Source organism: Antedon bifida, chromosome 2 (genome assembly GCF_963402885.1).
Source record: "Antedon bifida chromosome 2, ecAntBifi1.1, whole genome shotgun sequence".
Classification (NCBI taxonomy): domain Eukaryota; kingdom Metazoa; phylum Echinodermata; class Crinoidea; order Comatulida; family Antedonidae; genus Antedon; species Antedon bifida.
In genome coordinates, this window is record NC_136227.1 from 17003673 (window position 1) to 17075761 (window position 72089).

Consider the following 72089-nt stretch of genomic DNA (forward strand, 5'->3'; position numbering starts at 1 on the left):
TTTCTAGCACTTTCAAACTATAAAAATAAGGTAGGCCCTATGTCCCAAGTGTGTCTAAAATCACTGTTGTTTTCCTTTGTATACTTTTTATTCTCTAAACATAATATTTCTCAAATGGTGCCCACACTACAATCTAACCACTAGCAGTAATAGAGCTTTGTTCAACTTGACCAAGACATATTTTATATAATGCATGTAACAAGACGTAAAGACAAGTTAACTGGAATTACTCAAGAATCAGACAATGTTCACTAAGTTACAGTGTGTATGTAAATAGTTTGAGAGAATATTATGGCACATTGTACAGGATTTAAGGTTTTAAGATTGTTGACATTTGCTCATTTAGCAATTAAATATAATCTATTTGAAGCATTATACAATCATTATTTTTATAGGACGTGATAAGGTGTGATCATCAGCAAATTAAAAAAGAAGAAATATTATTTACAATATCACCAACTTTGACTTGCGCTTTATTTGAAATAAAATCTGTAATCCATTGGTGTTTTCACCAACAGCTACTGAGTTATTAAGTTCTTTTTATTAGACACCGTCCAGTGCAGAAAAAAAGTCAAGAAAACAAAAATTAAAATGTTTACAGCCTTTAACTGTGCCCATGAATGAAAACCTTAGAAAGTAAAAGTTCAATATTATACATTTGTTTAATTCCAAACTGAAAAAATGTAATTAGTATATTATTATATTATTCTAGATACATCAAAGCAATTTCTCAACAATCTTACAAATTATAGGAGTTAAAGACGCTTGACAACAGCTTTTCATTTCATCTTTGGGTTTTCCATTCCTTTTGTAAATATGTAGGCTTACAACATTTGAATCTTCCTATTGTTTTAGTAAAATACGTTTTTATACCTTTAATTCCTGATGATAGTTCACATAGGTTATATAGATATATGATAATGTTTTCTCTTTACCGTTAATTTTTTTTTTTGTTTGTTTTGTTAACAGTAATAATAAAAATCAACTTTATGAATTTAATATTGCAAAAGACATCAGAGTTCAGCACTTCATTTCGTCATTTTAGGTCGTCCCTTGTTTCAAAATCCATGACAAATCATCCCAGTCAGTAGTCAATCAACAGCAGCAGTTCTCATCCATTTATTATATTGTTGTTTAATTAAATGAATCAATTTTAATGTTTAAAGATGTATTGTCCCCCTGAAAAAATAATTCTTTAAAATAAAATTTTCCATTCCATTTTATTGTAACATAATAGTTATCCACATTGACCAAAAATTAGATTGAAAAAAAATGTATTACCTGAAAAAAATGTAATTTAAAGCAAAAAATGGTCAAATTGGCTGCTAGCCAATGGATTTTTGGTTGAATTTAACCATTTATTTTGTCATTTTACAAGTGAAAACATTATATTTTTTTTGTTTTTTTTTTCGATTAACTTTATTAAAACTACAAAATAACATATTCAAAGTCTGATTGAATTAATTTTTCATGTTTTTGAGGGACAATACATCTTTAATAATGAAGCAAAATAAATATTATTTTGAATCATTAGAAATACGACAATAAATCCAGTTTACATACACGCAGTGTACAATCAACAATTTTGTTCTGTATTCTAAATTTATTCATAATCTAAATCACATTCACAAATACTGAATTATATTAATTTTAAAAGTGTAAAAATATGGTTAAACTACAATTTAAAAAATAGCAAAGATAAATAAAATACACCATAATTATTATGTTTATTACTATAAGTATTGACCGATGATGATATGATCAAAGATATTATGTTGAAATGATGTACCTTTTCATTTCAGCAGGATATATGGGCAGAATATCAAACATCTGTATGCCTATAATAAAAAAAGGAAATAGTTAAACACTATAATAATGTTTAGGTATTGTATAATGCAAGTAACTTCAATCTTAGTAATGCTGAGTCAAATTGTCATGTTGTATGGTGGGACACAGTTATGTTTAAATATTTTATTGCATTTAAAAAAAAGATATGTAGGATTGTTTTACTAAATTTATGTTTATGCCAGTTGTCAGAGTCAATTATTACCATACTCACTATATAAAAACTTATATTAAATGTTTAAAGATAAAGGCTTTATTGAATGAATGCTTTAATAATATAACATTTAATTAAATTTTGAAATATTTTCTGCATGAATTTGTTAGTGGATTTATCTATTCTTTGTATGGTGATTGTAATGTTTATAATGAATGGAAATAAACAAAGAAATATCTACTTTTATTTTCCTAGCAAAGCAAATGAATAGAACATTTCAAAATGTATTGTCAGTAAGTTTTTCTACTACGGTACTGATAATATTCAGTTTGTCTCATTTGTATCCTCCTTTTCGAGATTACTTTTGCAAACAAATACTGTTTTGAAATAGGCTTCTTTTTGGGATTTTACAGAATCTTGATCATATTGAAAAATCTCCTAAAAGATGTAGTGGGCTATATGTAAAGTATTTTTCTTCAATTGTAGGTTGGGCCTATCTGTTACTTACCCTAGTTAATAGACATTTCCATGCTACTGTACTATAACATTGATCAGAAGATACACTGTACACAATCTGTAATACACGCAAAAAATATGGGAAAACAATTGTGAGATTTAAATAGATGACATAATTAATAACACAGTAACACTAGCTCTGGTTCTACTATACTGCCAACCTATTAACTGTCCGAACTGTCTGGATAAGACTCGTTCATTCACAAACTAATAAAAAAAACAAAATTTTAATAGTTCAATCTAGCAATCTAGATGTTTGTGATTTGAAGATTTCGGTCTTCAAAGTATAGTAGCGGTGGCAGTAGTAAAAGACCGTATTAAATAGTGACTAGGCCTAGTCACTTAGTCCGCCAGTGACCTGCAGAATAGGCAATATAGTTACGAGTAAAATAGTATGTTAGTCTGTAGGCCTATATATATTCATATTATATTAATAAATAATAAAAAAACAAACAAACAAGATAACTGAGGCTAGGCCTAGTTGTTTGTAGTAGGAAACATATCTACCTAATATGGAGCCCATGTCATTTGTATTCCTGTAAGCAGGGAGGTACCCTGCTGCTGTATGTAAGCTAGACCTAGGCCTAGCCCTAGGCTAGTAGTAGTAAGTAGGCCTATAGTATAGAGGTAGCCTAACTAACAGGACTAGGCCTAGCTAGGCCCTAGGCCTAGCTAGGCTAGAGAGACCCCTAGGCTAGAGAGACTTAAATAATATACTAATTAGGCCTAGGCCTAGGTCGGTAGCCTCAACTCAAAGTCTGAAGAGAAAGCGGATCTCCGAGAAAGCAAATTAGTGTTACTTCTACTCGCGAAACAAACTACGTACGTACGTACGAGAGTACGCCAAAAAAATCACCTATTATGGACAACACAATGGATGGCGCACTACTCCAATAAAAGTCAGAGCCATATATATAAAGAGTTACGACATTGAAAATTAGAAGCCATTTTTGTGTCAAAGAATTCACACGCTGAGGGCGCGCGCGTCTATTTTGTATAGTGTTTTCCTGTAGTTCATGCATTATTTTTAAATTTTTTTGTCTATGAAATAACGCTTATATTCCGTTTTTATTTTAGTAATTAATTTTATTAATGGTATTAATTTGGTAACATATATATATTGTGTCTATAATAACAAAAGAATAAATGCTAGGGCCTACATGCAAGTCAGGATACATCAAAGCATGAACCAATACAAAAAACACACAAATTCACCCCTCTTTTTATACAGTATATGGCTCTCTGTGTGTTTTTGACACAAACTTTCAGAGACTCGTTCATCATTTCATTTGTAAAAATTTGCCTTTATTATTTTAATATTGTTCATACCCTATTTAATATATTAACAAATATATCCACGACACTTTATTATTTTATTTAGTCATCAAAGCATGCATTATGAATTGAAAATATTACATAATTGTTATTAACAGGACGTAGTTATGGGATGTTTCGTTCCAAAATCAATCAATCGAACTTTATAATGTACTAGCGCACGCGCGCGCAATATTCTTTGCCGCAAGTACTTCTGTACGCAGTGCACATCGATATTTCACCGTAAAATGTGCAATTACATTTTTTAAAATATAAGAAAAAGTTTAAAGTATTTTCTTGCTCCTATACTTTACATGCATTAACGGAGACAAGTTTGACACAAATTGATCTGCATATCACGTGACTATAATCCAATGTCGTAACTCTTTATATATATGGCTCTGATAAAAGTCACCTATTTTGGACAGCCAATTATGAAAGTCACCTATATATGGCTCTGATTATGGACAGAGCCATATATTGAGAGAGTTACGACTTCGAATGGATTAGAAGCCATGTTTGTGTCCAACTATTCCTATGTAGCGTATGGAGTTGAGTCTTTTGTTTTGAAAATGTATAACGTTCAAAAGGCTTTAATTATCGAATTTAATATCAAAACAATCAATTTGATTAAAGGTTTTTGTTAAAATAATAAAAAAATTATAAAGTTACTGCGAACATGATTTAAAACAACAAAAATAGCAATTTCGGAACGGCTCTGGTTGTGCGCTCCATGCACGCTCTACGCGTGCGCGTTTAGTTTGTACAGCGATTCTCTATAGTAATGCATTGTTTTTACATTTTGTTGTTTAAAATCATGTTCGCAGTAACTTTATGATTTCGTTATTATCTTACCAAAAACCTTTAAACAAATTGATTGTTTTGATATTAAATTCGATTTTTAAAGCCTTGTGAATGTTATACAAATGAAATGTTGGCAAATGACTCGACTCCATACGCTACATAGGCATAGTTGGACACAAACATGGCCGGCGTGCACACCACGTGACTTTCTAAAATCTGTGAACGCAATGCCGTAACTCTCTCTATATATGGCTCTGATTATGGACAAACAACAGCGCCCTCTAGTCCCTATTGTGGACAGAAAGTAACCTATTATGGACAGAAAAGTAACCTATTGTGGACAGATTTCACCAACCCTATTGATCAATTTTAGGTTTCCAATGCTTACCCTCAGAATTTGAGTGCTTTTGTTTGCTTTGTTTTTGTTTTGTTAACTTTTGTGTTTTATGAAAAGAGAGAAAAAAAATGATTACGCCAGTCTAGCGCCTTCTAGCTAGGTTGACATTCACACTATGGCCTCTGGTTGTTATGTTATTGTGATATTTGGTTTTGATGAATAAAGATCTTATTCCACTTGAGTTCTACGTGTCCGGTTGTCTTTATTGTGGTGTGCCTTTTGCCATACTGCCGCTGAGTCATTGTGTTATTGTACGATATTCTAATTCTTTGCTGTAGAGGGAGTGTATATAAACTGACTAAACGGACTTCAGAATCTGAAAGTTTTTATATACAAAAGTATTCTCTTTATGAAATTTATGAAAATGCAGCTAATAGGCCTAGTATGGACGAAAGGGCCCTGGTTAAAACCTCATCTTAAATTCCTTCGTCAAAATATCTTCCAATTTTACCTTTCCCTTTGCATCTTTATATAATGTATCAATACATTTCCAGACCTCTTATGCCCGCATTCCATACATTGTCAAAATGTTTATTGGTTCAACTAAATATAAATTAGCAAGCAGACACTAAATATTCATTTAATAAGGTAAATAATAACGATTAAATAAATCAATAAACTGGCATCAATATCCTGATTAGTATGTGTGTCATTATGCTGACGAAAAGGAATGAAACCTATACCAATACTATAGCTAGATTTGAACTCGTCACTTTTACGAGTTCGGGTTATCCGCGCAAACGCAACATACACCACATAGGCCTACATGAACGCCGACAATTATTATGCCATCCTATAACATGAATTAAATATGTTTACAGTTTTGAATTGTATCTATTTTGTGTCATAAAGCATAACAGTATTTACGTTTATGTTATATCAGGGAAAAGTTAAATTAATGTAATTTAACTTTTCCCTGGTTATATATAGTGTGGCAAAGATGAAATTACGAGACCCATTTTTTAATCCAATTTTTAACTTGATGACATCATCAAAATGTAATATAAAGATAGCAATTTTAGAAGATAATTAATATAAATAATTACATTAATGAAAATCTGAAGAATTTTAGACACAAAAAAGCGAGATGCGCGCTATTTTAAATGCGGTGAATTTTTACGAAAGAGATGAAAATCTGACTTTTTGAATTCAACTTGCCATATGATGACGTCATGACATCAGATAGACAACATTTTTATAGGAATTCATATCTACAATTCAACAGCTTCCATAATAAGTTTTAATCAGGTGGGTAGCTTTTCATTCCGAGGAGCTATGACAGATTGAAATATACTGTATAGACGAAATTAAGTAGGTCACGTTATTCTAATTTTTTAATATGATGACGTAAGAAAATTTCAATTTTTTAATACATGTAAAAGAGAATTGATTGAGAAAGAAAATATTAAAATCTAGGGTGAAATGGGCTCTATTAAATGGGATTAACTAGTAGTACTAAAGCAAAAAAATATTTTTTTAAATGCGAGTGGTCAGAACATCCGGTAGGTACAAATTTTACATCAATTGATATCTACAAGTCATCAGCTTCCATAATACATAAAAAATTGGGGTAACCAGCCATCCTGAGGAGCTATAACTGATTAAAAATAATTTGCAAATTTGCATTAAATTCCTATTCTTTAGCACACGATTATTAAAGTTTAACGTACACGTGCGTCGTTATTTTGCAATTAAAGTTACTCAAAATGAATGAAATCTACTACAGGTGGTATGAAAAACAAAATCAATTGCAAAAACATTTTTCTACGCTTTCTACGAGCTGTGCGCACAAGTGCGTGCGCAAAACGCAAAAAAAATATCCAATTTTGAAATGCTCAAAATGACATGAAATGTACGCAAAATTGATTCGAAATTATAATTTTGTGCTTTTTGAAATTTCAAAAATGCGTACTCGCGTAATTTTTAGCGTAGCATGCCATTTTTATCATGTAAAACGTTGCTCCATATTATGAAATACAATTTCATAAAGTTTAAGTAGTCCAGTCAATCTACAGTTTCAACTCCCAAAAGTAGACAAAATTGCAACAAAAGATTTTTTATATTCAACTTGAAGTTAATTTTACGATAAAAAACATACAAAAAGTCTACCAAAATCGGACAACTGGAAAGGTGATAAAAAGACAATAAATCATAGCACTATTTCATTAAAATATCTTCGTATTCGGCGTAGTAATATTGTCAGAAATTGTTGTCTCTGATTGGTCGAATAAGTTTTGTGCTGTGTTGTTGTTACGACGGAAAATCAGATATTCCCCAACAAGTAATGACTTTAAATCTTGTAATCAGGTAATTTATTAATTTTTTTTTCATAATTCATAATTTTAAAAGCAACATTTACTCTTTCATTAACTATTTAAACGAATGCGGCAATGTAAATTAGTCTTAGTAGATACGTAAAGAGAGATATAGCATAGGGAGCGGGGATCTACTCGCGATGTTGTTGAAAAACGTTACGTCACGCTAATTTGCGTGTACTGATGATGTAGGCCTCCGCTCGTCGTCGTACCACCTACACACGTGAGAGACGAACGAAGGTGGGCCGGTGGCACCCCGTCCATGTAGCTAGCTAAAAGAAGACCGCCGATATAATAGGGGATGATACTAAAAACGATCTTAAATTTACTGTCATTTCAGCCTACTCTGACTAGGCGTGAAAAGACAAAATTCGGATATTATTATATAGGCCTAGGGCCAACCGCTCTTCATTTTTTTAATGAATTAAGCACAAAAATAGGGCCTAGGTAAGCTTAGCTAGGCTAGCCTATACTGCCTAATAATAAAAGGTCAGGCAGCCGCTCCTACCCGACCGGGCCATGGTCTAGATCTAATAGATACGGCATATGCCTAGGTAGTAGGTACAGCTATGCACTAATCTTAACCCCGGAATGTATATATAATTAATATAAGAGTTGCCAACTTTTTAGTAACTTAAATAGTATAGTAGTGAGGCTAGGCCTCTAGTAATACTAATACTAGGCCCCCCTAGGCCTATTTATTTTTTATCAAACCTACTCTAGGCCTAGTAGGGCCTGGCCTATGCGATATACATTTCCTCTGTGTAAACTACAGATTATATTCTATTGCATTTGTTGTGATATCTATTTCATTTACCTTAGATATCTTGTACTACTATTAAACAATGCAGTACTGTACTGCATCATTTGCAGAGAAACAATTGATGAGAAGAGTTATAAATCTGTATCAATCAGACAGAAAGGTATGTTTAGTTACATTTTTCTCTGGCATTATACATCATTAATGTTTTTTTCCTAATACATTTTCATCTTCAATGAACTAAAAAAACAAATGAAAGTTTGTTTTTCACTGTATAATTTTGTTACTACTATTTTAGGAGCAGATAGTGTGAATACAGCGAGCGTTCAAAGAGGATTGAAGCCCAATGCTGTTGCGGGGTCAGTGGTCCATACAAATTGCCAGAAGAATTACATAAACGTGAAGGTCATAAAATATGGTGTACATTTTAAGATACATACATGCATGATCAAAACAGTTCCTTGACAATGGTTTCAGTGAACTATTGGCAAGTTATTTAGTTTTATTAATGGTGATGTAGTGTTGACTGTTATACTTTATTGTAAAGTAAATAATTAATGTTTATGAATTGAATAGAGATATTAATATTTCAGAATGATTGACTTATATTTAACAGGGCAGAGAGTTAAATAGAAAATAGTCAATCTTTAAATTAATGAAATATTCTCTCCACTTCACGAAAAAATACATTCATTATTATTATAAACTTTTATTCAATATATGTGTAATTATTGTACTTATTACTTGAGTTTCCTGTCTCTTGTAATAAAAAATGTTTACATAAATGTACTTATACTTATTATTTGAGCTTCCCATCTCTTATGATAGTACAGTACAAATAATGTTGAAATACATACTTGTGTTTCAAGTACCGTAATTTAAAATGATATATAGTATAGTATATAATACTGGTGTAAATTATTACTAATTACTTTTAAATTTCTCATATTTTGTGTCAGTAATGCTGTTATGAAAAAATTCAAGTAAACACGACATCTCATATTTTTAAGAGCTATGCATGTTATATTCAACATCTATTCATGAGATCTTGTTGACTAGTTTGTACCTGTACGTATTTGAGAATGATCAGATTTGGTTGAAAATATTTATGTTCAGACTAAATATGTGTACAAATTACAAAAACTGGCTGGGTCGAGTTTATTTACTGGACTAGTATTTTATATGGCTACTGGAAAAATAATGCCACTGACCAGCTGCAGCATGTTAATTTATAAGTAGTGCTCGGGTAAATGATTTTTGTGTACATCTTATGAAAACTACAGTACTGCCATTATTAAAATGCACATTGCACGACTGAAATATTTTATACATATACAGTAGTACATGTAAATGCATGTAAAAAGAAATGATGTGTGCAATATACTATAGTTACTGTATTTATAAAAATAAATATTGAGAAATTACTTTAAAATATGTAATTTGTGTTATTTGTCGTCCAATGTCGTATACAGTATTCGTAATAGGGCTAGATCTTAAATTATACAGTATTAAAATAAAATAATCATGGGTTAACAAAATTAATTTATCTTACAATTTATTTAAGGGCTATCCAAGGAGATATACTGTAATAAAATTCCTTCACTTGCTAGTGTTGCCCGAAAGCTCTGCTAATTTTTTCTGGCTGTTTTACTTTATCGTTTTGATTTATTATTAGCTTTTCGCTTTTTTTTTTATCTCATTGTCATTTTTTCAGTAATTTGCCTTTGGATAAATAATAATTATATATATAATATAATTATTTAAATTAAAATAAAAGTCGGTCTGAGATGTTGACCTGTGTACAGTAGGGCTCTCCCACAATTGCCTAACGGTGGTAGTAGGCCTAGCTAGTCTAAAAATGTAGTGCAAGTGAGTGGCCCATAACGTAAGTAGGCTATTATTTATTGATTCATCACATTCAATCCTATATGAAATGCATCTCTGGCTGGCACCAATTACCCATACGGAATAGGCCTAACCTAAAAAGTTGGCCTAGGCCTAGAAAAAAGGTTTAGTCAGAGTCTACCACAACATCAGGAGGGTGACAGTCCAGGCTAGAGAGAGGCATACACACCAGTTATTCGGCATTTTGTTTGCATTACAATTTTATTTATACTAAATCAACTCACTGACTTGAAATGACTGAAATACTAATGAAAACTACATTAGCAGCAGATGGCGTAATTATAAAGATTCTTAATAAACAAGTGAAAATAAACAAAAAAGCGACGACTACGCTCTAGTTAGTAGGCCCCGACCCAATAGCAGCCATGTCCCCATGTGTTTACACACAACAAAAACGATGACCAAAACAGAGGTGGTGACCTAGATGACCTGACTATTAGCCAATCAGGGACAAGGAATTTTATGCTAATTAGGTAAACCGTTGAACACATCGCGCAAGAAAACAAAAAACAAAGTTCGACACTTTTCTACTTTAAATACACATTTTCTGTTGTCCGATTTTGGTAGACTTTTTACAAGACGTTTATAGTATTTTTATCTATCAAATAAGTGTATAAAATCATTTATTGCAATTTTGTCCACCAAAAATCGTAGATTGACTGGACTAAAGGTCAATCTTCTGACAACGTTATACGATGTTATATCCACAAACATTAGAGATACACGTGCAACAAAATTCTGGGAAAGAAATAAGAATAAGATAGAAAAAAAAAAAGGGCCAAGGGCGGATAACCAATAACTGTATTTATTCGTTCATACAAGATTGAACAAAACAAACCAGTTTACCTTCACATACTTTTTACTCTTTATTATTTAATTACAGTAGTTTACTTGCCACACACCAACAGACAACAAAAATTCACTTTTAAAGATAATAGTATTCCATATCATTTATTAAAATAGAATATGAATGCATGTACTTGTGTACAAAGCACAAAGTGGCGGATCAAAATAAGATGGCATCTCCCTATAATCTGAATATTCCCGTTTTTATTTATCTTATAATATGGTCTTAAATTATAGTACACTTTTAATATTTACAAATAATATAAGTTTAAAGTTAAAGATGTATTGTCCCTTTGATTAATTCCAAACAAATAAAAAAAAAAGATTTAGAAAAAAAGTGGTTTATTTTGAAGTATCATAATAGTTATTTAATTTCACCAAAAATTAGTCCCAAAAAAAATCATTTAACTGAAATACAGATGTTTTTTCTTCCAGTCAAAGTTTTCAATCAAAATATATCTCATAATGCAACGGCGGCGCTTGTTTGGCTACTCTGTATGCATAGTTATAAAACTTCCTCGCGATCTGTGTGAAAACACCTTCTTTCGAGTTGTAAACAATCCTAATTAGCATCATGCACAATACTTGTGGTTTGAAATCTTTGTTTACTTTTGCTCGCGACGATTTTCCAGACAAAATGTAATCAAATTAATTTACCTGTTAAAGAATAACTTTAATATTACTTTGATATGGCAAATTTAAATTTTTAAATATTTTGACCTTCAAATTTTTTTTAAAATAAGATCAATAATAAAAAAGATTGAAAAAAAAAAAGCTAGATAAAGGTGAATCCTTCCACATGTTCTTGAATAATATATTACTATCTACAGTTATTTTCTCATTTATACATATTTTCTATGTGCCATTCTGGGTACACCACTAGCCATACCCACCAAAGCACAAATTGCTAAGATTCCTGTTGTATACACATCATTACCATTATACTATCTCAAACAAAAAAATAACCCAGTCACAGAAAGTGCTAACAGGTGTAAATGCACACCTACCAACAGTCAAATACTTATTACAGGTTTTCATCATAATATAACATAAAATAAATATTTACATAAATAATTGATTTTCCCCAAGAAACGTAATGGATCAAGTCACACCCTAATATTGGATGTGATTGAGTGATTAGAGGCATCTGTATGGCTAGTAAAATATAAATTCATGGTGATGAATGGCGAGAATAGGACAATTCCATTTTAGGTTTAGGAGGCCTGTTGATGATAGATACATAAAGTAACACCTTTATTTGTCAGGGTTTATTTGACAGAAACTAGAAAGCAGCTGATGATGTTTTGTTTGGTCTAGAGTAGGCCTTCATATATCATGTATTCACCCAACTTCAATCACATAATCCTTCTTTTTACAGTCCAGATTAAAGAAACTAGACAGCAGCTGATGATGTTTGGTCCGAGTACATCATGATTGTGTATTCACACAACTTCAATCCCATGACCCTTTTTAAAAGTCAAAATTAAATTAAAACATATGCTTTTTAATCCTCATTGTTATACAATCCGTCTCTTCTATATACTTGTTGCTGATTAAGGTTATACCAATGCTGCTCCTCCAATGTTTAATCATGATGTCTCAAATGCAAGTACAACTGGTTTCTGCAATAATTAATGTGGAAATATGTAAAAACACAATAAAATGTCATCTATCATTTCATCAAACATTCATACAGAGTTAACTAAAACTGTGTAATAGTGTTTTCACAATTTATTTGGTATTATTGAAATCATGCTCATACATGAGAAAGATCCAGTAATATGGATTTCAGCTCTAATAGAAATATATACCACTTTTTCTACTAAAATCTAAGAACACCTAAAATAAAATATAGAAATTACACAAAAATGTTGTGTTTACTTGGGATATAAAAGCTAAATAAAATAAATTAAGCACTGAGAAACTGAGAAAAATACTTTGCAAAATAGAGAGAGTAATGAAAGAGAGGGTGCGGTATTTATTATTTTGGCCCATATTGAAGAAAAACAAAATATACTCAAATATTTGTGACATCAATATAATTATTTTTTTTTTTTAAATAACCGTTCTGTAAGTATATTCAAATTCAAATTGATTCAACTTCCTTAGGAGAAAACACATTTGAATTGATTTCAAGCTCAACGTAAACTTTCATTTTCTATTACAATAATATAAATTAATAAGGTACTTAAATAAGGTAGGTAGTATTGAATTTCAAATAATTCATTTTGATAAATATATATATAAAAACATATCATTACTCTTTTATTTTAAATTTCATAAAATTATTAATATTTTCTCTTTCTTCTTCTTTTTTTTATATTTATTAACAAAAAATAAACCTTATAGGAATACAACAAAATGTAAAAAGAAAGATGGCACTCCACGAAAGGAAAGCCTGTGATGTGGAAGCCAACACAGAAGAGTAATATATACAGGGGAAAAATATAATATTACAATAAATAAAGACAGAACACAAAGACACAGGTACAGAACAAACTTACAGGACACGAGCAAACAGACATCCATATACAGTACATACACAAACAACACAGATACACGCACACACACATCACCAGGGGGAAACATTAATATTTAGAGATAAGGACAGATTTAAATTGTTTATTAAATAAAAATTTAGTTGCCAAATGTTTGATTTGTAAAGGGATTTTATTCCAATTCATGGGACCAGTATATCTGATTGAATGTCTGAAGGCAGTACGTCTTGGTTTGGGTAAATGAAGTTCTTGGGCAATACAAATATTATAATTTATCCATATCCATAGTAAAAGAAAATCTGTAAACAGCCACAAATTCAGGGCAGTAACTTAAAATAGTAGACGCTATCTTGCAAATAAAGAAACAAACAAAGCAAGTACTATAAAATATGTATGTTTAAGCTCTAATGTTCAACTATACATTTCTAGGTTGTCTATCAATCAATCAATTTGTAGATAGCCCTACCTTTTTTTCTCTTTTGCTTTCTAATACCTTGATTGCTGTCATCAGAGTTCTCTGGAGTCATAAAAAAAAGATAATAAGCATTTAACAGCATTTGCAATTCAGTTGGAACAAAAAGAAAAAATTAAACAAAAAATAGGTGAATTTTTAATTTTTATGTAATTAAACATTTTCTACCTGACTTCTTTTCTTCATGGAATTCTTTTGTTGCTGTTGATTTCCTTCTCATACTAGCTGCTATAATAAAAAAAAATTTACAATTTAAAATAAACCTAAAAGAAACATTATTACAAAACTACAAAGAAATCATGCATTTACAATTAGGTAAGTTAAAACTTTATTTAACATACTATTGTCAGAATGTACACTATAGTAACAGCATTTTTGTAGCAGTATCATTGCCAAAAGAATTATTTTATTTCTTCTATCTTTATAAGCATAGCTAAAGCCTTGATTTCCAAAATCGTTCAGTATAGAACATTGATAAAGTACATAAAATATATACCTTAGGCCAACTATTTACAGAAAGAGAATAATAAAAGTAAAATAAATGGAAGAAATATTAAAATTAAATGATAAGATACATTATTCAAAAATTATTTTGGATTGAATTTTTAAAAGATAAAAGTGTAATGAATTTATAGTTTGTTTTAATGTAATTTCAGAATTTGTTCCATTTTGGTTGGTTAATGTTACAGATATCTGCACATCAACAAGAAAATTCTGAGTTTGAGTATTTGTTGCGGCACTTTTTTCTAGGCCGTTACAGGGGTGAGAAGTGATTACACCCTTTGACATCAATAATCATGTCAGTTAAAATTATACTTTTTATATTGATAAATAAACAAACATACTTTGAATGTCAATTTCTTTCCAATCTTCAACAAATGTCTTCCAATTCTCTTCATTTATTTCACCTCTGCATTTTTCAAGATCAAAAAGCATACTCCAGCGATCTGAATATGACTTTTTGGGAATATTAAATCTTGCATTAATTTTGTTTACGTCATCTGAAGATAATGTAGAGAAAAATGACAGTACTTGTTGCCTGTGTGACGATAGTAATGATGAAACTCTTTCTACAGTTGGAAATGATGGCACCACTGTTCTAAGTTTGTCTCTTAGTCCATCTTGCTTAGTGATAATAATTGTGTCATGTAGAAGTGTAAGATTCTGTGGGCTCAACTTTCCAGCAGCATGCAACCCATGTAGCATGTCTATTGTACTCTTGATGTTATCAAATCTATAGTTTTCCAATAAATCATTGTACACACATTTGAGCATATTGAAAAAACCATCATGGCGGCGCTCGTCATACCAGGTTGAGAAGACTACCAATAGCAATTTGTATTTTTCTTCTGGAATTCCTTATGAAACAAACAAATGAGTAGTTTATTTACTTTGAGTGAAAATCTGATGTTAGATCTGTGAAAATGTTAGTGAATGTTGATGATATTAAATGATTCATGTTTGACAGTCTAGTATTGCACGATATACACAATAATTGTAAATAAAACATATTGTCTGTCAAATTATATATTTGATCAAATTATTTGTTTAATACAAATACAACATTAAGTTTAAAATCAATTGACAGATTGAAGGAAAGGAAAAAAGGTTACCAATACTATCTTCATGATCGTCTTTATTGTCTTCCTCTGAAAATAAAAAAATAGGAATAAAGGTTTTGATATTGTATATGCTAAAGAATGCCAAACATCTTATTATCTTGCTATTCTAAACATTAACAAGCAAATACAGATGTTCAGTGTTAACAGTCACCACACTGTAATCAATATTATACAGATGTTCAGTGTTAACAGTCACCATACTGTACATCAATATTATACAGATGTTCAGTGTTAACAGTCACCATACTGTACATCAATATTATACAGATGTTCAGTGTTAACAGTCACCATACTGTACATCAATATTATACAGATGTTCAGTGTTAACAGTCACCATACTGTACATCAATATTATACAGTGTTAACAGTCACCATACTGTACATCAATATTATACAGATGCTCAGTGTTAACAGACACCATACTGTACATCAATATTATACAGATGTTCAGTGTTAACAGTCACCATACTGTACATCAATATCATACAGATGTTTAGTGTTAACAGTCACCATACTGTACATCAATATTATACACATGTTCAGTGTTAACAGTCACCATACTGTACATCAATATTATACAGATGTTCAGTGTTAACAGTCACCATACTGTACATCAATATTATTAGCAGTGGTGACGGCGGGGCCCGTACGCGCGAAAGCGGGGGTGGGTTTGGGAGCCTCAGAAAATTTTGAAAAAAATAGATGCTTACACACTGTTTAATAGGCTAGAGCAACTGTTTCCATTACATTTAATAACAATGTCACATAATGTAAATTTAAATAAATCCTTCCTAAATACTAATACGGATCTTTTTCGATGAACTAATAATAAACTTTGATCGAAAAACACTTCAACGAAATGAACATTTGGTAATGCGGCACTCCGAAAATGCCTCGATAGTGCCATGTGTTTAGTGTACGACTGTGCTTTGACCCTATAGCCGGGTGAATAACTCAATGTAATTTACTATACAATGATTGCTGTAATCGCCGTATCTATAACACAAATCAATAAAATGCCAAATATGCCACACACGTTTTTTCGGCCGTGTACATAGAACAAGACATTTCATGTTTATGTTATGCCTATGAAATAATAACAAAAGAACATCATGTTTCTCGTTTTTTTTATCGTTTATACTGCATAGCATTATATAATAATAATAATCAAATCTTGTATATAAAAAGTAGTATGTAGTAGTAGAATATCTGAGGAACCACCTCATAGGGCAAAAAATGACCACCCTAAAATGATTTTCCTTCTTTTGTTACTTTATAGTAAAATGGAACATTTGAAATTGTAGTGACGAATACAAAAAGAGTGATGAGTATATGGCTTTTGTGATACGTTGGCAGAATCTAAAACCTTTGTATTCCGAGTGTAGAATTAGGTTTCACCCATGGTTAGCCATTCAAGAAAATGTTATTACTTTTGCCTTTTGAAGAAAACACAAATGTTTGACAACCTTCAGATGCATCCACATTGATGCAATTTGTTTTACAGCAGCCAAACTGCAGCTACCATGAACAACAGCGGTTGAGATGGACCAGTATACAAACCCTCTACTCAATTGATGATGACATAACATTCATTTACCTTTTAGTCCTCCAAACAGTTTACGGTAACGTTTTACATCCATTTTCTTGCTTCCACATGGCAATGAATTTTTGTCAAATTGTTGAACAACTTGCATATGAATAGGCGATTGATCCTCGATGTTGGAACTACATACACGGCAAGGAATGCACATTTTCACTACAACACCACGTGCACCATTCTCACTAAAAACTTGCAATTCTTTTTCTAGGAAACTAAGCACCTACAAAATATAAATAATAATGTGCACAAAATGTTATACAGGATGTGCCAATAGTACAAATAAGCCTAGGGACATTTTGGCCTGAGACAAAGGCAGTTGGGTTTTGTATGGTAAACATTAGTACAAATACATTTTTAAGTAAGCGTGCTTCATAGTTATATGATGTACAGTATAAGTCTGCATATCTATTTCGAGTTTATCTGATAATGATAATTGTTAATTCATTCAACTCTCCAGGAATCAGTAAAATCGGACTAGCTATAGGCTAAAATTACACAATTCAACAGGCTACACTACTTTTTCTAAACATGGTGGCATATACCAAATAAATAATGTACATTTAAATACATGATTTAATAGTTCAAACATCTTTAAAAATATGAATACTATGCCATATCTGCGTCAAGCTGTTTTACATTAAATGCTTATCTAAAAAAAAGTTTATAACCTATGTAAGCCTGTTCGGTCCACTAGTTAATTATATTTTAAAAGCGGCGACTCTTAATTATCTGCCGGATGCCACTTAATTATCTGACAACCTCCGCAAAATAATTAAGTGGAGTCTGCCATATAATAACTGATAATTAATTATCTGTCTGTTTGCGTCAACAAGTATGTTTGCATTGACATATGACGGCAAATACAATGTTGACGCGATATATTGAAACTTAGATGTGATGACAAAAATGTAGGATTGACCTGGGCTAAGGGTTGGTGTTTATGAGAGCTTGTAGTGGCTGGCAGTCAGATAATTGAAGCAATACAGACAGGTAATTAAGTGGCGTCTTCCAGATAATTAATTAATTAATTATATGGCGGAAATATAATATATATAATATAGTGGCCTGAACGGGCTTCCGTAATAACCAATGCGAACATCCCCCTTGAAGGTACTTCCAGTATGGTAATAAGTTATAATAATTAAAATCAATTTATGCAAATTAATTATTAATATCAATAATAACTGAAAAAAAATTGTAAACAAAATATGAAGTAGCTGCTATAAATTGAGCAAAACGTTAAATTGTATTATTTTGAAATAAATGCTAGATAAGTCAGTAAAACCACAATTTCCAAAATATATTTTCATTATTATCCACTATAATCTGTACAACATTTTTGCTTAAACGATATTCCAAAATCTGAAATTTTTTTTAGGAAATTTGCAGAAAAAACACTGTTATTTCAAAGTTCTGAACGTCCATAATTACTATGGAAAATCAGTCCCATATTACATATGGAAATGAAGATAAATAGGGTACTACGGAAATACAAAACTATGCTAACTAAGTTATGATGGATATTTATACGATGAAAGGGATCTTACCTTCTTACAGATGCTAGGTAGTGGATCATCATCATCTTCAGAAGAACCAACAGCATCTGTGGATTTTGTTCTGACTATTGTTGTCTGCAATATAAAATAGAAGTTTTACAGTACAATGTTTTTGTAATGATGGTTAATAACCTTCTGGTTTTTTTCTTAAATTATCAAGTCTACCTGAAAAAAACGACGATTTTTTAAGGTTGCTATTTTTAGAACAACCAGATGATCACTATCAGTATTCAGTTCCACATGCTCGTAAAATAATTTAGGTTCAATATCTTCCATCTGAAATTTCTCAATAAATTTGGTTGCAGCACGTTGAAAGAGGTCATCTGGAAGATAGCCATCAAAGTCATGAAAGAGAGAAATAGCCCGCTTTTCTTCATACTCAACAGCCAATGACAGAACTCGCTGAGGTTTCAGACGTGAAAGAACATAGAACATTCGTCCAACATTCTACAAAAAAATAATAACATGTGTAGTATTGTAGATAAAACATCTAACAAATAATTGCACTTACTGTAATTAAACAAAATTTAAATACCTTTTTACTCTTTTTTTCACACATTAACCCAAAGGTTTGCATTAGAGACACAAAGAAGACTATCATCTCTTCTGACTCATTTGTCCAAATATGCCTCAAGAGTCTTTCATCTAATTTACCCTCATTTAAATTTCTCCAAAGTTGTTTTAATGTTGGCTATAATATTATAGAAAGAAAACAAAAGTGTAAATTGTCAATACATGGATTAAATAACACAAGATACGTATCGAAGGTGAGATCAAATGACTTTCCACCGCGCTAGCCTCATAAAGCACTGCTACCAATAAAAAAAAACATGCTCCTTGAACATCATGTCTCTTACCACGGCCCTCTATAGAACATTACAAATCATGAGTGGTAATATTTTTAATCAGGATCAACAACAAAACGTACTCATGTAGAAATTATATGCGCAGTCTGATTGCTTTATTGACATTCAAGGATTAATTGACAACAAGATACTGCTGAGCAACTATTTCATCAAATTTGGACTACAGAAGTTCACATTCTTAGGAATGTAGTTTTAAGCAGTTGATAATAATAATAATAAATATGCAATTTTTACATTTTAATTATAGTATTCCAAAAATAAAAAATTACATTAATCTATAGAATATTAAATAATACATTTGACCATGTATGTCTTTACTCTGTGTGGTAGTGTGAAGTGTAATAATTTTGTTTTAAATATAAGCAGTGGTTTTTTCATGAATCTCTTTAATTGTCGGGGTTTCGTTTTGTAATATTTATTCAACCAAGAAGAAAAAACATGTGTGTAATGGTACATATGCTAGTGCATATATAATATTACATAACTGCTAATTTTATGTAGCTTTATTTAAATATATTCACTGTAGTGTATTGTTAAATTTTGTAGTTAGTAAGTGTATCATTGTTTCATTTTATTCCATTGTAATTGTTTTATTATCTGCTTCTATATATAAATTTACGTAAGAGCAAAACTCGGTAAATCGCGCCTAACGATGGTATATCAATTGGTACATACTGTCGATACTGATTTTTAACACCTAATGAAAACAATAACACTTACAGTATTATGTTAAGTTAGATAATTAGTTATTGACAATTAAAACAAATTTAGGTTCAATGATTTGCCCCAAATAAGGGTGTTTTCTGATCGTGGTATAATTGTTTTTAATAATCTGAACATCTTGAGTCTTCAACATCTTAATCATCTAAATCATTTCACAGAGTTGGACCTGAGAAGGGTATTTGGATTTTGGACCTGAGAAGGGTATTTAGCCATGGTCAACTAACAAGTGGCGCAAGCATCTTATGTAAATTTCTAAAATTATATTTGTAAAATCGGTAAATCAATTAGTATAAAGTAATCCGTCTTAATGTTGCTCCGTTGGCTTCAAAAGAAAGGTGACATTGTATTGCCTGATGCAGAAAACCAAAGGACATGAGATATCTACATCACACCAAATCACCGGGCCTATTCGAATACAAACCCTAGTTCCTGATCTTGGATTGGCTGACCACTTTCGATACGTCACTAACTGTCCTACTTGCGCTCATTTTGAAAGTAGAAGCCTGCCATATTGTCACTTGCTGAGGGCAAAGTGCCTTCCCAATGGAAAATAGTGAATGTGGTCCCTCTCCCGACACCCCTTTCATCGATAAATTGAGGCTCATCTCACTTACGTGTACCTTAGCTAAGATTGCTGAAAAAGGGTGTCAAAAGTTGTTATTGACCAAAGTAAGCCGTTCATTGATCCCCAGCAATATGGCAATCAGAAAGGGGTATCCACGACCCACTGCCTGATAGATGTGTTTTTAAATTCTAACCGTGAAAGAAGAGGCTCAATATCCTCTCGTGTGCTCACTAAAAAGCATTCGATACTATATAGTAGATCACAGAATCGCTTTTGATACAGTAGATTATATAATCTAGGTTTATCACCATCTATTTTGCAGTGTGTTGTTGACTTCCTTTCTGATTTCAAACAAAGATGTAATTATAAAAATTGTTTTTCTGATTGGGAGGTTCTAAAAGGAGGCGTGCCCCAAGTGAATATTTTAGCTCCACTCATTTTTCTGTGGGTTATAAACTACACCCTTAACAATAATGAACCTAGTGAATTAAAAATTATTTGGTTTTAACAAAAAAAAAAATTATTAACTGCTCTATTTTCGCCCTACTTTAGAATATGCTGCCCCTTATGGCTTTCTGTAAAACACGATGTTTCGCTTGAAACGGTGCAAAAACATATTTGCCAAAAAATACAACAGGCCCTTAAAGAATTAAATTTAGACACTCGCTTTCTCAACGTAGGACCAATCTGTGTAAAAGGTTTGCAAAAAAACTAAGCAAAAACGAATGTTTTAATCACTTTAATAAAATCAAAAAATGTTTCATCAATGAAACTTGGCACAAAACTGAAAGATTTAAAAATAGTCCTGTCTTCTATTTGAAGAAATTAGAAAACAGATAAGTAAACAAATTAAATATTGCAACCTATTTCTACCTTTGATATATATTTTATCTGTGTAAATTGTGATTCTCTTTTTATTCTTTTTTTTTATAAAGAATACGTCAATTCAGCACTTGTGCTGCCTTTGTATTTTTATATGTCATTGTTTTATTTATTGAATAAAGATACTGAAATATATATATATATGTCAGCATAACACTGCATGCGCAGCTAAGAAGCCTTTGTATTTTTTGTAACATTGTGGGATGGTCCGCGCTCTGTCGGTAAACAAAATGGAGCGTTTGATGTCTTAATGCATATCCCTGTGCTATTTTATCCATGGTCAATGTAAAAATAGACAATTACTAAATTCTTCTGTTCATTTTTTTGCACACACAGACTACAGTATAACCCCTCCCTTGGGACAACCTTATTGATATTTTTTGTGTGAATTAAACGAGGGACAGTATATGGCTAACCTCTAAAGAGAAAACAAAATATGTAAATTATGTCATAGATATCAGTCAGAGATAGAAGATATATATATATCACTTTTTGTTAATTTGTTCATTCAGTCAGGAATTTTAACCAGCTTCCTTTTACAATTTCCCTTCTGAAAATAATTAATTTAATGGCTTCCAGAAATATTGAAAATTTGTCTAAATTTATTTTTGTGCATTTAAAAAAAAAATCATTTTGCATTTATTTTTTGTAATTGATATCTATGTACTTCGGGCAAGAATAAGTATGGTTAACCTCTAATAAAAGGACAATTTGTTGGCCTCACGTTATGTGGTGTCCACTTAATAGGGGTTCTACTGTAATAAGTATTAGAATATACGGTAGTAGAATTAAACAAGATGTAAATTTGAAATTCAATATAACCACCATTAACTTTCATTATGGTGACATACAAGTTCTCTTTGTGGTAGACATTACATTTTTACAGGTAATATCACAATATTTACAGTATGTCAGATTAATATTAACAAATGATTGTTACCACTAAAAAAAGTATAGCAAATATTGCTAACCTGAAGCTTAGGATCTATAACTGTGATGATTGTTTTAAATTTGTCAACTACTCCCATCAAATCTATTACAATTTTTTCTTTGAGGATCTTGTCATCTGGGTAGAACAGAATCTCACCGATGTCATGTAAGTACTCAAGAAGCAGTTTTCTGTCAGTTATCTTACAACGAGCAAGTAAATCATTAATCTAAAAGGTAAATAAATATCATAATGAAAAATGTAACGAAAAAATAAATGTTGAATAAATACAAACTGGTTTTCTGTTGATGTTATCATTCGTTTCGTTGTTGAAAGGTTGTTTATATAGGATATAATACTTTATCATGCAAGGGTAGATTTGAAATCTGAAATTTTCCCAACCAACAGTAAACTCAAGGTTCACCACTTACTTCAATAATTATTGTTAATTCCTTTTGTTTTGGTACTTGGTACTCTTAAACTAAAATTGCACCGTTCCTGTTTGATAAACATTTGTTGAAGATTCACCATAAACAGTCAATTAACACAGACAGAAAAGCAGGGATTACTGTTATATTACTATCAATAACAAACTTGTATTCCACACAATTTCAAATGTAATGAAACAAGTTTGCTTTTTTTTTCACTTTAATTAACACCATTCAATGCAACACTCAGAAAAACAGGGTTTAATGCTTCAAATGTAATGGATGTTAAACATTAAAAGACACATTCATCAATCGATTTGTTAAAGATATTTATTCTAACCTCAGAAGTTGGTAGATATAGTTTGGCTTTTCGTAACTGTTGTATTTCCAGCAGTACTTGCAGCCATTTGATTGGAAAAGTAAGAATCATCATCTGGACTAATTTTTGTATTTGGAGGATGATTTTAGAAGCACCGCTCTTTTCAAATGGGACACTGTTTTCAATGGTAAAGAGCTCTCCTTGAAACACCATGTCCTCAAATGGTTTTCCTTCCAGGGCTTTCCAAAGTATATTCTCTATTTCCTTTACCTAAAATAAATAACATCATATTTGAATTATACTTATGTCAGGGGAAGATTTAGAGTATGCCTAGCCAACCTCAACCGCAATCCAACCCCTTTTGTAAAGTGCAAAAAGTGTTTCATTTAAGTTATGTTACGCATTTACTTACCTAGTGTACATTGTATAATTATACCAATATAAGAAAACAAATTCAAAATGTGTGCTAAATCATAGATATTTGTATACCCTTTTATTTTTTTTATTATATCCAAATGAAAAATAAAATTAAGTTAAGTTAATTAGTTAATCATAAGCCAGCACAGTACAGTAGTATGCTCATGACATGACGTATTGATTGTTTCCAATGAATTAATGACAATATACAATTTTGTACTGTTTAAAAGGAAATGTGATGACATATGTACCCTTTGTTGTCTTTCTTGTTCAGTTTTACCAAGGCTCTCATAATGTGTACCAATCAGCATTATCTTGTTATTTTGTCCTTTTCTTACGTTTACAAAAACTGAACGAATCCAAAACAGAATGAAGTCAAGATTTGTCATTCGATGTTCATAAACTTTTCCCTAAATAAAAAAAAATGAACAAAATTTACATTTTAAATTTGTAAAGTTCTAGTTTGAAACATTGTGGCAAATTATCTATTATTATTAGCAGCACAAATTTATATAGAAAAACAACACTATCATGGAAGTGGAAATAACAACAATCATATATCAGACATCTGCTATTAACAACACTATCATGGAAGTGGAATTAACAACAATCATATATCAGGCATCTGCTATTAACAACACTATCATGGAAGTGGAAATAACAACAATCATATATCAGGCATCTGCTATTAACAACACTATCATAGAAGTGGAAATAACAACAATCATAATATCAGGCCATCTGCTATTAACAACACTATCATGGAAGTGGAAATAACAACAATCATATATCAGGCATCTGCTATTTGCACAGTTTGTGTTTAGGTAAAGAATAACATGAAGGAAACATTTTATTTATGTACAATTACATAAACATTTAAAATTTGTAAAATGTACTTACAGTTGTTGGATCCAGAACTTTAGCTGGGGCATTAAGACCTTCATTCAGGTTGAATACCACACATACAACAGCATAAGATACCATGAATATCTAGTAAACATAATCTTAATAGTCAATATTACAAACTGTTTATACCCATGTGTCAGTATACTGGCACAACTGATTATTTGATACTTTTGTTTTCCTCACAAAGTGCATGTTCACCTTGGAAACATTTACAATCTTAATAATTGGTTTAATAAATAATGAATGTTTAATATTACATTCTTTCTTTGCTATCCCTCTCTGCTAATAATACATTATATTACATCAATTAATACTATTTTACTTAAAGTCTCCCAAAACTGGACACCCTTCGGCTGGCATAATATGTTTGGGTTTACAGAAATTCTGATATTCCAAATGTATTTTTAAAGGTAAAAAAGAATTTGGAACTTTTGACCTCAATTCTGGTTTTGGTTTAAGGTAATCAGAGACTAGAGTCTAAGTTGACTGTATTCAAATTAAATGAAGAATAAAATAATTTATAATATTGTAATAATAATAATAATAATTGTATTTTATATCTGATACTGACATATTGTACTATATTAGATCCACATTTTTGTAATACCTTGGAGGAAGATTATAGGTTCTTAACTTCAAATCAAGTGAGCAAGCTTTTTGATTTCAGTCCTGATATTGTAACAAGGCCAAAAGACAAAGTATACATTGAAACTAACAGAAGCTCAGAAGAAGGCATGTATATTGAATATTGACGGCAAAACTAATCTCTATTAATAAAAATTAAATACACCAATAAAATTTACCCGTTGTATCACATGGTAAATTGGTTGACCACCAAAGTCCCAGATATTCATAACAAACTTGTTGCTATCCACTTTAGAGTCACCACCTTCTCTTGCAGAGCGAAGTTTGCTTACAAATTTGTTCCTGAACCCTTTAGGAATTTCTGGTTTTTCTTCATACACTGGTTCTGTTGTGATAAAATATATAACACATACAACAACTTGCATTAGGTCTCATATGTGATTAACAACTATAACTTTTTTATTTAAAGAAAAAGTATTTCCAATGCAATATTTAAGTATTCTAAACCTTATCCTTTCCAATCAATAGTTTAGTGATGAGTTTATTTAACCACATTGTACTGCAAGTTGAATAGATTACACAGCAGTGTCATACAATATACAAATATTAGTATTAACTGTCAAAGTAACTTGCAAGATAATATATGTTCATTAGCAGACACTGATGATTATGATTAAATTTCCGCTCCTTATTTAGCACTTTAGTCTTTATTTCTGATATCATTAATATGTATGAACAGCAAAATCAAACACATTTCAAAATAAATATTTACCCTCTTTTTGTGGGCTTGGCATTGAATTTGTTCTTTTTGATGTTTCACCAGATTTGGCTTCCTGTTTTGATGTTGATGCTTCTGTGGGGTTTTTCTCTTTCTCAGGTCTACTTTCTGAAAAATGTGTTAATATAATTAAAGATGCTACCTTGTTATAAATAGCATAATGTATTAACATTCATCATTATGCTTTATAATCAAATTAACTTGGCAAGAACAAAGTTTAGTGTAATGAATCATTTGTTGCCGATTCCAACCTGATCCAATTTGCCATCATTATTATAATATGTGTATCTTTTGCATTCTCTATTTGAATTCAAATGTCACAGAAGTAATCACAGCAAAATGCTGTATAAACCTCTCTTTTATCCACTTCTATATTAAATTTATTTAAAAAAATCTCTTTTGTACCAATTTTATATTGACTGGTATTTTACAGCAGATTACTGAATTGAATTTCATTAAAATCTTTTACCAGATTTTGTTTTCTGCTTTGATGGTCCTGCTCTTGGTGTGTATCCTTTTGTATGGCGTGGACTTTTCAACATTTGTTTAACTGTGACATCAGTGACGGCATCCTGATACATGTCTAAAGCTTTTAAATTAAAAAATGTTAATAAAATCATGTATATATTATTTTATTTCTTACACAGTTACATACTTTGAAACTATTTTTATGATGTTGTTGCAATAATTTAAAAACTAATTTATCCTCAAATTGAATTTAAATAACGTGTATGTTTATATGGTAGTGGTTTTCTCCATGCATTTATGAAATATCAAAGTGTGTGCAAGAACTAGTCACAAATTGTCACGCAAATATTAAACCTAGAGTGTCTTTTAAATTGATTTACAATGACATGATATAAGAACAACAATTATTTGGTAAAAAAAAATAAAAAACAAGTTGTGACATGACAGTGCATGAGTCAGGGGTGAATTTTAAATTTGGAGTGGAGTTGTGGCTTGGTGGTTATGGTGCTTGGCTACCAATTCAAGGGTCCTGGGTTCAAGTCCTGTCATATGTCAGGATTTTTTCTAATGACAAATTACAACTCCACTCCCAAAGACTTGTAATAAGACTTTGTTTATTGTTATGTAGAGCATCTTGTGTATGTTGGTCTTGTGAACAGGATTTCCACCTTTAAGAAGGATAGTGAATTAATTCGCTTATGGATATACTTGGCAATTTTGCAAAATAAATTTAAAAATATAAATAAATCATCTATTTTGGTTGCAGCATGTATCTGAATAAAGTGAATATTTACAAATATCCTGCGTTGTTTCTTTCAACATTTCTTTGTTACTGGCATCTGGTGTACACACCGTTGTTTTTACCATTGCATCTGTTATTATATGCAATGGATTAAACCTATGACAAAATGACATTATATAATTATAAAAGAATGTTTGCATTAATAATAAAACAGAAAATAATTTGATGGTATACTGCAATTACATTGTTTTTACGTTGCATTAAAATCTTATTTTAAACCCTCAACATACCAAGAACACTAAAGGGCCAAATACTTTAAAAACAATTTTAATAGTAAATTTTAATCAACTATATTCTTACTCTTTTACATTGTGATATTTAGATTATTTATATTTAGATTATGAGGATTCCAATAAAAATAAGATATTTAAGCTATTTTGGCTAGCTATGTGTATGGGTGACCGGAATACAAGCTTTACTTTGATGGTCACTCTCATCAATATTTGCTATGTATTTTGATATTATTTTATGGTGAAATAAATTGAAACTATTCAGGAAAAATGTTTCAAATGTCTTATTCTTGTAATTATACAGTAACAACTGTATGTAACAGTGGTTAAATGTAATAGTTGTAATTGATATAAAGTATGCTTACTGTTTTCTTAAAAGAGAATTGATAGTAGAAGTTTTTCCAACATTCTCAAGTCCTACAAAAATAGTTCTTCCTTGATTAAACTCTGTTTGTCCTTCTTCAAGTGCATTTTGAAATGCTTTCACCGCATCAGGTCCTCGTGCCAATATCTCCTCTGGAACATGCACATCTTAAAAACAAAATATAAGGTACAATAATTATTGTATAACTTCCTGATTGTTTGTATACTTCTGGATAGCAATTAATACTCTTTATAAAATTGAACAGTTTAATATGCACTAAGAATGTCTTATGAATACCTCAATCATTACTTGAAATAAATTAAGGTCATAATAGCAGAGTACAAAGATTAAGGTATACTCTATATAGAATAAAATACTTCAGCAATTCGTCACAAAAAACAGATGACTGATTTTCATCAAATGCAACAATTGGTTTGATAAATATGTGGTACTAATAAGGTATATGCCAACACTTAAGCTTATAAGCCGATGCTCACAAATGCGACCAAAATTTAGATTTAGACATTTCTGTATATTCAAAAGTTTTCTCATTTATTATTATAAACCCACAGAATATTGTTACAAAGCCTTTAAGAACCTTATAAATGAGAGAGTTCAGTTATTCTGAAGGCTATCTTACGGTTTTATTTACTTACTTTCAATTTTATCAGCCACATCTTTTTCCTCAGCTTTCCTGAGAGCTGCAACAAGTTCTGAACGCATGGACTTCTTAGTAACCTTACCTGCCCATGCGTTCAACATGTTGTAAGTCCTTTGAGGTGTGCCTTTATCTGGTAGTTCAAATGAATTTATATCTTCTTGTGTCATTCCAAGATTAGCTGCTATTAGTTTCCTTTTATTGTAGGTGTTACTGGCAATGTATAATAATTCTTTGTTTGTAATATCTAAATAAAATAAGATATATATATTATACTGTTTATAAAATATTCTAATAAATCCTAAAATATTAGTATTTTGTTAGTTTGATTGGCACCTACCCTTCTCAATTTCTAGATCTAAATTACCCAAATGTAATTTTGTGAAATGTTATAAAACTTTGTCTATAGTTGTTTTATAATTTGTAATCAAAATAATAGTTCAATCACACTAAACTCCTTTTTATTTCTTAAATGTAAAAGAACATTTAAATCATTTTTCCAGTTTATGTTTTATATATTGTGAGAATATCAAACTTCTCCATAGCAAATAGAACATAAAAGATATCTAATGTTATAGACCCAGATTAATTTTTTAATTCCTTTTTTTATTGGAAACAATAGCCCTATTGAGAGGCATTGAAATTGAAGAATATTCATACCTGACGATGTCATTTCGATGTAAGGTAAAGGTCCACCTAAACAAGTAAAATGAATGTGTATATCAAGCTTTTTAGTACAGAATTACAGATTGGAAATAATGTAGGATATAAAGGGCAAACATGTTTTTAAATTACCTTTGGGACCAACATATATAGATATTTATAACAGAATTAGTAACACACAAAATGGAAGAAGAGATAAAATGCACAACTGAAACCGTTACACATTGCCATGCCATGAAGTACCGTACGCCTTGTGTTAGATAACAAACCTAACGCTGCGAGTCTCAACATACCCTGTGCCAACAGTATTTGAGATGAGCTGCTATTTGAATCAATCAACTTTTTTTATTATAAATCAATTTTTTTATTTGTTTGATTATAGGACTGGCAACATATACTACAGGATAAAAATTGATCATTAACTCTATTTTTAGAAGTTCATTCTTTTATTTGAGGCACAAAGTGTTTTTTAACTTACCATTCAAAATTGCAAGTATTTCTTTTTTCTTCTGTTCACCATGGTATTTATCGCACACATTTTCATTATAGATATCAAATGTGGACTTTCCATTCTGACAACCAAAGTGTTTGTGATTTAAAATAACAATATTAGCAATTCTAGTTATAAGCATAAGTTATGATAAACCCTTCAATTTAAAAATTCAGCCTATTTTCATAATTTGCAAGAATTAAAATACTAAACCAAAAGTAAGCCAAACTAAATAATACTAATAGATAAATATAATAAATAAATCAAATTATGACAGACTAAATAAATATATTTCATAATAGTTATGCAAATTCTAGATATTTCAAATAATTTCAATAACTTTACTATTGGACATATCTTGGAAAAAATATGCCACTGGACTAAATCTACTTCCACTCAGTGCGATTTTATGCATTAATATCACTAAACCCATTTTCCACGATATTTTTGCCAGGGTGCTGGACACGTTAATTCAAAGCACGATGTGAAATCAGCTGAAATGAAATATTTATGGGGTATTTTTTTCCCAAAATAATTTCATAAACCATATAATAACCACAAATGCCATTAGATTTAAACTAATTAAATACATGCTCTGAAAGAATTTGACCCAAAAAATCATTTTTGGTCTAAATCATCTTACTAAAATAGTTCAAAAGTAACCTGCAACTGAAATAAATGTTAATGATGAGCAACTGAGAAGATAAATTTAATATCAAATGATATGTCAACAACTATAATTTAAAGAAATATAGAACAAATACTTATGTAGTTTCAATATTTATATTATATGTATTTAATTATATAACATATACTTCAGTATATAGTTAAATATGAAACTAAAAGTAAAAATAATGGAAGCATGCTGTTTAAATAATTCAATTTAGATTTACAATTTAACAATACAATGTGAATACTGTAATGGAAAAATAAAAATAAATGTTGATAACTATAAATATATACTATATTTATTTTAATATTTCTGTAATTAATCATTCCATCAAACAAATATACTGTACATGTGAGGAGGTGGATGGGCAATAGACTGCTCGAGGGTCAGACAAGAAGAAAATAGCCTGTAATATTTTCAATGATAATTCTCCTGAGGAAGATCAAAGCATATTGATCGAAACGTCGAGAAACTCAACAGTTTTTTTCAGAACTAATATACATGGTGTACCGCAAATTTATATCAACAGATAATAATAAACCTTTTTGTTTCTATTTGTTATATTTTATATAACTTTAAAAAAAAAGAATAGAACTAAACTTTATTATTAAAATAATTGCATTGCAGTACTTAATAACAAACTAACCTTATTTTTCTTGTAAATGTCCATACATCCTTCCTTTATGAAGAACACAAAGGTATTTTTGTGCTCTTCATAAGTAAGCTTTGATCGAGCAATTAAATGCAGAGCATTGTCTCCATTCTTGAAAAAAGTGAGAAAAAAAACAAAGTGCACAAGCTGTACTAATACTGTGAATATTATATTTTGATTGTACATACAACCCTTTAGTAAAAACTCTCCAATTTCATTTACGAAACATGGATGATTTATAAATGATATAATCAAAACCTATTGAATGTTTACCATTACTTATATATCATTTGATTGATTATATTGATTGATTATATTTACTGAATACAAAAAGAGAATATTTATTTAGCAAGATACCTGGTGAGAAAAAACCTTTTCATTTAAAGGACATAGATGCTTTAGTGAAATTTCAATATACTTTGCAAATTGCAGATGATAAAAATGGTATACTTGGATATCAGTTATAATACTTTATGATTGATTCAGCTTAGAATTTTATTCATTATAATGCTATATAAAAGCTTCTTGTCAGCTTTTTAAACTATTTTACATCAAATCTTTTTGAATCAAAAGATAAAATATTTGGTTTTATCTCAATATCTCTATGGTTTTATATACTTTTTGCTTTAAGATTCTATAAATAGGTTGGTGAATTTACAGTGGAATCAATAATACCTTCAATAACATCATGGCACCAGCTAGGTACAGATATAGGAAGCTTGCATAGAGTGTGGTACACAAATAGAATGCACTAATTTAGGCTTAAAGAACATTTAACATTCAGGACTGAATGGTGGTAGCTGATCAACTTGGATTATAATATGGTAAAAAAAAATCCAGATTATTCTGTCCTAGTGATGGAGCGAAAGGGTAGGTGCATCAAATAGTATAATCCTCACAGTATTGTGTAATACCTGCATACACTGTGATATTTACAATACGATGCAATAATACATGCATAATTATATGAAATTACTAGATACTAGAGGGTTCGCTCGCTTCGCTCGCGCACCCTCTAGTGGGTGTACCCGAATGGTCCTCGAAAACATGACCAACGCCTCTGGAAATTGAAGCCCGGGTGACACCTATGCATATGACTGATGAGTAATGTATGTTTATTTTGTGATGTTTCATGGTGGTCCATAAATTAGGTACGCCAAAAATATCACTTCCAGGGTAATATAGCAAATTAGAGTTTTAAAAATGTACGAATAGAGAACAATATAGGCTAATTATTATATTCAGTCTTCTGTCAAATGTGTGTGTGAGATTTGAACCTATTACGTCCCCTGTCAGTAATGATGTATGGACACTTGACAGCAATCGGTGGTTAGGAACGTAAAGGGGAAAAGTTACTCAATAGATTTATTTATTTGTAAACAAAATGTACATTAATTCTCCCTGTAATGATGTAAAAATTTTCAACAATTGGTATTACAACAATTGGTATTAATGCAAATAATATAATTGTAAAGAACAGTATACGTATAATATACATATTATATTATTATATATATTATCTGAACAGGAGGAAACCGTTAATAGGGGTCATCAATCACTGAAACAGTCTCTAACGTGACCGTACCAAGAGACCAAAAGCATAGTTTATCAAAGTGGGTGACAGTGAGCGGGGCTTTAACATTTGTATCACAATATATCATGACAACAGCATCTTGTTAATTTTGGAACAAAATGATCAAATAACAACTTTCGTAGCCTACTTATATTTCGGTCGAAGTAGACACCATTTACAATCATAAATAGAGCAAGCAGCAGAAATAATCGATAAACATTAAAGGTGTTTCCCTGGTAGGCCTGGCCTCCTATAGTAACATTGAATCGTACCTAAATTTGATAAAATGATTAATAAATAGCATAAATAATTAGTTAAATTACTAAAACAAATTGTATTTCACGTAAAGTAAAGGCCTTTATAATTGATATTTGAATATCTAAAACAAATAAATTGTAGTTCACGATTCAGTTGAATCACTAAAATCACATTTTAGTTCACATAAAAGTAAAGGCCTTCAATAAAAGTTAAATTACTAAAACAAATTGTAGTTCACATAAAGTAAATGCCTTTAATCAATATAATTGATTAGTTGAATATCTAAAATAAATTAATTTCAGTAGTTCACAATACGTTGAACCACTAAAATATTTTTTTATTTAATATTGAATGGTGCCACCAACGGCCATTTTGCCGGAAGTGACGGACCCGGAAGCCAGTTGAACAACAGCGCGAGTGTGTGAAAATAACCATGTGATATCCACAAATTTCGATAGGTAACGCTAAATTTTGTCGTTGTAAAAGACAAAAGTGGAACAATAGCGTAGTACTGAAAACTAATGTTATCAAATCTACGTTTCGCGGTACATCTAAGATAAATAAGGTAGGTATCCAAGGCGGAGATTTATACCAAAGGTTTTGCATTGTGCTCGCCTATGTCAGAATTAACCATAATTTATATATAGATACTGTGTATACAACTTACTTTGTTTTGTTGGTTCACATTAGAACCAGCATCAACTAATGTCATACAGCATGCAGTTTGACCATTGGCTGCAGCCTCCAATAGTGGTGAATTTCCATACTAAAAAAATAGATTATAATATGTCATACAACAAACCTCTTTAGCAATGCACAGTAGAAGCATGACCATTAATAATTGTGGTGTAATTAAAAATATTTTTCAGTATATATTGTTAGATTATTTAATTCAATCATGATCATAATAAAAAGTTTACACAGTGAAGATATACTATTGAATATTTTGAATGTTAAATGTTCTTTAGGCCTATATTTATTATTTTTTCAAAAATAAACATCAATATTTTAATGTTTATTGTGCAAAAATGATGTTTTTCACCGCTATTATATTGTAACTATCTATATATTTCGGTATTAATATGTTATAAGTAGTAGTATAAATAATCAAAACACATGACCATTGTAAAACTTTTGATGAAGTTTTATAAATTGCACTAAATGAATCAATGGTTAAAAATGTCTAATAATGGCATTTCAACTAAGTATCAAATAGGCTGTGTACATCATAAGTTAACAGTGTTTAGTCTCATTAAGCTTTATAGCTCCATGATTTGGTAAACTGCAATTGTATTTTAAGAACAGCACTTAAAGATGTATTGTCCTCCCAAAAACATGAAAAGTGAAGATTAATTAAATCAGACTTTGAATAGGTTATTTTTTAGTTTTAATAAAGTTAATCACTTCCGTAGAAAAATGAAAGAAAAAAAATTAATGTTTTCACTTATAAAATGAGATAATAAATGGTTAAATTCAACCACAAACCCATTGGCTGGCAGCCAATTTGACTATTTTTTTCTTTAAATTAGAGTTTTTCAGGTAAATACATTTTCTTTCGATCTAATTTTTTTTTGGTCAAAGTGGATAACTATTATGTGACATTAAAATGGTATATTCAACAAAAAAATGTTTAATAATTATTTTTTCAGGGGGACAATACATCTTTAAAATTAATGTAATATAATATAAATACAATTGAAAGATTTTAATGTAAATGATTTTAATTAAGATAATTTACATTGGCAAATCTCACTCTAAATACATTTAACCATTTCACATTAAACATCTGTGTGGTAAAAGACCTACTTGACAAACAATAAATTATATGGAAACATTTAATATTAAAAACTCATTATAATCCAGCAATTGAGCAGAGAAATATTATTGAGAAAGGTTTTCATTTAATTTTCTCCCTGTCACCTTATTCAAGCTGTGACAATTGTATTTATCATGGCTCTGCACAACCATGAACAAACATCAGAATGGTTGTCAATATTATAATTATTTATAAAGGACAATATAAAAATGATCTGATCCCATCATAATGCACTTTTATATGATCTAGTGAACTTAAGTAGAATAATATAGGTGGTATCTGAGCAGTCTTGTGTTGGAAGGCATTAGATAATAAGACACAAAAAGGTGCACAATACAAGGGTGTCTTTATCTGCGATTGACAGGCTGCACTATCATAGATGGGTAGATGTTATTGTGTATTAAATAGTTTAAAAAAGAGATGATAGCATTCGGTTTATTCTATTAAAAAAAAAGTGGTAGGTTATATAGGTTATACGATAATGTTACTATTGTAGTTTTAATGGAATGAAACTATGTTATGGAATGAATCTACAAAGGCATGTATTATGCGCTGTTTAAACACTGTATTCATGTTGGATAAGGTATTCAGATTAAGGTGTATGTATATTCAGATGGGTAGTGTAAATCAAATATTATTTTTTTTTAAGCAATTTAATAATTATAGAAACTACTAATTCATTTTGTTTCAGTTTTATTTAGAAATATATGTTTGATGTTCTTCTGAATTCAGTTTTGTGAGCATAAAATAATATCATGACTTGTTTTTGTATGCAATGTGTGACAATGCTCTATTAACACACATACCCAATTAATGAAAAGGGAGTTGCAAACTACAGAAAGCCACTAATCTCTTCTCTGTATTGACATCATGCTCTTATACTCTTTCATGGTTTTATACTTTATGCACTTTGTCATTCTCTTATACACGATGTTAAACCAGCACTTTTGTTCATTCATTCAATGACATGATTAATCCTCCTTTTTTTGTCATTGTTGTATATCGTTATCCATATAACATTAAAATAAAGACCAAAAATCATTCATTCACAACAAGACACAATTCAAAACGCAATATTTGTTATTGTTCTAAATATTGCATCTTTATAATCTGTTTAAATTGTTATTATCCAATGTAATTCTCCCCTTTTCTTTCTTTTTATCCATGTATAATAATGTGTATATAAAACATTAAAAACAGCTGTAATTATTTAAAAAAAGCATTATATAATATAAACATTAAAAAGGCGTTAGCATTATAGGAATGCTAAATTTTTGAAGTCATTGATAATCAACTTAAATAGTATCCAGAAGTTTTTGCACACTGGCTGAATATTTAATTCAGATGGTATCATATATCATGTATAGTATAGAGTCGGGGCCTGTCATCACAATCACCATGGATATGTGACTTAGTAACACATATTATTTTCCTTTTTAGTATATATATTATTTTAACTTTGAAAGAATCAAATGGAGCTCAGGAGGCCATGCTTTATTTATACTACAAATAAAAGGATTTTATCTCTGTCCACAGCTTTTACACTATTACAGACTGACACGTCTCAAACTTTTGTGATTCATTTAAAAATAAAAGATAGAACCTTGATAATATAAGTTATAATATAATAATAAAATCATTTTTGTAATAGAGCTTGTTCATAAACATAATGTGTGCATAAAACATATGCAAAATAAAATCTAAAAATGACCACAAAAGATACAACAGGAAAAATGTATTAATAGATTAATACAATTTAAAGAAGTTAATAATAACACATACATGTAAATATTTTTTTTCATACTCTAAGAGTTGTAAAATAATTCTGCAATATCGTGGATGAATAAATGATTTGATTTGTTTTCTTAATAGTTAATAGTAATTTATAAATTCATTTCATTTCAAGTAACATTTATTATTCTTTAAAATAAAACGTTAACATTTGACAAAAATAAATAATTGAAATAAATAATAAATATACTTCTGCTTAAAAAAAAAAAACTTTTATCAAATTTTTAAAAAATTCTAAAAAGAAGAGGCTAAAGCCCTAGAAGTTATACATCAATTGGATTACTCCAAATTGACACTTGTGTTAGGCAAGCCAAGTACAATAAATGTAAAAAATTGTGTGTAATGAAAACAAAAAGAACAAAAAGACAGAACAAAACACACACAAACAAAAAAACAAACAAACAGGAAGCATAAAGACAATAAATGGTAATTATTGTAATTTAGTATAGCCATGGGGCAGAGGAGATGAAAAACGGCCAACAATAATCATTTAAAATATACAGTAACTAGAAATTGCGAGACGCCGTTAGCGCCTGTTGAAAAATACAATAACAAAGCTATAAAACCTAAACTACACTAATTGTTAAGAGCCATTGTCTGTAAGAATCAAAGAAATATAAAAAATAGTGGCAGACTCAAAAAAATGGATTTCTTTTAAATTTTGCACATGATTATATATGTGTTGAGAGAAATCAAATATGAAGTATTTTTTATTTCACACATGTATTTCCATGGCAACAGCCAAATGTGAGTTTATGCGGTTTGTTAGTTTGTTTTTTTTACGAAAGAGGCAGAATATTATATTTTTACAAATTTATATCTATTTTTTATAATGGAAAAAAGGGATTTTATATATTTAAACACATTACAGCCTCTAATAATGTACCTATTATCATGATGGATTATTTATACTTTATATCACATGATCTCCTAGTTTTTTTCCACAGCATTACTTGCGTGGATATCACAATGCATTGCATATTTTGAACTATCATTCGCGTATACGAAAGATGATACCTGTAGTACTTTCACTTTCCAAAAATTAAGAGCGTATCAAAAGGGCTGGTTTGGGATTCATCTGAATCTTTTTTTTTTTTTTTGGTCTTTTGTGAGTTCATCCCACTTTTATTATCATACTCTGTTATAAATATTATATTTTTTAAGCATATTTTTTCCTTTCGTTTAAATGTTACAATGTTAAAAGTAATAAAAACATTGCATTCGTTATTTTACATAATAATTTTTAATTTATAATAAAATAATTAACAAAATGCCAATAAAAGACGATAAAAATTGATTAAAAACGTACTTTTGACAGTTGTCATTATTCTATAAAGCTTGTGTTCATGTTCGGGTAGAGAGGCTATAAACTCAGGGGAGGAATATAAAATACCCTCCCTTTTCACCAAGACAAAAATGAATGAGATGAGTAAGAAGAATGCAAAAGTTTGAAAAATAAGGTATTTAGAATGGATAGCATGGAATGATCTATTTAATGAAAACCGTAAGGTTAGAGTCCATACACTGTGCAAGTCCAAAATAGTATTTTGGCTCTGTGTGTATGTGAGACGCTTCATCCCCGGATGTAAAACTTCGAAACCGGAACAGTTTGCTTGATATGCAGATTTTTCTTAACCTTTAGAACACTTGGGTTTTTATGGTATTTTTCAACTTCGATTGGATAGCAAATCTTTTTCATCCTCGTCGTATTACGGAGGAGCATAGATATATGTTTATAACTATCAAAACGTACTAAAAAAGTCTAACAGTTTTTCTTTTACGTTAGCCCATTTTTGTTCAGCTTTGATAAAGTTACATGCGTTTTCATATTTGATTAAATTGGAAAGTTCCGTTTTGTATACGTTCCATATTGTTTGTGAAACATTTTCTTCCTTTAATAAAATATTATAGGTAAAACATGACTTATTAATACAAAAATAGAAAATAGAAATAAGTTCATTTATGAGTTTGCAGTTAGTATTCCCTGTAACAATGTTTTATATCCAACTGGAAAATTGATGGCATGTTTCGTTTGCAGGGAAACACGTTACAATCATTAAATCAAACTTTCTCCAGACTGGTTGGATTGTTTTACAAAGAAATATCATATGTTTTTCATTTTCTATTTCAGTTTTACCTTTTTTGCAAAGGTGAGTTTCCACTATCTTCCATAATTTCAGCTTTACACTACATGCTAGTATTCTGTGCAACAGCTTGAAATTAAATCATCATTTAATTCATCTGAATCTTATCAACATTTTTCATTTTTCCCTTTCATCCGCCGCCACCCACCGCTTCCCCCACTGCCAATGGGGAGGAGGAGCCGGTTTGATCCTCTCTGAATCCATCTGGCCTCCACATCGTACCGATGTGTGAAGTTTATGAGCCAATAAACGTCATCCATGAAGATTCTTTAAATTCGAAGTCATCTCCCAAAATGTTGGGTATTCTAAAGTTATAAGTATTTTCCCGTTTTTCCATTCACATTTCACTAAATAAAAGTGTGATGTAAGATTCGCGACAACACGACATATTACCCAATTCTCCTTTTTATAAGACGTGACATATTAAATACATTCTAATATAAAGTTTTTTGGTGGAGAGTAGTCCTACAATGATAAATATCATTAGACATTTTATACAAAAAAGCATCTCATAAATGATCGGTTCACCTCCACGACCTGAAAGTTCTCATTTGGGACGAGAAAGTAAAGCCCAGAACAAAAGTTTTATATGCATTTTCAAATATTTTTCGTTATTCGAGTACAACTGTTTATTTTGGTCAGAAGAAAAGATTGATGCATTTAAACAATATTTAACAAGGCCATATACATGGCTGCAGTTGTGTGCTAAAATTTGAGTTAGTGTTTACCAACCGACCGACTGACCATCTGACCGACCGACATAGTTAGCTGTAGAGTCGCGTTGCACACGCCTACTAAAAAGGTTTGGGAGAATTAACACATTAGTTTAATTCAACCTAAACCCCATTGACTGGCAGCCAATTTGACTATTTTTTGCTTTAAATTACTTTAAAATGACTTACTCAACAAAGAACTGTTTAAGAATTATTTATTCAGGAAGACAATATATCTTTCAGAGAAAATCAGTTTTGTGTTCCGATAGTCATCATCGGTCGGTGGGTTACGATAGCTGTGTAAAATAATAACACAGTGTTCTCTCGAAAATTAGAATACTATATCCGTCAGACGTCTTCTAACTTTATATAAAAAATCTTCGGGGGAGGATTACATTTCCTAAAACACGAAATTGTCTCACACATTATACGATATGGATGTCAATAGACAATTCAAAGAAAATTTAACAAAAATGAGAAAATATTTCAGACGACTTTATTCATTTCATCTTTATATATCATATACGCGAAATGGATTGTCATTTAAATGATTCTTACTCTAATTAACATTTATTATAATCGCGAATGACAGTTCAAAATATGCAATGCATTGTGATATTCACGCAAGTAATGCAGTAAAAAAAAAGAGAATGTCCCGAATAAAACCAGATAACTAGGAGATCATTACGTGTTAGCAGATATTCAATATGCAGATAATCCATCATGATGGTATACTGGAGGTTGTAATGTGTTTAAATATATAAAATCCTTATTTTCCATGATAAAAATTAGAAATAAATTATAAAAGTATATTCTGCCACTTGCGTTTAAAAAAAAGAGGCAATAAACTAACAAACCGCATCAGGTTTCGTATTATAATCTTATATTTAATTTATTGAGGTACAGTTAAAATTGTTCGATAAAAATATGACGGGTGAGGGCGCACTTTATTATATGGAATATTGTATTTGAACATTTTTAAACATATATCTGTAAATATTTTAGTTGATACTTTGGTTTTCTTTATATGTTATGTATTTTATTATATAATTTATTGTAAACTATACTTAAATTATTGTAGCCCTGTTAATGTCGTAGGTTTTATAGCTTTGTTATTGTATTTTTCAACTGGCGGTAACGGCATCTCGTAATGTCAGTCACGCTTCGTACGCATTTGCTGTACACAATAATATGACATGAGGCGGTTATAAATTGGGTATAAAAAAGTCTAATTTTCTCAAGACGCAACATCAAGAAATGTTATTACCGATATACATAGCACCTACGGATGAAATTTTGTTATGGTAAGTTCTTATACCATGGTGAGGGTGATTTTTGACCAGACTAATATCACAAATAAAAATTTGAAGTTGTATAAAAACACAAGAAACTTTTTATTACATATATGTAGTCATAAATATATATTTATTTAGTCATAATAAATATAATTATAGAAAATAGAATATCGCAAATGAATAAGCAACAATGGTAATTAATCATTCAATATATCTGAAGAAAGAACAATGATTAATTTTAAAATGTTGAGCGGTGTTTTTTGTAAGAAATATTTCTTGTTTAATGTAACTTAAAATATGAAATCAAAAGAGCAATGGATTAGAATGTTACAAACTGTGTAGATCTACTCTCCTTGAATTGTACAATAGAAATGAGTTCTGTATTTTAGCAGTAAGTAGCTGAATGAACTTAATGATCCACACGGTGAATACAGGCATACTGCAATTATACTGATTTTACATGTGTGACAATCATGATTACAATGTTGTTGTGATGACTAAAACCTATCTAGAAGAACCTTGTGAATTCATTTTGAGAAGAGTTAACAAGCTAGATAAGATAGATAAGGGTTAAGATACTTCAGTTCAGTAGAATAAATAATACACCTATAAGGTTGTATCAATGATTATAGGTCTATGCCCCTGAAAATTAAAAATCAAGAACATTTAACTGATACATTTAATCAACTGCAGGTGGTGCCAACTTTACCACCATTCACCTGATATTAAGCACCAAAATGGCAAAATGTATGTACTGTAAGCTAAAAAGGAAGAAGAGCAACATTTTAGGTTCAAGTAGTAATTAGTGGTTCAGTCTATAATACTACACTATATTATTTAGTAGCAACTTCAATAGCAATGCCTCTATTAAAACAAAAACCATCTCTGACGACCCAAATAGTTCGATGTAGCCTGCCATACAGTATTGCCTTAAATTTTTTTAAATTGCCAGTTTGACTGTCCGATGCACTCAGTCTGTAGGCTCAAACAGTCACAGGTTGTCTAATTAATAAGTAGTTTATTGCACTTGTTTATCAAAAAAGAGAAACAGAAATATTGCTTATTAAATTAAATAAATTCAAGAATCAATATGAAACAATGTTAAATGATTAAGGCACAATTTATAAATTATTCAAAACGACAGAAACACATCCAAACGTGTTATATGGCAATCCGCTGAAATGCATTTGAGAAAGGCTGGTTGGAAGCTGGCCGTTTGAGACTGTATATTCCGTTTGGTAGTTGACTGTATGGCTGACTGCAGTACATACATTATGATCGCGATATAAATAAAATTAATTTTATTTATTTATTTAAAAATTGGTATCAAATATACAAATATTTTGTTCACGTAATCCTGGGGATTCTCCACCACAACAACATCCCCGGATTACATGAACAATGCTTTGTATTTTGATATCAATTTTTACAGTTTGTGATTAATTAAATTTATTTAATTCAAATCGCGAAATCAAATTCAATGTGTTCAATACTGGCCATTACTCAAGCTTCCAAGAGACGGTACTGTGTCGAGCGCATGTTTTCTCGCTCAACTACAGCCATTTTTTTTAAATGGTGGGAAATCCAAGAATTACGTGAACAAAATGTTTGTATATTTTGATATCGAATTTTAAATAAATTCAAATCGCGAACATGATGTGCATACTGTAAAAAAGAAAGCCAAATGAAGGTAAGTTATTATGATACAAGATGCATTTTTGGATTAAAAAACAGTTATAGGACAAGCCAATTGTCTGCAGATAACAACAAGCAAAAGCAAAGCTGTGATATTATTGTGTTAGTTAGTGATTAGGGGGACCTATTTGGCTGTATAATTGTGCCATTTCTTATAAAGTATCATGCATCATGTTAATAAGTTACAATACAAATCCGAGTGAATATTCCACTTGTTTTGTACATGGATGATGCTTTATTGTCTGAAAGAATTACTAAAAAGAAAGTCCAAATGTTTACCAATTCTATTTGCGAATAAGGACCATGGGTTACTCCTTAGGCCAGCTACTTCAAAAACATGATTCATACGTCAATGTTTATTAAGCAAAGGGAAACTGTCTGAATACTTCCACTATCGTAATAAGGTTAACCGTATAGGCTAAATCTCTTTGCAATTTCTACCCCAGAAATGTTGATCAGCTTTTCCAAAGTGACAAGTGTTCCATGGTGACGTCGTACCAAACACCTATCAACCTTGATGGTGCTCACTCATCGTTTAAAAATATTTTTCGAGATCTTTTTCAACTTTCGTAAGTCCTTGATTGTGTGTCAATAATGTTGAAATTGTCTTTGCTGCATTGATTTAGGCAATTCCTATTGTTGATAATATGTTTGTATTTATGTGAATTTTTATCCCTACCCATATGTTCTTGAATACTTGTCTTTAGATAGACGATCAAAAGGAATGAATAAATTAGATAATATTAGTGCTAGTGGCGAACCCATACTTACACCATAGATTTGTTGATAATATGTATTATCATTGTAAACGAAATGAGTGGTTGAATTAATTTGCTTAAATGCTTTGTTATAGTATAGTTATATGTTCCGATTGAAGAGATGATTGGTCTTGTTTTTGGTGATCCATCACTATCAAAGTCCATGTGAGTTTTGGTAAACCATAATAATCTTGCGGGTGCGAACATTTTGGGTAGATATCTTTTTAGGTCGCTTCATCTAACTCGCCTGTTTTGTACTAGTTTCGTAAGAATTGTTGTAAAGATCCCTCTCTTTTGATTCTAAAGTCTAATACATGGAGTTTTGTAAATTTTGTTGGGTCGTCAATAATTCTGTTAATACAAGCGTTGTACATTGCTCGATAATCATAATGTTAACTTTGGCGCCTTTATTCGTTCTAATTATAATAATATCTTTGTTTTTCTTTAAACCAATTGAGGTCTTAATCGTGTCCATGTCCTTTCTTGATGGTTTGTAGGTATTATTAAACATGTGTGTGCAATCTTCTGCCTTGTTGTTATCAATAATTTCTTGTAGCATTTTATAACTGATCAATTTAAACCAAGCAAATTACTGTTTTGTTTTAAGATAGTAGGCCTATTGTACATTGTATTGTATATTGTATGGACAAAAAAATGCATTTTGAAAAACAATTGTTTTTTTCCTGCCAAATTGCAGGCCATATTGGATTCTGTCATGACGATGTCATTGTATTGACTTGATTCATCAACTACTATGAGATGTAAAAAGTAAACCTCTGCTAATTTTAATCATCATAACACAACTCCAAGTAACAAACCGTGAATTGGTTTTCCATATCTCCTATATATAGGAGTGAGTGAGTGGACATTTGTATATTGTAAACAATGTACTACTACAGTAATGGATTTCATATGAAAAAAACAAAAAACATGCAGTGCAACCTACTACTACAAGAAATACTTTGCCTCATCAACGACCAAATAACCTACAATTCAAATACTAAATAGAAATGTTATAGTTGATATCATGTAAAAAGTCAAGAAAAATATGCATTATGCCTGCAGAAATGCAGTGCAACCTACTACATAAGACCGAAAAATTTGTACAATTCAAATACTAAAATGGTGCTATCCTGTACATAAATGCACAAGTCAGATTTAATAATTTAACAAATTTATAAAAAAAGAGAAAGCAGGTACCAATCCTCTGGTCATGTTGATATCTTTACCCCAACCCCATCATTCATAGACACAGTATCATGAATGCTGATAATACTATCGATTGACAGTAAGTAAATTTATGTGAACCAAAAGATTATTTCTTAATAGGTGTTACTGCCGAAATTTGAGCATGTGCATTTTGAATGTCTTTGTCTTTGTGGTCTTTCTTCATTTCAACTAATGAAACATAGAAACCAGAAGGATTGATTGATAGGAATGAAGGTATGGAAATATAATGTTATAATAGTGAGCAATTGCTATCACAAATAGCTAATGAGCAAGCAAAAAGAAAGAGTTTTGATCCAAAAGAAAAACTTGATTCGATCTTTGATGTTTAATTTGAGCATGCGCCAAATATTTACCGTAGACAATTTTTAAGCTTTCCTTTTTAATAGCAAAACTGGCATTCTTATTTTGTTTTAATTTACCAAAATTATACCCACAGTGACAAATTTGTTGCCAACATGAAAAGCATTCAATAATATTATAATCGTTATAAAAAATTGTATTAAAATTAGCATTAGCAAACAAGTTTGAAGAAGATTGATTATACAGGATATTCTGAGACAGATACATGCAGGAGCTGCATTAGTTGTAGTTGTCATACCAACAAGAAACTTCAAAACCAAAGTGATTTTAATAACCAAATTACAGTAATCCACCTAATGACTGCTAGATTAACTTAAGATATTTAATAGCCTCAAAAATAGCATTTTAAACTTGTTTAATTTTTTTCCGTCTATGTTCACTTGCCTGCACTATCTTGATGTTGAATAATTAGACAATTGAATAAAATTCAAAATATGTATTAGGTATGGTTAGGTATTAACAAGTAGCCTCTATACCGTAATAAAATAATTACATTCTTTAGGAATGCATTTTGTGCAATTCTGTTTGAGGAACAAGCATTTTAATCTAAAATGAATAAGTACAACATTTAGGATTCTGATCATGAATGCGATTACAAAAATTAATTTATGACTTACATTATTTTGTTGGTCCACTGCTGCTGCCATGTCTACCAATGTTTGGCAGACATCGACGTGACCATTTGCTGCAGCCCAATGCAATGCTGTATTGCCAATCTATTTAACATTTAAAAAATAAATATATGTTAGAAAAATGCACATTTTTGTTAATAAAAAAAAACCAAAACAACAAGAATCTTTTTACAATAATATATCACAGTTGAATAAAAGTATATCTGAAACTAGTAAATGTACTTGCCCAAGGGCAAGTTTAAATTATAGTTTAAAACACAGTACAATTGCAATCAAGTAAAGTTTGATACCTCATTAATACCCCATGCTCTCCCCAATTGTGGCCATTTTTATTCACCATATGTATGGATGCATGCAATAACAAAAAACAGACAAATTCATACAAAAAGTGGGGAATTTCCACAAAATTGACCACACAATTGGATCGAAGATGTTGGATAATGTTGAAACTACATATAACATTCCTAGTACAATTGGGTCATTTTGATACCCTGTATAGATGCATACAATGGGAAAAATGTATAATTATAAACAAACTCATTAGGCCTATAATAAAGATGTTATGGTTATATGGTATTAAAGTCCCTTTGAACATGATGCATTTGAGGAATGTGAACAATTCAGATAAAATTAACAAGGCCATATAGATGGCTGCAGTCGCGTGCTCATTAGTGTTTACCGACCGACCGACCAACCTACCAACTGACCGAAATTACTGAACATGTTTAAAAATGTTGAAATGTTTAAAAACATTTATATTTTTTTAATTTACACGTGCGTAGCCTGTCACTTTTGACGTGCTCGTATAACGTAATTTCGAGTTAAAAAGTCAAGAAAACAGAAATCGGTCAAAAAGAGTGAGCAATATCATTTAACGCGCAGTGCGCGCGCAAAAATCTGCGCACTCATGGCAAATTTGTAAACGCTTAAAATTGCCTGAAACGTACTCTTATTTCATCGAAAATAAATTTTTAAAATGTTAAGCGTGCGTACGCATGCGTTACATGCGCTACGCACGTAATTGTATTGCCATATTATGATTTATGCCCTGAAATTTATGAGTACCAAATTTTATTTAATTGTGATTCATGGTTGTGAAGATATGATTACAAACGTGATTTCGTTAAATCGTGCGTAGACCGCATAATTTTTTTTTTATTGCGCACCGCGAAAACATAACCATATCGATTCCTGGCCATAAGGAATATACTGTGAAAAATTGACTTAGCTAGATTAAACTGATATCAAGATAAGGTCAGAAAGCGATAAAACGCATAGTGATACCGGACCGACAGACAGACCGACAGACAGACCGACCGACCGACATAGTGAACTATAGCGTCGCGTCCACGTGACTAAAAAGGAGTACTAGAAGAGCAAATGTTAAAATTAGTTGTATCAAGTTAGAAAATGAAATTGAAAAAGTTGCCAAACAATTATATAGAGGGTACAAACCATCAGATAGAAGGCCTGACATTTAGAAAAAAATCTGGGTATCAGCATCTTTTTCATTTGCAATGCAATTATTGTTTTAAGAAATCTTTAGTATTAATTCAAATATTTAAATGTTAACATAATGAAGAATCAAGTTCAACTAGACATGAAACTCGTCACTTTGACGAGTTAGTTATCCGCACCACGACAAACGCCACGTGCACGTCGGAATATTGCACACAGATAAAGATTATGGCATTATGACAAGAACTGAAGAATATGATATGCTGTTAGTGCTGAATTCTGTCAATTTTGTGTCATATAGTATATACATGCAAACAGTATAATCTGTATACATATTACATACAGTGTAGAATAGGTGAAATCACAGGACCTGCCAGTTATTCCAATTTTTAACATGGTGACGGTATCAAAATGAAACACTTAGATAGCAATTTCAGAAGGAAATTATCTCAGGAAAAACATATTAACGTGTAGAAGAAATTTGAATACGTAAAATATAGATGCGCACCCTTTTAAATGTGATGAACTATTACGCAAAATATGAAAATACGACTTTTTTTATTCAACTGGCCATAGGATGACGTCACAACATCCGATTGGCAAAATGTTTACATGAATTCGCATCTACAATCCAATAGCTTCCAGAAAACGTTTTAATCGTGATTATCACATTTTATTCTTACGAGCTATTACAGATTAAAATTTACTGTAAAGATGAAATTAATGACCCACGTAATTAAAATTTTTAGGCATGATGACGTCATAAAAATTAAAATATTTTTATCTCATGCTAAAGAAAGTTGATTGACCTACACAATATATAAATGTAGGAGAAAAAGGAATACTGTTAAGCGTGATGCGCTCCATTGAATGTGATGAGCAATAACGAAAGAGACAAAAATCCTACATTTTACATTCGTGTGGCCATACGATGACGTCAAAATGTTTTTTTAGCCTTATCAATGCATGATCCGATATCTACAACTCATCAACTTCTAGATTTTGTAATAAAAATAAATGGTTCACGGTTTACTTTAGAAACTATGACTGTTTAAAAAAAGACATTATTTTGACGATTTTTAAAGCTTTTTCATAAAAAACGCGCACGAATTGTCTAATTCAACGTGTTCGTGTGGCGTTATTTAAACTGGAAAAGGTCTAAATTGTTTTTAAAATTACTAGGAAAGGCTTGAAAAATATAATTCAAGAGAAAAAAATATGTTTTTAACACTACGTGCGCACCGCGTGCGTAAAAAATTGCGCGCCCGTGGGAATTTTTGACATGCTCAAAATGACAAGAAACGCATAAAAAGTTGATTAGAAATTAATTTTGCGCATTTTGAAATTTTAAATGCGCGTGCGCGCGTAACTTCTTGTGAAACATGCCATTTTTAATCCGTAGAAAGTTTGCCCCTGATATGACTTAAATTTTGTCAAAGTGTCAATACTAAATGACTTTTGGTTTTTAATCTATGATCAATCATTGAAATTCATAAGTCACGTTGCGCAACTATGACGTCATTCAAAAATAGGAGGTGCACAACTTCACGTAAATGCCCATATGTTGTCAAAGTTATGAAATGTTATGTTTACACATTTTGGAGAAACGCGATCCACAAAAAGGAAGGATGGAAAGAAGCATAATACAGAAAAAAAATATTGATCTCATACAATAACAAGGAGTTATCCGCTCTACCAAGCGGATAACTAATAACTTTGTCACCTAGACTAAAAGCAGGTCACATATACTACCCTACTTTTAATTTCCAGCCCTATGTGAGTATGATCATACTGATGCAGCCATACTACTGTACCCACTGCACCACAAAATATAAACAGTGTGTATATTTGAATGATTTCCAGCCCTATAAGTGATTATGACCATACTGCTGTAGTATAGGACTACCACTGTACCTACTACACCACATAAAATATAAACAGTGATTATGACCTACTGCTGTAGCTATAGGCCTACCCCTGTACGTACTACACCACACAAAATATAAACAGTGTGTATGATCATTCTGCTGTTACGCATACTGTAATAATCTTAAGTTAATGAAGCCTAGTGTATAGCTACAAATGAATATCAATATATTATCTACAATTGTAACTCAAAGTATTGATATGGATTGGCATGGTAAGGTCCTGGTCAAATTAATTTACACAATTATTATTTAAAGAATATTTTAAGGCACTGTGATCAATAACTATTTAAAAGAGTACCCATGGGACTACAGAGGTGATTACTGAGTAATAATTGCATGTAATAAGTTTGTTTGTCCCAACATTTAGTCTGTCCATTTGTCTGTAGTCTATCCAATTTTTTTGTAAATTAAATCAAGCAAATTGACCAATCACAATGTGATGGATTATCCGAACTGTTGCTTGTTATTGGTCAACTCACTTGCATAGCGCCTACATTGTGTTGACAACCAAAGCTTTAGTAAACCAAGTTTTATTTCTGGTTGACTTACTACTGTATGTTTAATAGGCTTTATAACAGTTTTATGTATCATCATCTACATCAAAGCAAAGAACTTATAACACAAGAATCTCCTGTTCTTCAATTTGTATTCAAAACACAATATCGGAAGTACAGGGTTAAAAGGTCAAACTGGGTGACGCCATTTCACAGCATGGAGCAGCGCCCCCTCCAAACTAGGAAGTCAAAACTATTAATTCCTATAGAGGGCTCAGTCAATTACTCTATCCCCCCTATAGTATTAGCAGATCCTCTCTATGATTTTGACTTTCTAATTTGATGAGGGCGTGCTACTCCATGGCTCACAATGGTGCCACCCATTAGCTCAATTCTATCCCACAATGCCTTTCGAAATTGTTACGCGCTTCGGACGAAGTGTTATAAGTTCTTTGATCAAAGGTACAATAGTATAGAAATATACCAATTTATTTGTATTTTAGTTATTGGGGCATTCCACAGTATTTTTTTGTTACGGATGGGACATTTTTGAGAATATAACTAGACATATCTTAGAAATAAAAAAGAATACAAGATTCAAAGTAGAATAAATGTATACATATATGGCCAATGTTTATTATGAAAGTCAAAAAAGGAAAAAAGACTGTACAAAAAAAATTTTATTATGAAAATTGTATGCGTCGCGGATGGGACGGCAAATGGACATGACTTTTGAGAAGGTTTACGCATTGTAATATTTCTCCTCATTTAAAAGAGATTTTAAAATTTGTTTTGTATTATTATGTTGCCAGATAGTTGTTTTAGATAACTGAATGTTAATTATAAAAATTGAACTGCATTTCTAACGTCGCGGACAGGACAACTTATGTCCACGTTTAAAAATTGTATAATTTTGCTATTAAAAAAATTTAAAAATAAGTTTTTTACATCAATGTAATCTTTTATTTACAAATAAAAATATAATTCAACCTTTGAAACACTGTTTAAAAGTTTATGTCAAGTGAAAATATTAAAATTCATAAATATGAAATATTATTTATAAAATTAATTATTCGAAGAGTTATAACGAGAAGCAATATTGTAAAATGTTATCAAAATATTTATTTACACTAATATAAAAGTTATGCTTGGCATATTAAACAAGACTTTAACAAATTTAAGGCGAATCTTTAAAAATTGGCGTTGGTGTTTGACGTCTGAATTTGTTAGTGGATCCAAGTTGCATCTGAAATTTTCTTCTATCCTTGCTTGGATTTAATAACTGTAGGCCTACTTCTATTAAAATTCAATCTTAATTATTTAGTATCTGATTTATAAAAGGTTCTTGGTTGCAAATTCACCAAAGAATGAAATCTACAAAGCGATGACCGCACCCAATTCTCCCATTCATACTGGTCATGTTGTTTTGGATTTAGGTATTGTTCTTTTGTGGATTGTTATTTTAAATACAGACCACAATGTTTTGTGATTAATAAACAACAGTTAACACCTTTGTACAGTACTTCTCAGCCTACAGTACAAAAACACTTTAAATTCTTACAATATTGTCATCACAATCATAAAAAAAATGTCCCATCCGTAACATTTAATAAATTTTGATAGTAATGTTTTTTTAATAAAAAAATACAAGTTTTAACAAACTTGTTTAAATCTATTGCAATTTAATATCCTTAGGAGTTGAAAATTAAGATTTAAAATTAGGAATTGAATAACAATTTTAAAGCCATTACTTCAATAAACAAGTGAGGAAAAAACCCCAATCGAAATGTCTCAGAAGTAACAATTATGAATTTTGAAATACAAGTATGAAATTAATAAACAATAACTAATTTTAATAAAATACTTTATTATGAATAATTGGAGCTCACTTTGAAAAAAAAATAACTGCAGTATATTTATGGGCAAAAATGTTAACAAGATGCATGGTTTTATTATGAAATAAAAAGGATTTAAATGATATGTCCCGTCCTTAACAAAAATGTCTGTCCCGTGCCTACGAAAAATGTCATCAATGTATTTTTGAATATGATATTTTCACCAAAACTTTCAAATTATTTGTTTATAATGTATTGCATATAGTTTTAAAAGGAGAAAACAAAATATTAAATTGTGGTATCAATACTTTTAACTGAAATGTAAAAAACACCATAAAACTACTATTAAAATGTCGCGGATGGGACAATTATGAATTTTGAAATGTATATATGAAATTTAATAAACAAAATATGTGTTATAAATGCTTGAATATGTACAATAGAGACATAGAGTAACTATATCTGGCAAAAAAAATGTTCAAAATATGCATGGTTTGTGAAATAATTAGGATTTAAATGATACGTCCCGTCTGTAACAAAAATGTCCTGTCCGTAACAATATATTTTTGAAATATGATATTTTCATCAAAATCTAAAATTTTCAAAAAATTTGTTCATGATATAATGAGATATAGTCCTCAAGAGGAGAAAATTAAATATCAAGATTTTTGCATCATTACTTTTAAAATAAATGTAAAAAAAAACGCCTAAAACGTTGCGGACGGGACATTTATGAAATTAATAAACAAAATTTTAATTAAATACTTGATTATGTATTATTGAGACATAAAGTAACTATATCTGTTGAAAAAACAGTAATAAGATGCATAGTTTATGAAATAAATAGGATTAAAAATGTCCCGTCCGTAACGCCAAATATGACTTTTTCATATTTAATATTCAATAACTTAAAAAATCAATATCAGAAAAATAAAAAAAATGTTATTTAATAAACTTCAACATGTCTACTTTGAGAAATGGCCAAGAGTTACATCAAAATCAGTAAATGAAATTTTTAAACCCACGGACCAAATACTGTGGAATGCCCCTATTCTGTTTTTTTTTAGGCTTCATCATTCAAATGTATTTATTCTGAATTAATTTGAATGTTAATGTAAGAGGCTGAATGTAATGACAAAGAGAGTATTATTGTTTTACAGTAGAATGAAACTATAAGTATAAAATTGTCAGTCATAAATGAATATATATGATGGAAAGAAAGACATTTTAAAAATCCCAAATTTTTGGTAAAGCGTGGATGAGTAGAATGTATGACTGATTCTAAGAGGTCTCTGTTGACTATTAATTTACAATAGAAATGAAAATACTGACAATAATTAGTACTACTATTTAGTATTAGCTGTTGCACATAGTGTGCTGTTAATTTACAATAAAACCTACTAGTGACTTTATGACAGGACGGTAGACGAAGGGGGACGGTAGATGAAAAGATACGGTAGTCTACACAAAATTTTAATCTGCACATGCTTATGCACAGTATACTGAGCATACTCTGTTCTGTTCATTATCGGGACTTATATTTGGTCGATTTAACATTCAATCCAATGGACGGAGTAAAGTTCATTGCATCATTTTGAAACCTTGCAACAACAAAAAATGGCTGATCAGTACGCAAAGGGAATACACATTGTAGTTTTTCATTTTTAGTTAAACTTAATTAAAACATCATATTTTGTCATTAATGTATATTATAATATGTGGTGGCTGTGAATTCAATTCAATTTAAATTCAATTCAATAACATTTATTCAATAATGGTAAGACAAGAAAAACAAGCATCCTCGTAGCCTCTTTTTAAGGTTTTTATTAGGTGTTTTAATTCATCCTTTTGAACTTCGCTAACTAAACTTTAAATTTTAGTTAGTTATTTTAGTTAAAATAGTGTCAATAACCAACTTAAGGAACGATCAATGTTTTAAATTTTATTTTATTTAAGTTTATTTTTAATCTTTGATATTTTGTGGATAAATAAAGTTTGAATTTAAAAGAATGTATAAGCAAATATTAAGCTTTACAAAATCATTAAAGTTGATCTTTTTATATTGTGATTTTCAAATAGTATACTGTTGACATTATTGCTTATACTTGAATGAATGCTATAAAGTAAGCATTGATAATCTGTCATTGTTCTAAAGTATGAAAAACATTAAATAACTATACTAACACCAACATTACAGTGGGTAGATTTATATTTAGCTTTAGCGAGTTTGCTTTGTTATTGTCTTATAATGATGAAGAAGATGAATAAATATAACAATGATAGAAGATGGAATCATTTTAATTATACTACAGACTGTGCAGACTGGTGCTCACTGCTGTTACCTATTTAATAAAGCATTCCATAATAATAACAATAATGCTTACATTTTGTAATAATTCCTGATGATGATCAAATAAAGATTGAAACGTTGAATCATGGCTTGCCTCTCGTTATTTGGAGTCAGTTTTATACTATGTTGTATTTATTATTATTTAAATAGATGATTAACAAGGCCATATACATGGCTGCAGTCACGTGCGCAAATTTGAGTTAGTGTTTACCGACCGACCTATCGATCGACATAGTGAGCTATAGAGTCTCATTTGCACGCGACTAAAAATGCCAAATTAGACTAAGACAACAAATATTACCGTATAGCTCAGTGATTAAGTTCACTTAGGTTGACCCCGGTCTCCACAATTTTTTTGTATGCATATACTGAAATAGACCGAATAATGAAATGAAATCATCATCTAGTTTAATGCTGGTAATTGTTTTTCTTTTATTTTAAATGTTATTTCAATTAAAAGGTGTTTCGTAAAAAAGGTCTAAAAAAATAAATTAAATTACATTTTTTACAGATTTTTTGGCCTTTATTGAACAGTACACAGGTACTAAAAGTGTGAACAAAAAAAGAAATTAAAAAAATAAATAAATGATTAGTGAGGGCACTGTGTAATGTATAGGCCCTTGTATTGTATTATGGAAAAAATAATCACAAACTAAAAATGGGTCTAATATGGGTCTATATTACATCCTTTAATATCATTGCTCTTCACTATTTAATGATGAGGAGGTGGTGGACGGAGTTGGTAGTGTGTTGACAATAAAAGAGAGTATGGCAAAATGCATTACTAAAAATGATGAATAAAACATCATACTAAAATATTCAGTACAACTAGCATCTTTGATCATTATAATACACAGGGATCATAGGGCATTTAAGTGACTTGTCTAAAAAACAAATTTGTGAAAATTGCACTTTCAAAATACAAAATCATATGTAAGAACAATTGAAGGTTTGTGAAATTTTAAGTGTTTTTGTTAAAAATGCAATGTCCCCCTGAAAAAAAAAAAGTTTTATTAAGAACATTTTTGTTGGAAGTGCCATTTTGACCAAAAATTTGATCCAAAAAAATGTTTTTACCTGAAAAAATTTTAAATTAAATATTTTAATGAAAAAATGTTCAAATTGGCTGCCAGCCAATGGGTTTTTGGTTGAATTTAACCATTTATTTGTCATTTTATAAGTGAAAACATTTTTTTTTTCTACGGAAGTGATTATAGTAACTTTATTAAAACCCTACAAAATAACATATTCAAAATCTGATTTAATTAATCTTCATTTTTCATGATTTTGGGACAATACACCTTTTGATTAAATACTGTTTAAAAAAATAATATTAATTTAATAAAATGGTCAAGGCACTATTGTTATTGTAAATGTTTTATAAAGTATTTCAAATGGAAATTTATGACCATAGCGTGAAAAAACATAATGTATAGCATTATGTATTGATAATAATACACATTAAAGATTATATTTTAAATTAGAACATATAACTGTACAGTGTTGGCACAAAAAACTGATATTGTTTTGCACACAGTAACAACTATATTTAAGCTTAATTGTCAAAAAGCACTAAGTGGAACACCAACAATATTAAAACATAGCAATGCTATAAAACGATAAAGTATTAGTAACGATTAGGCGTCATGTCAAAATGTTTAAAAACGATGACTATGCGTGAAACGCGTATTCTTTTGTTCTTTAAACTTGACCGTGACTTCCAATTGTGAAACAACGTGAAAAACGCTAATATGCACAGCTCAATATTAGTCCCGCCCCCACTGCATGCTTGACTAAATATTTGCATAAACGCGTTAAACATAACAATAATAAATCGTTTTTTTCGTTACACGCGTATATTTCGTTTAAAAAAAAATAAAAACTAAATCGTAAAAGTAAGTTGGTACGTTGGCAATCGATCGCCGCTAGGCCGTACATACGTTGAACCTAGGTACGTAGTAGCCTAGGTCCAACCTATCCTTGATTTAAGGTGCGTTGCGATCTCATAATACATAACAATTATTAACCTAAAAAACAATGAAATCGCAGATAGCCGAATGTGTAATAACTGTAAAATGCAACTGTAATACAAATAAAATATTTATTTAAAGTTCGCTCAGTAAACAACAAAAGCCGATCACTCTTGGCAGCCCATCATTCCCGCCGCAGTGCCATTATAGTGCGATATTGATAGGTGGAGTATTGAGTCGTTTTTATGATTGATACTCCACTGCCCACGTTTTTATACTAAAATTACTGTCAAAACTTAACCAAGAAAATGAATTTCTACTGCTACCACAGTTCAATTTCTACTGTTATAACATATTTTTGTAATGCTTTTGTGTAGTCTTTAATAATCCTAATTAATATAAAAATTATCTACGCGTCGATCGTAGGGTGGTGCGTAGGGTTAGTAAACACCATTGTTATCGCCTTTAGAAGCATGGACATTGCAAACAAACAATGTATTGTTCGCTATTTAAAATCCTATCTAAAGCTAGAAGACGTCAATTTTTGTAGCCGCCTTATGCTGTTAGGTTAACCTAATTTGGCCGGTCATCCGCCGACGAGACGACATCGGGCCCGTTGGGAAAGGGGCCTTTAGTTCACGCAGAGAGGTTGGGTTAGCGAATTATTTTAAAAAAAGACATCTAGGCTAGGAAACCAACAAAATATATGCAAAATAAATATATATTCCATGTTAAGATTTAAGATAGGCTTTTTAAATAATCATTACATGCGTAAAGAAAATGCCCGACTGGAATTTGGATGGAGGGAAGAAAACATGTGAGGTTGCGGTAAACAGCAGAGAGTATCGTGTTTCATGCCATGTGACCAAAAAAAAACTAGGTCTGTACTTTTAATTACGGTCTTCTGTCGGCAGTCTTTTTGAGCGACCGATTGAACGTTCTGATACTAGATACTGGACTATATTATTTTTATTTTTCACGCCGCCTTTTTAAAAATCTTTTTTTTGCCGACGTACTTTTGTTTAAGGGCTGCGTAAAGCCTAACATTTTTCTTGTGCAATGGAAAACTGCGCGTGCGAATACGTGAAATGTTTGATTCACACGACTAAATTCGCCTAGTGGAAAACAGGCTTTAAGAATTTCGTTTTCAATGCGAACGTCTATGAAAACTGCATTAAACGTGGCGCTTAATGTGTATAGGCTACTTCAGTTAATTTTTGTTAAGAAAAATATTTATTTTATTTTTGGATTTAGGGTGGGGAGGACTATAACTTCTTTATATTTATCGTGACGATTTTTCAATCATAAAATAAAACGGGACACAATGACTTATAACTAGGCCTAATGTATTTTAAAAATATTCCATACCGAACGATTTATTCAAATAAAGAACATTTTTTATTAATTATTTTTTCCCAAACAATACTAAAGACAAGATGACAAACCACCAATTGAAATTAAACAAAACTTTTATTAAACATTTTTAGTATCTATAATAATATATAATTATTTTGCTTATTTTTGTTTTCTTTCGATGTATCTTAAATGCCGACATCGGCCATTGATGGCGGCCCTAATTGCCACCTCATCATTTATTGTGGCATTTGGGTAAACTAAATCCACTTCTTGGAAAATAGCCTTCATTTTACAAGGCGACAAGGCATCTTTGTCTTGTTGCAAAGATCGCGTTCCACTTAATGTGGATCTTTTTAATTCGTCTGGATGGAAAATAGAATTGACTAAATTTAATGCCAACGTTGATGATTTTGTTGCACCACGACATCTTCGGTACGCTTTGTTGCTAATTGCTACTTTGTCGATGTTGTCTTCGTCCCCTAATATGTATACTCCTTCGTCATCGGGAGGAAGTGGGTGTCCGCTTGACGGCGCAGCACCTAAAGCTGACTGAGGTCTTTTACAAGTACATTTCCTCTTCTGTAGCTGTTCTACTTTCTTTTCAAGTTCATTGAACTGTAGTACCAACGCACTTATTGCTTTACTGTCTATAAAGTAAATAAAAAAAATGAATTATTTACATATCTTAAATTAAAGTAGGCCATATGTTTAAAATAGCCAAAACTGTAAAAGTAAATCGTATCGTAATAAACAGCTATTACTGATGTTTTTTAATGCATCTCTGTTTATTTGACCAATTTCTATGACATGTCGTTGTATTGTGTATACAACAATTATCTACAATTTCATTATATTTTTAATCTATTATAGGTTAATTAATAGGTCAATGTTTATTTCATTTAGCTAAATTTCATCCAAGCATGGACGCCACAAAAATTGTTTAATGTAGGATGTTTTACTTACTATTTAGTCTAGTCTCATTAGACGTTTCTAACAACTCTGTCAGGCTTGACATTAATCGGGATGTTTCCCGTTTATCCTTGGGGGCTAAAATAAATTAAAAAACACAATTTAGGAATAATGCTATAGTGGTACATAGAATACTATTACAAATTACAACACAAATAATATTATACCGTTTTATGCTATAACTTTTAAAAATCAGTAAACAAATATTTTAAATAATTATTAAAAGAAAACATGTGTAATTCTTATATTATTAAAGATGTATTGTCCCCCAAAATCATGAAAAATAAAGATTTTTAAAATCGAACTTTGAATAGGCCATTTTGTAGTTTTAATGAAGTTGTTCACTTCCATAAGAAAAAAAACGGGTGAAAAAAATTATTTCACCTATAAAAAGACAAAATAAACAGTTAAATTACCCAAAAACTCATTGTCTTCCAGACAATTTGACAATTTTTTGCTTTAAATTACATTTTTCTCTGGTAAATACATTTTTTTCAGACCCAATTTTTTGTGAGAGTGAATAACTATTACTACATTTCCCATTAAAATAACATATTCAACAAAAAAATTTAAAAAAATATTTTTTTAGGGGGACAATATATCTTTAATACTTATATCATAGACTGATTTAAGGTTTTGTTTAAATTAGATTAGGCCCTTGCTTCCCATCCCCAACCACCTTTATTTCAAAGTCTTAAGTCACTATAAATCCTTATTAAAATTTAAAATGGTTACAGATTACATAATTAGTGTTTTGGTTAATGTAATAATTGCTTTACTTACAGCTTACGTTCCGTTCCGACAGCTCGCTAAAGTCAAAATTATCTTCGCTGTTGTCAAAGTCATAGATGTCGAGTTTTTGCCTTTTCGCCGCTGTCTCACAACCATTTACCGTCGCATCGGCTTCGCCGGTTTCTGTTCTATCATCCGTGTCTGATCCACCATCAGCGATTTCTGTTTTATCAGCAATTTCTGTTATCAGTATGTTATCATCGGTTCCGTCCGTTTCTGTTCTCAGCTCGCTAAAGTCAAAATTATCATCGCTGTTATCAAAGTCATAGATGTCAAGTTTTTGCCTTTTCGCCGCTGTCTCACAACCATTTACCGTCGCATCGGCTTCGCCGGTTTCTGTTCTATTATCAGCCGTGTCTGATCCACCATCAGCGATTTCTGTTTTATCAGCAATTTCTGTTTTATTAGCGATTTCTGTTTTATCAGCGATTTCTGTTTTATCAGCGATTTCTGTTTTATCAGCGATTTCTGTGTTATCAGCGATTTCTGTTATCAGTATGTTATCATCGGCTCCGTCAGTTTCTGTTCTATCAGCCGTGTCTGATCCACCATCAGCGATTTCTGTTATCAGTATGTTATCATCGGCTCCGTCGGTATCTGTTCTATCAGCCGTGTCTGATCCACCATCAGTGATTTCTGTTTTATCAGCAATTTCTGTTTTATTAGCGATTTCTGTTTTATCAGCGATTTCTGTTTTATCAGCGATTTCTGTTTTATCAGCGATTTCTGTGTTATCAGCGATTTCTGTTATCAGTATGTTATCATCGGCTCCGTCAGTTTCTGTTCTATCAGCCGTGTCTGATCCACCATCAGCGATTTCTGTTTTATCATTATCGTCTCCAGTCGCTTCGTCGTCGTCAAACTTACACACTAAATTTGTAAAATAAAATAAAAAATGTTAGTAGTTATAGTGTAGGCATACTTTTACGTGACTTAGGCACGGTACTGTACCTAACAATTCCACACTACTTTTTAATTTGTTTTTAGAGATTATTATTATCATACATCTAATATCATTAATATAATTATGCTTTTGAGACGATTTTAGCGTAAAAAAGGGTAACTGAAAAATAAAGCCATTTTTGTACAATTTTTTTCATTATAGCGAATATAAATATATATCTTCCAAGTATGTTGACAAAAAAAATTAATGTAAAATGTCCATGAGTTTTCAAGATATGGCGATTTTTAGTTATATAATAGAAAAATATAAAAATTGAGGTCAGAGGTCACAGAGGTTAATCAGATTTCCAGTAACTTTGTTTTGGCATCTCCACACTATACTCCAACAAAATGCTATATTGAAAAATTTGTATCCAGTCTGGTAATATCCCACCCCCTTTTCTCCCCTTAGGGACTGGACTATTTGGTACGTTATTATGACGGAAAATACAAATGCAATGTTGACGCGATTACTGTATTAAAACTTGTATTTTATTGGTGAATGCAATTAACACCCTAAGACTATGGGGATTGGCTATAATTTATTGATAAGAATCGAACCTACCTTCAATAATTTCTGCCTTGTAGAAACGGCGTACGTATTTAGCCGTTACTGTCATACCAACTTCTATTGGCCCATCTTGTCCCAACTCAATATCCTTTCGAAGTACATGCGATTCTAAACCCGCGTCCCGCTTTGGCTCAAGCCATTTCACAAGAAAGTATGCCATTATAAAATTTACTCTAGATTACTGAACTGCCTATAATTTAATTTGAGAATTTTTTCCAGATACTTAGTAGATTACAGTAACTGTCTTTTTATATGCCACGCAATCATGATTTTTCAAACATGTTGATTGGTGGAAAATAGGGCGTATGTGACGCTATGCGATTACGTAACATTGTGTATTAGCAGTAAATGACAAAAATATGCACATAAAAGATACAAAGTATAAACAATTTACGCCCAGTATTCAACTGTTTTGTATTAGAACCGGGCGTAGACCATTTAGAGTTTCCTCTCTTAGCACGAGATCTAATTTGTACAACATATTAATAACTAGTCTACAAATGTGTACATGCGAAAACTTAATTAAACCTACCAAAAGTCTTATTTTCTTCACAATTGTGTACCGTAACGTAAGAAGATGTTAGCAAAGTTAGCTGCGGGTAAATTTGTTCGTGGCCGGCACAGTAAGCGTAACAAGGAAAGCGACGAAGAATCAACACCAGCAAAACGCGGGAGACCATCTATAGTATCCAAATTTCCTGATATCATTCCTGTGGCAAAAAACTTCATCGAAAGTAATGGGTTTGAAGCTCACAGCCGACGACACAACACAACTGGCAACTGCGGAACCAGTCTAAAAGTAATCCAATCTCACATTTTGCGCGAGGTTGGCAACTTAAAAGAAGAATTTCCTAAATTCAGTAAGTTTTCATTATAAAATAAAGTTTCGATTAAATTTAAATAATTGTATCGCACTCGTACTTTTTTATTAATCTAAATTTTTCATGTTTTTGATTGACAATACATCCGTTTAACTAAATCGAATATTTTATATATCACTATATTTATTACAATATTAATTACTATTTTATACTGTTATCCTTAGGCACAAACACAGTACATAGAATGTTAAAGCCGCCGCATGAAGGTAGGAAAAATTCAACGAACTATAAAGGTTACATTGATGCAAGGATACCCAGAAAAGAGAACACCCGGATGAAGCCCCACGTAAGTGGACATTTCTTCAACGCAAGGGTGAAATATTTGTTCCAATTCAACGCGCTCTACCCACGACATTGTGCTCTGTATTCGTTAGACAACAAAAACAAAATCAAATTCGGTAAGTTTTAAAGCATTTCATTTGTGTTCTGTTTTGCTGCGCCTCCATATTATTATTACATAATTTGTGTTTGCAGACATTATTTCCACAGCAATTGCAGTTAACAAATTTCAAAGTTTAGGCCTATACTATTAATAATTTTCATAATAAAATGTCACCGCTTAAGTGCCGCTTGTTTTTGTATGTGATTTACACGTATTTCCTCATTTGTTCTTTTATTATTATATATGAACACAGTAGGCAAAGAACATTAATTATAAACCGAAGAAAACTATAAAACTGAAGAAATTCAGAGAAAGTGACTTGGTCGACGAAGTACATTTCATGTTAAAGCATATTGACAGACGGAAAGGTTTCACTGCTTTTTACAAATGTACCAAGGATGATTGCAACCACTGCACTTCACACCCCGTAACCGCAACGGAACCACTAAATAAGTTAAGGTGTAAGGGGGGTTTTCCGTCACCAATGCTTGATGAGAGTGGAGAGCGTTTTTACACGTTACATGATGTCTTGGAATTGGATTCATGGGACACAAGTGACAGCGCGTTAACAAATGGTGGGATAGGTAAATGCCTGATTTGTCCCTCTTACACATTTTTATCTAACGCTGATGTCACTTCTCATCGTAGAAAATACCATCCAGGACAGAGTGTGATGTGAAGATGTCTATTCCTACAATTATTTACACAATAAATAAAAATATAGGCCTACACCTATCGTAGTTGATATTGAAACATGTATATCGTTATTTTATTGTATTTTTAAAATGGGTTTCAATAATTATATATCTCAATCTCACAGATTTCCTCAATTCCGTTCACATTAATTAGAATTTAGAATTATTGTTCTGTGCCTGTTTATATATACTGTATATATATGTATTGCCAACAATATGGGAACTAGTATTTCAATAATTCAATTTCAAATTTGGTATTTATAAATAAATTAATAATTTTGAAACATTTTCCATAATGCTTCCGACATATTTTTATGTATTTAAAAAAATAATAATTGTCATATTATTATTATTATTATATAGTATGTTAAACTAAATGATCAGAGCATGATCCTATAGAAATAAATGTTGTTATTTTGCAAAGCATGGTTTTGTTGAAGCTTTTGTTATTTATTGATCCATGAATAATATGTGGTGGTTAAAATAGGAATTCGTAAAATAGCACAGCTTTTACATTCAGGAAATAAAACTAAGACGCATAGCATCATAATATACACACAAAAAATGAACCGATGTTTTTTTTCACTTTTAAACAATGATTGTACCATCATTGTACTGTTGTACATAGTCCTATACAAAAATGAGTAAAGAAAATTATTAACAGAAACTTGACGATGAACTTACTCTATAATAATACCAATAAAGAATCAAAGGTAAAAATAATCTGCGTGATTTGATCAGGGAGATTTTACATCTCCCTGATTTGAAACACAGAAGGCATGATACAAAAACAGAGCAACATTTTTTAACTGTATTATATAAACCGTATTTACGTTACTGTATATTTTTGGCAGCGGAAACGGCGCTCCAAAAGATATACCGTATTTTGTATACCGTATTTTCCCAACCACATTTGTGGATAAAATACAGTATTCATAAATTTATACTGTATGTTGAGTACCCTTTTCTGCGCCAATAAAAAAGAACGTTATTTTAATTTGCTGAGTTAAAATCTTAAACATTTAATTTGCACAATGTAATAACACTTAATAGTGCACAGGAAGAGACTGTTTATGTAGTTAATTTATGCAAGCATCCACATATTGTTCATTTGGCTAGTAGTCTTTTGTGTCTATAAGTACCTATTGTCCTTCTATTCTGCATTATGCTGATTAATTCATTTATTTGGTTAAGTGAAATGTCAACTTACTATTTTTTTGTAGACATACCCTTTGAAAAAAAAACTACCGTCGTTTACCGTAGATCACTGTAAAACAACACTTTTTACTGGTTATTACCGTCGTAAACTATGGTAAACACCGTTGCAGACTATGGTAAACAACGTTGCTATAAATGTCATAAAATACATCGCCAAGGTAATCCCTTGTCACCACTAATTACAACCAGGGTCATATCAATAAACATGCCGGTGATTTATGGAAAGGCTACTACTACTAGGCCCCTCCCTCTACTAGGCCTAGGCTAGATAGGCTTGCTTACCTACTACAGTGTATATTACATTACGTTTCTTAAATTGGTATTTTAACCAATTCTAAAAACGCTTTTATTTCAAACTGTATAATAAGCCTATACAGTACTAGCCTAGGCCTAGTACCAAAAACTGTTTGTGCACACATATCCAATTACACGGCGGCCAAACCATCATCATCTCTGCAGCTCATCGCGCTCTTTCATACACATTACCGCCGGCGGCAAAACCACCATATCCATCAGATGTGCGCCCTCTACATTTACTTTATTAAAGCATGCAAACATCTCTTTGATTAAAGTTAATGAACGACAACGACAGTACACTTACAAATAGCGATGTAGTCCTAGTTTTAATTTATATAAATATCGTTGATATAAAGTTTGCGATACACCACTCTGAAAAGAACTGTTGTGTTTCTCTATAACTACCGTATCACTTTGTAACAATTACATATTATGTGTTTGACCATGGAGGAAATGTATATACATGGTTGAACTCGATCTGTATATAGTACTTTACTTTTTAATACTAAGGCCTACAGTTTGTTGTGTTGGTATAGTAGAATGTAAGGCATTTGAACCGAGACATTTTAATACCAAACGTGTATGAGTATTCTATCTAACATTTAAAACAACGATGCCGCTTTCAATCACGCGAGTTTGTTGGACTCAAATAGGCCTACAACTTGCTATTATTTGTTAATATACAAATTAACGGCGAATCAACGCGCATTCATATTTTTTACGTATTTCTTAACGATAGTAAATAGCGATACCGTAATGTTAATTTAACGACAACGGTATTGAATATCGTTATGTTCAGTTGTTTTTTTAGGCCTAAATTGATATAGTAATTTACTTTTTGATACGCGTATGTTAAAAATTGAGCATTAGGCATACACTAATCTGGTTGTTGCCATTACAATTTTTTTCTATATGTCGTCACTTAAAACGTTTAAATGACGACACCACTGTTCATTAATCACTCTATGTTTTCAATGAATTGTCGGCGAATGTTTACCCTGCCTCGTTTCAAATCCACAACAACGTTGAGCAACGTTGTGTTATAAAAGATTTAACTATCATTCCATTAGAATGACATGTGTTTAAAAATATAGACATTTATAATTTCCTATGAACCAAAACATGAAATTTCCTCTAATTGTGTTATAATATCACTCTATGTTTCCAATGAATTGTCGGCGACAACTAATTACCGATATAAATATGTTACACATAATAAAAAGGAGAGTATTTGGTATAACATGCATGCATGTATGTGCTACCCATTATAAATATTGGGTATCACAACTAATTAACGATATAAATATGTTACACATTAATAAAAAGGATAGTATTTTGGTATGAAATGCACATTAAGTCTGTGCTACCCATTACTGTATTAGGTGAGGGTTTCTTTTGTGCGAGTTGCGAGTTGCAAGTAGAAAAATGCGAGTTGCGAGTCGGAAAATGCGAGTTGCGGGTCGGAAAATGCGAGTTGCGGGTCGGAAAATGCGAGTTGCGAGTCGGAAAATGCGAGTTGCGAGTATGAAAGTGCGAGTTGCGAGTCGGAAAATGCGAGTAGCGGGTCGGAAAATGCGAGTTGCGGGTCGGAAAATGCGAGTTGCGGGTCAGAAAATGCGAGTTGCGAGTCGGAAAATGCGAGTTGCGAGTCGGAAAGTGCGAGTTGCGAGTCGGAAAATGCGAGTTGCGGGTTGGAAAATGCGAGTTGCGGGTCGGAAAATGCGAGTTGCTGGTTGGAAAATGCAAAAACTTGTTCACTAAAATTCATTTTTCAAGGAGGTCGTATCATTAAAAAACAATTATATACTGTACAGATACAGGAACCAAACAATCAGTAAATAAATTACAATTTAAATTTAGTTTTTAATGATTTATTAAGGGTATTATTAGAGTGTTTTTTTCATATATGACCGGTTTAAGCACCTGTTTAACAATTACAGACTAGTGATTGTTTTATTTAACATGGATGTTTAAGAATTGTTGAAATGAACTTATTTTGTATTTCAACACAAAAAAATAATGTTACTTTATATTTTGAAATAATATAATTGTAAATATAGTAGATTAAAGTTATTATTTAAACTTTTGCCTTGTTAAATGAGAAAATAATAATAGATTGGTAAGAAAAACTCACATTAATTGTACAGTTAGTATTGTTTACAGTATTTAGTCAAGAAGGCAAGATGGTTAATGATGATTATAAACAGGCATGATTTAAAAAGCATATCCCATAAATAGGGCAAGGAAACACATACCATACCTACAGATAATGGTCAAATTTTCAAAGCTATATAATTTTGTTACAATAATAGTCAATTCTTTATGTTTATAATAATTTTTTTTAAACTTTTATTTCAGACAAATTGTCCATAGACACATATAAATACAAAAGAGAAGATATACACAGTATTATGTGTAACACCCATCAGCAAATCATAGAGAGAAGACTAATTGATTTATCTGTTGAAATATAGTGCCTCTCTCCAATTAAAATACATTCTGGAATACATACAATGTAACATTTTGTTTGCTTTTCAAGTTTTCATAATTTTGGAAAGAAAACTGTAAATTTTCAACCTCAAAAATTCATAAGAAGATGGAATATTGTTTTCCACAAATAATTTTCTCTCACTTAGATATCTGAGTTGACAACAACAACATGCGGAATAAACACAAATACATGCTTTGGTATGTTCAAGTACACACACAGTGCAGTAGGCATCTGTCAGATGTATTATATGTTACTATTTAAAGTAACTTTAGCAGGGTACAGATTTAAATACAGTACATTCAAATCACTGGTTAAATATAACTTATAACTAAAATAATTCAAATTTACAATTAAATTGTTGAATTTAGGTAAAAATAATCATTAATCTGGGCCCACAATTACATAGGAGAAGGAATTATTATTACTTATACAGTATTGTTTGATGAAATGTGTGATACAGTAGGTGAAGTTGTATTTTAGTTGTTGTTCAACTCGATGATAAAATATAACAAACTAAGAATGTAACATTAAACTGTACAATTTGTATTGCAAGTGAAAAGATGCAGTAGTCTAGAGTCGCATATAAAAAAACACTTGATCCTCAAATAAATGAATACACAGAATACATTAGAAACTACTGGAATCAACACAGTGTTGCTTGCTTATGAATTGATTAAACTGACTGATTAAATGAGGACAATGCACCCTTATTTATATTATCTTACGGGTATATGGGGGTGCCAATTATGACCTCATCGCATAACTTTGAGATGAGCATAGTTAGTATGTTTTTAGATGAAACTTAAATGACATCACCATCTTAAGAAGAAATTATAGATGACATCATACCAACTTTAAGTCAGAGTCCCTTATTTGATATAGCACACAACAAGTGTCCATGACAGGTGAAAATAATTGTACAAACAATAAAGTTAAAAGTAAAGTATAAAATTAAAATGCATTAAAAATCATGTGGTGGGCTAAACTGTCAGACTTCTTATATTTATTAGTAGGTATCAGACACAAATCTACAATGTGGACCTTTATCAAAAGTCATTAATTGTTTTAGTAAAAGATACCTGTCCCAGGGTGGAAGTTAATTGCTTCATGGAGACCATGGTTGCAGTGATTGAAATCACAGGCTTAATCCTTCACAGAAAAATTAATTTTGATATCCATTATCTCTTAAAACTACCACCAATTCCCCATCTCAGCTCCTCCTCCCAACCAAGATCCACCCATACATCCCCTGAGATGGTTTAAATGTAGTAAACTTTAAATCAGATTATTTGATACAACATTACCTCTAAATGCCAGTATTTCCTTATACATGAACATTCAAACTAACAAAATATGAGAGTTAAAAAAATATCTGCGAGTTCAAAAAAATATGCGAGTTAAACAAAAATCTGCGAGTTTAAAAAAAAATCTGCGAGGTAAAAAAAGTCTGCGAGTTAAAAAAAAAATCTGCGAGTTAGAAAAAAATCTGCGAGTTTAAAAAAAATCTGCGAGTTAAAAAAAATCTGCGAGTTAAACAAAAATCTGCGAGTTAGAAAAAAATCTGCGAGTTAAAAAAAAATCTGCGAGTTGGAAAAAAATCTGCGAGTTAAAAAAAAAATCTGCGAGTTAAAAAAAAATCTGCGAGTTAAAAAAAATCTGCGAGTTAAAAAAAAATCTGCGAGTTAGAAAAAAATCTGCGAGTTAGAAAAAAATCTGCGAGTTAGAAAAAAATCTGCGAGTTAAAAAAAAATCTGCGAGTTAGAAAAAAATCTGCGAGTTAAAAAAAAAATCTGCAAGTTAAAAAAAAAATCTGCAAGTTAAAAAAAATCTGCGAGTTAAAAAAAAATCTGCGAGCTAGAAAAAAATCTGCGAGTTACAAAAAATAAATCTGGCAGTTACAAAACAAATACTATTTATCAATTATAATTGGATAACCCTTCTCATTTACCATTTTGGTGAGCCACTTGAGTGATTCATTTCGCTTTTTAATCTTTTGGATTTTGAACTCTTACTTTTGTTTTGTTTTTTTCTGAAGTAATAAATGAAAAAATATATATATTTGAAAAAAGTTTTGATTCTACAAATTCTATTTTTCTTACTCTGTATATATTGTTTTTAATTCTGTACATTCTATTTTTATGAAAGGTTTTAGAATTTAATATTGTCTAGAAAACAATTCTTTTTTAAGGGATTTACAGTACAATTATGTCAGGGATACAAATTTAAACTTTCATGATCTTAAAATATTACTTAAGAGGGTAAATCTATCACTAACCGGAATGCGGAGGGTGGAAGATGGTCCTTGTATCAGGGAATACATTTTTTTTTCTTTCAGCATGCTTTAATATCTAGTATTTTATGAAATTATCTTTAAATAGTGCATTAACTGTGTACAGCACTGTACTATCAGCATTATCTTGTAGTAGGGCCGAGGTGGTAAAAATTACTGTAACTACTGTAATGCCTACAATCCCATACAGGGATAAGGAATAAGAAGGTTTGTTTAGTTCATGCTAGCTTTTCTTTTCTTGTGTTCTACAATGCAGTGCAGTGACAATGTTCAAATATTTGAATGTGGTCAACTATTTAGTCATGATCGTTATGTTAAAAGTTAGGTTTTACCTAACCCTTTGAAGACATTGAGTGACTGTGACTTTCTTTTTGGTAGTGATACATACTACAGTATACTACAGTACTATGTGTTTACCAATTTGGTATGGATGACGTGGGTTGAAATTAACATGAAGGGGTCACTTTTAGGTAGTCTGACATGACATTTCCGACCTAATATTTTGTCAGTTTTTTTTTCTTATTTACTCACATACCGTACCACTATGTTTTGACAACATTTAGTTCCTGGATAAAGGGGGCTGACATGACCTTTCCAACCTGATATTTTGTCAGTTTTTGTTTTTTTTGTTATGTCCTCGCACACTTCTACTAGCTGTGGTATTCACAATAAGTTACTTAACAAGTTTGGAGTCAAAAGGAAGTCGAAATAAAAACAGGTGCAGAACGGAACTGGGTCGTATGGGGTAAAATCATATGTTACGGGCTCTTGGCCTATACTCATCTGGTGGAGTTTTTACCTGAGAAACAGTGGCTCTTCACCGAATGAGTCTAATCAAGTGTACCTCTAGTGCTTAGCCTAGAACTGTAGACTAAAATAAAACAAGTTGAGCATTCAGAAACAAACAATGCTAAAGTGAATAATAAAACAATATTGTAAGTTAAGACAATAATTTAATGTCATATATGCCACAAAAGGTTAATTTTGGTGATCATCCTATGTACAGAGTCTACATTACCTGGGTGGGTTGCATCATGTCAGACTGGTCGCACATATGTGAGCAAAAATGCAGATCAAATTTAATTATTAATTATGTCATCATATCACATGCTCGAGGAATTTCCAAAAACAATTTGGTTCTAACATCCATAATACAACCCACTTTATTTTGTTAAGGTAGGACTGGCCTCATTTTCCGACCCGCAACTCGCATTTTCCGACCCGCAACTCGCATTTTTCGACTCGCAACTCGCATTTTCCGACTCGCAACTCGCATTTTCCGACTCGCAACTCGCATTTTCCGACTCGCAACTCCCACTTTCCGACTCGCAACTCGCATTTTCTGACTCGCAACTCGCATTTTCTGACTCGCAACTCGCAACTTGCATTGAAGTAACACTCGTATTAGGTAGCCAACGTTGCCAAAGGGATTGTTAGCGAAATGTTTTCACTGTCCCGTTTACACAACAACGTTGAGCAACGTTGTGTAATATAGCCTATTGTAAAATGGCTATTCCTGCCTTAAAATTGGCACTGGTATAAAATATAAACATTAATAATTATTTAAGTATCAGAAAACTGAATTGCTTCGAACTGTGTTGTAATGATATCGGTAGGTCTTCTGTTGTTACTAAGGAATGTTAACGAATGTTTCCCTGTCCCGTTTACACAACAACGTTGAGCAACGTTGTGTTATTATAACATTCTATCCTTGCCTTAAAATTGGCACTGATATAAAAATATAAACATTAGTAATTACTTAAATATCAGAAAATGAAATTGTCTCTAATTATGTTGTAATATCGGTAGGTCCAGCGTTGCCACATGGATTGTTAGCGAATGTTTTCCCTGTCCTGTTTACACAACAACGTTGAGCAACGTTGTGTTATATTATAAATGCCCTATGGGCCATAAAATTGGCACGGGTATAAAATATAAACATTTATAAGTAATTTTGAACCAGAAAATGAAATGCCTCTAATTGTGTTGTAATATCGGTAGGTCCAGCGTTGCCGAAGGGATTATTAGCGAATGTTTTCCCTGTCCCGTTTACACAACAACGTTGAGCAACGTTGTGTTATATTATAAATGCCCTATGGGCCATAAAATTGGCACGGGTATAAAAATATAAACATTTATAAGTAATTTTGAACCAGAAAATGAAATGCCTCTAATTGTGTTGTAATATCGGTAGGTCCAGCGTTGCCGAAGGGATTATTAGCGAATGTTTTCCCTGTCCCGTTTACACAACAATGTTGAGCAACGTTGTGTTATATTATAAATGCCCTATGGGCCATAAAATTGGCACGGGTATAAAATATAAACATTTATAAGTAATTTTTAACCAGAAAATGAAATGCCTCTAATTGTGTTGTAATATCGGTAGGTCCAGCGTTGCCGAAGGGATTATTAGCGAATGTTTTCCCTGTCCCGTTTACACAACAACGTTGAGCAACGTTGTGTTATATTATAAATGACCTATGGGCCATAAAATTGGCACGGGTATAAAATATAAACATTTATAAGTAATTTTGAACCAGAAAATGAAATGCCTCTAATTGTGTTGTAATATCGGTAGGTCCAGCGTTGCCGAAGGGATTATTAGCGAATGTTTTCCCTGTCCCGTTTACACAACAACGTTGAGCAACGTTGTGTTATATTATAAATGCCCTATGGGCCATAAAATTGGCACGGGTATAAAATATAAACATTTATAAGTAATTTTGAACCAGAAAATGAAATGCCTCTAATTGTGTTGTAATATCGGTAGGTCCAGCGTTGCCGAAGGGATTATTAGCGAATGTTTTCCCTGTCCCGTTTACACAACAACGTTGAGCAACGTAATGATTGTGTTGTATTAGAAAATGCCCTATGGGCCATAAAAGTGGCACGGGTATAAAATATAAACATTTATAAGTAATTTTGAACCAGAAAATGAAATGCCTCTAATTGTGTTGTAATATCGGTAGGTCCAGCGTTGCCGAAGGGATTATTAGCGAATGTTTTCCCTGTCCCGTTTACACAACAACGTTGAGCAACGTTGTGTTATATTATAAAATGCCCTATGGGCCATAAAAGTGGCACGGGTATAAAATATAAACATTTATAAGTAATTTTGAACCAGAAAATGAAATGCCTCTAATTGTGTTGTAATATCGGTATAGGTCCAGCGTTGCCACATGGATTATTAGCGAATGTTTTCCCTGTCCCGTTTACACAACAACGTTGAGCAACGTTGTGTTATATTATAAAATGCCCTATGGGTCATAAAAGTGGAACGGGTATAAAATATAAACATTTATAAGTAATTTTGAACCAGAAAATGAAATGCCTCTAATTGTGTTGTAATATCGGTAGGTCCAGCGTTGCCGAAGGGATTATTAGCGAATGTTTTCCCTGTCCCGTTTACACAACAACGTTGAGCAACGTTGTGTTATATTATAAAAGTGGCACGGGTATAAAATATAAACATTTATAAGTAATTTTGAACCAGAAAATGAAATGCCTCTAATTGTGTTGTAATATCGGTAGGTCCAGCGTTGCCGAAGGGATTATTAGCGAATGTTTTCCCTGTCCCCTTTACACAACAACGATGAGCAACGTTGTGTTATATTATAAAATGCCCTATGGGCCATAAAAGTGACACGGGTATAAAATATAAACATTTATAAGTAATTTTGAACCAGAAAATGAAATGCCTCTAATTGTGTTGTAATATCGGTAGGTCCAGCGTTGCCACATGGATTATTAGCGAATGAGTTTCTCTGTCCCGTTTACACAACAACGTTGAGCAACGTTGTGATATATTATAAAATTCCCTATTCATAAAAGTGGCACGGGTATAAAATATAAACATTTATAAGTAAGTTTGAACCAGAAAATGAAATGCCTCTAATTTTGTTGTAAT

At 31.2% G+C, this 72089-nt stretch overlaps 1 protein-coding gene and 1 long non-coding RNA gene across 2 annotated transcripts; both read right to left on the reverse strand.

The window, feature by feature from the left end:
• Window positions 1–11851: 11851 nt before the first annotated feature.
• LOC144835778 (uncharacterized) lies at window positions 11852–14088 on the reverse strand. Its single transcript, XR_013611106.1, has 3 exons — window positions 13995–14088; window positions 13821–13871; window positions 11852–12478 (listed from the first exon to the last, which is right to left on the reverse strand). It is a non-coding gene; the product is annotated as an uncharacterized LOC144835778 (long non-coding RNA).
• A 471-nt stretch (window positions 14089–14559) lies between these two features.
• LOC144835779 (uncharacterized) lies at window positions 14560–23580 on the reverse strand. The gene is made up of 8 exons (XM_078690865.1): window positions 23337–23580; window positions 22612–22797; window positions 19140–19295; window positions 18770–19051; window positions 18596–18679; window positions 17046–17268; window positions 15440–15475; window positions 14560–15184 (listed from the first exon to the last, which is right to left on the reverse strand). Exons 1-8 carry the CDS (start codon window positions 23526–23528, stop codon window positions 14646–14648), a joined length of 1698 nt encoding a protein of 565 aa, XP_078546991.1. The 5' UTR covers window positions 23529–23580; the 3' UTR covers window positions 14560–14645.
• Window positions 23581–72089: the final 48509 nt, after the last annotated feature.

Excerpts from the sequence above, each read along its gene's own strand:
- LOC144835779 (XM_078690865.1), bottom strand. The coding sequence starts at position 23,528 with ATGGTGTTTCAAGGAGAGCTCTTTACCATTGAAAACAGTGTCCCATTT. Across the intron at positions 22,798-23,336 it reads TATATCTACCAACTTCTGAG|ATTAATGATTTACTTGCTCG; the intron begins GTTAGAATAAAT and ends TTTACCTTTTAG. Across the intron at positions 19,052-19,139 it reads GTGAAAAAAAGAGTAAAAAG|AATGTTGGACGAATGTTCTA; the intron begins GTATTTAAATTT and ends ATTTTTTTGTAG.